The sequence below is a fragment of the Lathamus discolor genome, chromosome 1 (genome assembly GCF_037157495.1).
Source record: "Lathamus discolor isolate bLatDis1 chromosome 1, bLatDis1.hap1, whole genome shotgun sequence".
Taxonomy (NCBI): domain Eukaryota; kingdom Metazoa; phylum Chordata; class Aves; order Psittaciformes; family Psittacidae; genus Lathamus; species Lathamus discolor.
In genome coordinates this window covers 121,434,921-121,507,009 of record NC_088884.1, presented here as the reverse complement: position 1 = coordinate 121,507,009, position 72,089 = coordinate 121,434,921, and the positions used below count along the sequence as shown (strand labels likewise).

Genomic DNA, 72,089 nt, shown 5'->3' with positions numbered 1-72,089 from the left:
TCCAAGATAATTCACTGTAAAATTAAGTTACACATGGAATAAAATAAAACTGTTTCTTTCCTCATGATAACAGAATACCTTTTAAAAATGACTAAACTGTTACTATGCAGGAGTTCCCAGTAAAAAAGAATACCTGTGTGCAGTTTATCAATTGTTTGGGGATATTAAACTGTTACCTTTTGAATACATTATTTCTCAACGCATATCAAGTCAACCATTTGTTGTCACATCTCTTTCAGACCCGGGAAAGAGAAAGGTCACCAAGGCTCTGGCATTTGTCAGAAGGATATATGCGAACAACAGAATGACTGGGATTAGGAAAACCAGTCCAGTCTACTCTGACTTCTGAACACAATGGTGTATCCTTGGAAACAGGACAAATAGGACGCCTGTTAATTCAGGATTTCAACTCCTACTATTTCAAGGATCTCAAGTTTTTAAATACTTGGAAAGATGTTAGTTTCAAATGCTTAGGGAGGGAATGAAAGAGCAAAGCATAATTTTCTCAACAGACAGCTGTAAAACCAGACAAGAGTCTGCAGCTGCAGAAAGATAAGGGAGTCTGTCAGCTCACAGACGGGAGAGGGAACTTCTGATGACTGAACTGTCTCAAATGATCAGAACTGATAAGGGAAATGATGTGGGGAACACATATAGATATTTTGTATGTCCTCATAACTTTTTCCTTGTGAGTAAGGAATGATTAATATTTGAATCCCTCAAAATGTAATCATATAACTTTCATAAATAAATAAAATTCTTAAATTATCCTCAAAGCCTATCAATGAATCATTTATTCGCTTCAATCTTGACGTGTCCCTGTATAATTGATTTACAAATCCTGAGTGCCAATAAGGTGGTAACAGTGGGAAATGCTGTAGTCATGATTCTGTCAGCAGTGATCCTTAAGATGTACTGCAGCAGAGTTACAAAGCCATAGTTTTGTGAAAGGGTAATGTTCAGGAACAGAAAGAAATCTATATCCAGGATACATGTCTAAATAAAGAAGAATTCCTGATGAGAGAGCTCAGCTTAGAATTTATTGCCAAGTTATTACTTTTTAAATCTCTTTTTTTAAATGACCACCACCTTGGTGCAATGGTAGTTGTAAAAGAAAATCAGGGAATTATAATTTTGGGGTAGAAACCTGGGTTGTTTTTTTTCTTTCTCAGCAGTTTTTAATAATTTACTAGGGTTCTCCTACACTCATTTTGCCTTATAATTTTTTGTGAGATACAGAATCACAGAATATCTCAATTTGGAAGGGAGCTATATGGGTCACAGTGTCCAACACCTTGCTCATCACAGGACTACCTAAAGCTAAATTATCCAGCTAAGAGCATCTTCCAAATACTCCTTGGACTCTGGCAGGGTTGATGTTGTGACCACTTCCCTGGGGAACCTGTTCCAGTGACCAAACACCTTCTTAAGCGAAGAACTTTTTCCCAATATCCAATCTGAACTTTCCCTGATTTAGTTTCAGATCATTTCCTTGTGTCCTGTTGCTGGTCACCAGAGACAGGAGATGAGCACCTCCCCCTACATCATCCCTGTTGAGGAAACATCGCAGACTGAACACTAGTTCAGTTTTACAGCTTAATACCTTTTGTTTCTTCCACTACTCAGAGTCCAAGTATTCAGAAATCACACATTAAAATAAAAAGTAACAAATGGATTTTAAAATGCAGCCTCTGTTTCGGTTCCTGTTTCTCACATCCATTGTGATGTACATATGAAAGAAAAATGGACTTCAGTCCCAAAGAAAATAAAAATGAAGCAGGATGATGGCTTTATTCCCCTTATGCCAACACACAGAGCAAACCAACTGCACCCAGAGAAACAGGTTGGCCTCTTCTAAAAAGGGCAGGAGAGCAACATGTGGAACCTCATAAGCACAAGGAACACACCTTTTTTTGTTCTCTGCATAAATGGCTTCAGAAATCTTCAATGTGGAAACAATGGGGTAACATTAAATAAATAAATAAATCCAACACAACTGTATTCAGATTTGTGAGCTTCAAATTAAACTGAGATCTATGTAAAAAATTCTTGACAACCTTTAGTGTATGACAAAAGCAAATAGATACTGATGTGTGTAGCTGGCATTTCCAGTCAGTTGGCACTGTGCCTGGTGAGCAGGATGGCTTCACTGATTTGGAGGAGCTGACCCTCCACGTTGCCGGAGAAATTGCCCAGTCACTTTTAACAATGACATATGCTTCCCTGACTGATTTTGTAACATACCTGTTGTTACAGTCTCTAGCTGTTTGCTATTTTTATTAGTTTTACTGTACAGAACACTGCTCTCCTGTACAGCTAAGGATCAAACTGTCTTCTTGAGCCATACCATTTGTTGAGCAAATGCTCCAGAAGATTTTAATCTTCATACAAAGTACTGATTTGGTTGTTTACCCAATGGCATGTCAAAACATTCTGGGGAGAGTGTGATTTGCTGTGAATAGCAAATCCTTTTGGAAACGCTGTTTTCAGAGAACTCTTTCAGATCCTTGCATAATTGCTGAAATAAACCAAAATAGCATTGTATTTCCTCTATTTCAAGAATGTGAGGGAGCTACTATGCAAATCAAATTATGCAGCATGTTGCTTTTGGAGAAACTATGCTAAACCCTCTAATAACAACACTGTATTATTCAACAATGCACAATATTCAGTAGCAGCTCTGTTGCCACCAATTAATCACAATAAAAGAACTACTTATTTTCCAGTGGAAGGAGATTCTGCTTTATTTCATGACACAGGATAGGCAATGGATACAAGAGCTACATTTTCAGTCTTAAGCAAATGAACTATGTAATATGTAGACATGCAGCAAAATTCTGAACATAATTCACATAAGCAGGACACTAATGCCATATATACATATATGCCATATTATATATAGCCCTTCTCTCTGGGGGAAGAAATGGGTAGCTATGGGGCAAGAAGATCAAGTCTCCTTCAAAGGTTATAGACAAGTCACGATTAACCATAATGCAGCTCAAACTAGACCTTAACATTCACAGGGTAAAGCAGGCTAAAATTGCATATTCAGTTTTCCAAGAAACTGTCTTCTGTCCTAAAACCCCATAAAATGGTTTTGAAAGAAAGCAGATGACGGCGTTTTCATGGTTTAAGATTCTTGAAAATGAAGTGGTGTTGCTCTGAAAAGTTTGACAAAGTGCAAGAAAACATGCTGCCCTCTAAATCTATTAAAGAATGGAAAGTTTTTTAGCTGAGACATCAAATGCAAGAACTCTCATGTAATTATTTTAGCTATTAAATTGCCAACCACACAAAAATGATAAAAGTAACATTAAATTACCTGGACTTTCTTGTTATCAGGTTCAGCATATTGAGTGTGAAACTTAGAATTAAGCAGCTAGAGAAAAAAAATCACTGCTTGATGACTGATGATTAGCAAACAAGATGAAATGCTAGCTCTTGCTTGTTAGTTTCACTGAGGGAGGAATAAGATTTCTGTAGAGAGGGAGATCTCATTCAATTTCAGTTAAAGCAGAAATGGCAGGGAAGTTTAAGGTATTTGAGCTTCTCTTTTCCTTTTACAAAAATGGGATTAGGTAAAAGAATAGTTATGTTTTTATTTGAAGGATTTTGAACAGTTGAGAATGGATATTTTGGATTAATTAAATAACTCTCATTTTCTAATTCAATGAAATTAATCTTGTTCCTCTTTGGTCAAATGTAAGTCTGAACTTTTTGATTTCAGTCACAATCATTCTAGAAAGACAGAATACATAAACTCACATTTTTTTCCTTCAGCTATGATCTCAAAAAGTACAGCTAATTTGGTACAAATTCTGATAGATAAATAACGATTTCACTTACATGGACTTAGAGATGGTCACTCTAACCCCATTCACTGCTGCAGTGAATATTGTTTATGTTGACTGCTGAGGAACCAGAACAAACCAGCCTTCAACACACAGCTGATGGACTCCAACATAAAATCAGTAAGGTCTCATAGTTTACTCATATCCTGAAGGCAGTAGGAATTTGTTCAGATGAGGGCCTCATTAAAACACTGTAGAACTTTTTTTTGTATCTCTAACAAGAAAATAAGTGAGCTGTCCAAAAGAAATTCCTGGAAATGTAGAAATCATTTCTACATAGGGAGCAAGAAAGCATTGCTTGGTGCAACCTCTCCGTTTCAAGCATGTGCGTATGTGTTACCATTATTCACAAAATTATTGGCAAATCTCGCAGAAAATGGGAGATATTAAATATTGAACTTCAAGTTTGCATAAAATATAAATTATCCACAGTAATCTGATTTTCTTCCATTTATTCTTAATAACTTTAATTATCGCATATCCTAACTCTTACAGAAACAAAATCACCAAACCAGAAATGCACAATAAAAAAACAGCTTCTAAGACAAAGCTTAAATTAAGCTTCTCCCCCCTCCCTGTTCACTGTTACCAGAATTTGTATCTATTTCTGTATTATGTCATTATTATGACTCATGACACATTATTATGTCTTAATGAAGTTTCATACATCTTTCTTCCTGCCACGGAAAGGGGCAAGTGTAGCTATAGCCTGTTTGTGGCAAGACTTTATAAGAATGTCATGAAGAATTGTGTAAGCAAGTGGAAAGATTTGGACAACATTATTATACACACCTCATCCTAAAGGAATGCAAACATGATTTGCCCTTAGATGTCCCATGGGAGGAAGAGTTTGTATGTTTACCATTATTTAGTACTTTGAATAACTAAAGAGGTGCACATTTAGAGAGAAAACAGGTAATGGTTTTTTAATAGCTTTAAAGAGCATGACCAACAGGGTACTGATATCTCAGACAGATAGTCCAGAAATGGTCTCTATTGGAAGGCCACAGAGACAAAAAGCTACACTTCGGAAGGAGGCAGAAGCACAGATGAAGCAGGGGGAGATAATTTACTAGGAGCCGTAGGGCAGAAAATAATTTTGGTGTTATAGTGAACCAAACAATTCAAAGCAGGTAAGTTGTCACAAAAAAGGCATGTCTCAACATGACACTCCAGGGTATATTAATAAGCGTATAAGAAAAGGGTTATTAGTTTACTCTAGCTGATACTGGTGGGATCTTGCCTGGCTAAGGCAACATCCAGTTTGAAGTGTATTCTTAGAGAAAAGGACAAATATAGAGTTCAGAAGAGCACCAGTCAGAATTATGAGCAGTTTATAAAGTAAGAAGACAGTTTATTTTCTTTGGAAAAAAAGAAGACAGATTCTTGGAAAAGAAGTATTTAGATGAGAGAAGAAGTATTTGTTACTAGCTCTTCAGAAATGAAAAGCAGAAAAGGTCAAATGTGTGAAGGCTGTTAGTGTTCTCAGATCGCAAACAGCAGTGTGGGTGGAGAAGAATCCCCAGACAATGTCACCCTAAAAGGTAAGCTTCAGAAAATACACCTGGTGCATACCCCGCAGAGACACGCAACATGAACTCTACAGCAACTGGGGCTGTGAGAAACAGGTACAGGGATTTGAAACACCTCCCACGTGTTCTGCATCCACTGCTAACAGAGGGAAAGAGCTGACATCACACAGATGCATGCATGGCTTATGGGCAGGTTCAACAGCTGCCAGAAGTCAGGCAACACTTCTGAGCTTTGCATTCAGTCTGTTTCTTTTCTAGCGTGCTTACTAATTTCATACCATATCTAGAATGCATTTGCAGAAGACCAAGATGCACCTTCAGTTGCAGTGCCAGGAAAAAGACTGGGCCTGAAGAGCTGGGCAGTGGCTGGAGGGGAGAAAGAGGCAGAGGATTAGCTAAATTTCTTGCTATTTGCCCCAATTTATATCCATTTATTATCTCTTGTGAAGGCTAAGAATTTGCGTCCATGAATTCCTGATAGCTTGCAGTTCTTTTTTTCTCCACAGAGCAAAACTCCCACAGGGCGATTTAGAAGAGCTAAGTCAAGATGGAGGCCCAGTACAATTTTTTAAGTGGAGAGTTGTTAATTATGAATTTAGGTCAGCATAACCAGCCGCTTCACACCCAGCTTTTGTTACTTAGATGCTGGTATTCATTTCCAGAGTTACATGAATGCTGTCTCCTATGAAGTCTACCCTGACGAAAAATACGAATACACAGAACTGTGGTCTGTGTTTGTTGGAACTCTAGATCTTACTTGAAGCCATCAAAGCACTCTCTTTACAAGCAGCAGCTCTCATAATTAAGAGAAGTAGGCACCTATATGTAAATGGTGTTATATTTCTGTAATAGGAATATAAATCAAAACAGATGACAGAAACACAAACAGCCTAAGTCTAGAACATGATCACATTTATCACATACTGGTAATTAAACAGTGGATTTATCCATGGTCTAAACATAAATAATCCTTAAGGAAGCTTTTTACCCTGAGGACAAGAAAACACCATATAACATTTTACATAATGCTTGTACTTCCAAAGGTCTCTTCCCCCATCTCAAAGCAACATGGACTAATTGCATCAGCCATTCCTCAGCAGTGTGCCTTTGGCACATCATATGGCAGAGTTCAAGAGGGCCCACAAGATCTTAAAGACAAATTGGGAAGTTTGTTTCTTCTAGTGCAGGTTACAGGGAAATGCCGATGTTAATAGCCTGAGTTAGAATTTGGCTGTGACACTACAGACTAAGACTAGACTCAATCAAACACGTTTTGATTCTTTTTAGAGTTATTCCTAAGAAAAAATGCAGCACATTTTGACTACTTAAAAATCAAGACCAAATAACTCTTAATGCTCAGTTTCAGTTCTCCTCCCCACCAGGAACCTCTAAGATGTATTGTTTTGAGTGTACTTCAATTTTTGAAAGTATACTAGACATTAAAAAGCTATTTTGCATAGCCATGGTGTCCCATCACATTACTCTCCCATTCCACTTTTATAGAGCCACTCCATTTCACACACTGTAAGAGGTTCGTATTTCCTGGGGTCATAGCTCAGCTCTGGAAAAAACCCCACCCAGGAAGTAACCTTGGTTCAATTTTCTGGCTTTGCTTTGGATCACTTGGATACCTTCTCTCTGACTCACACACACACACGCATGCACAAACCCACCCACCTCCCAGGACAGCTTCTTTCCAGCATCACAGTTTAGCAGCACCTCTACTGAAGTAGTTACCTGCTTTGCCCTCACTCAGCTTCTAGAGAGCTGCTCTGTCAGCTTCCCTCAGATCTGACCCCTCGTTCAGATTAGTGAGTCCAGTTTAGGACTGGTAATCCTTTGTTGCCCACTTCTCAGTTCACACACCCCACAAAAAGCTCACTTATGTTGAAAACACAAAATTAAAAATAATAACCTGAAATAGCTTGGCTTTCTGGGCAATAATGTTTAAAGCAATAACAGTGCAAGGCTAGGGCAGTGCAACAGCTATTAGGAGAGATGGAAATGATACACAGTCTATTCATATAATAGGACAGAAAAGAAGCTGGGATAATTTAGTATTGAAAAAATTAAGGCCAAAGGGAATAAACTTAATGCCTCTAGATATATCTGCTGGATTAAACACCAAAGAAGAGAGAGAGTACTGCCTAGAGTACTGCCTTAAGTACTGTTTTAAGAATAAATGAGCTTATGGTGGTCATATGCATGTTTGGGACAAATATAAGGAGAAAGTTTCTAACCATGATGGAAAGAAGGTTGTGGAGCCCTCTATCTGTTGGAAATGGCAGAGATGAGAAAACTGATCGTAGTCAAGATGTACTTGTTATATGTCTGGAAGAGACAACACAACATTGTTTCATGTAACGAGGGCAGTGGAAAATGCCAGTCTAAACCTACAAAGCTGCTGTATTACTAACAATGCTTTAAGGAGAAATGAAGTCTAGTGTGAAATCTATCCCATCTGAAAACTATTTGGTGCTCTAAAAAACCCCATTATAAGTATTAGTTTTCCGTAATTGCAAAAGAGACAATGAACTAGCACGTAGCTAGTTTTGGCTTAGAAAAATACGATCTCTAACCATAAGACCAGTGTATTTTGTTCGCTTAAACATGCAGCTTGCTCTTTGGCAACCTAAATCCAATTTCTTTCACCAGCCATAAACCTCTGCAGCACATTTGAGGTCTTTCACCAAAAATATTGTGTCCTTTGGTCTGAAGAAACAATGAATTTCTTTGTATTTGTATGTGGAGATTTGCAACATCATCCTCACAAGAACTATAAAACCTAGAAATGTTATGCCTATCTCCAAAGCAAGAAGTTGCATTTGTTGGTTTTAAAATGAAGACTATTTAGATGTTCTTCATAAGATGGTCTTAAAATTCAGAAAAATGTTTTTTTCTATGAAGTCTCAACTTTTATCTTATCATTGAAATAATTCTACAGACTCTATTCAAACTGCTTCCAAAAATATCTTGGTGCTCAATGTAGAACCCTTGCCTCACAAAACATTGTATTTCTTTACCAGGAACTACTTTGAAATCAGTTCCTTAGAATCCTCTCCGTTGTGCTTGCCCACAGAAGAATGAAAGGAATCATCCCCTGTGATTAGGTTCCTGCCTGTACAAAACTTATTTGTCTGATAAACTTTCACAGCAAGAATAGATACAAAGATATTCATAGCAATATGTCATTAAACTGATGCTAAGAGAAGACACCAGCCAAGGAGGAAGTTCTTTCTTGTTAGGGTGGTGAGACACTGGAATCGGTTGCCCAGGGAAGTTGTGAGTGCTCCATCCCTGGCAGTGTTCAAGGCCAGGTTGGATGAAGCCTTGGTTGGGATGGTTTAGTGAGAGGTGTCCCTGCCCATAGTGGGGGTGTTGGAAGTAGATGATCTTGAGGTCCTTTCCAACCCTAACTATTCTATGATTCCAGATAAGGACAGTGTAAGAAGGACTTACGTATATATATGCAAGAATATAAAGAACAGACCACCACAGGTACTAGCAAAAACTAAGAGTAGTTTTTGTCTTTTCTGTCCTGTGGATAAAGTGGATAGCAGACTATCATCTCCAGGTCTGTCATTTTGATGCATTCTAAATACACTTAAACAGGAATAAAGTACTATGTAGCGTCACTATCTCCTCTGAAGGAATATATTCTGTAGGAGGATGAATAACATCTGATGAAAACATCAGCCAAAAAGCTGCAGAACATCAAAGCTTAAAGTGGTTTTAATAAGTTTAATATAAGAAACAGTTACACAGTGTAGAGGGAAAACAACTTTTAGCCAGTGTAGATAATTTCCTTGGGAGCCAGGACTGGCCTAAGTTCTGTTGTTACATTATACAGAATGTATGCTTTTTAATAAAATGTTGCTCTGAAACCTCTGAAATGTAGGACAGATCATTTACCAAATCAGGAGGACACACTGTCCTAGGATGTACAGTCCTTGACAAAATTAACCAAATTGGGCCCAATTGTGAAAAGGGTCAGGTCATTTAAGCAACAATTCTGGTTTCCATCACAAAGTGCACTGTGTGAAAAAGCATCTTTCTGTTCAAATGGCTTCATTGTCAGCCATGTAGCGGCCTGCAGCCAAACCTCCATTCTCTTTCTGCGTGTCTTGGAATCAGCTTGGATTGCAGGAACACTAACTGGTTTGTGGGAATACTAAGTGGTTTGTAAGAATCAAGTGAATGAAAACAGACTACAATGTGTAGCAGGAACAAGTCTTATAAAGCAGATTTGAGTATATAGTCAGAACATGATTTAGAACAACTTTCATTAAATTTGTATTTACAACTAGGAAGCCTTTTCCAATCATTTAGCTGTAGATTAGGAAGGGAAAGAATTAGCAGGAGAACACAGAGGTCAAATCTGCACTCCTGCAAACACACTTCTCCAAATTTTTATGTGTTTTGGCCATGGGAGTCATGGAGACTGAGAGCCGCACAAAAAAATAGCACAAAGAAAGTAGTTAAAAAGCAACCTTTTTTTTTTTGGTTTTTGTTTTTAAATAAAACCCCTCCAATCTCCAGACTCTTCAATACCAACAGCAAGTGCATATCGCAAATCACAAGGCTCTAATACTAGGCTTATTTTTTGCTAGAGAAACTTGAACATCAGCTTCCTGAAATGAAAATACTGTTTCATTCTTGGGCCCCATAACCAAAATGTGTGAAATACATACTGATTTTCAGCATCCAGCACTAGCAGAAGCTTAGGCAACTACAGTAATCTACTCGAGAGACATTTGAGACTACGTAACAGGAATTTTATTATATACCTTGAAAAAGTCTTCATTTGCCCCTTGCCCTTAAGTTATAGATGAAATACTACACGTCAAATGTCTCTAGCTGATACTTTGCAATGTTCGCATGCAAATCTACCCTGGGGATTTCTGAGCAAGTTTCAAAACCCATTCCTTTTAAAGTTTCAGGAAAGACCGAGACAAGGCTGCCATGGAGAGAAAAGGTATTTTTTGAAACAGATTTCTATGTGTAATGATCCAATTACTTTTCCTACCCCAGTGAGATGGTTAGGAATGGCATTGTATAATAACCTTTGAATACACTCTACCATTAACCTCCCGAGTGTCCTCTCATGCAGGCCTCTCACAGTTTGGCAATTCTAGGAAGAGTTTAACTGGTGCTGCCTGTTGCTGAGCACTCATGGGAGAGTGCCTTCCAACAGCAGGGAATTATAGTGGCTCACTAAAAAGCTGAATATTGGTCGCAGTTTTTCACAATGCCTGAATTGATTTTCTTCCTTTTCATCCAGTGACAATTCCCGTTACGCAAAAGGTAATGTATTATTTAAACTAATACACTTGTCTTCACAAAGACACACTACCCATCAATTTGAAAAACACAGAAGTAGTTGCTTTATCTTCTTTCTCCCCAGGCATTTAACATTTTTAGCTCCATTTTTTTAGCTATTCTTCACATCTTCATTTTTTTTCCGAGTGACTAACCTTTCAGTGCTCTAGAGAATAAATTATTTGCTTCTGCTTAGAGGGAGGGAATAAAATAACCTAAAGAAAAAGATTTGGTTTATTCCTTTTTTATCCATATTTCTCAAGGGAGGAATATTTGCAATATTCTCAAAACTTCAGGTTATTTTTTTCAAACTGTTCTGCCATAGCCGTTCAGAATAGTGCATCTGTTCGTGTATCCGCAGCCCAAGTCATGTGTGAACAACAGCTTTGTGCTGCAGATTTCCACTTCCACACATCCCAAAACCTCTCTATGGAAGTGTACAACAGTTTGATTTGTGGAGTACTAACTAGAGAAGGTGTAAATCATTTACAGAAAACTTAAGCCTACCATCAAGCAGTTATGTCTCAGATGCTTTTGAAATGGTCCATGGACTGAAGAGAATTTCATACAATCATAGAAAGGTTTGTGTTGGAAGTGACCTTAAAGATCATCCAGTTCCAACCCACTGCCATGGGCAGGGACACCTTCCACTAGACCTGGTTGTTCAAAGCTCTGCCCAGTCTGGCCTTGAACACTGCCAGGGATAGGGCAGCCAGAGTTTCTCTGGGCAACCTGTGCAGTGCCTCAGCACCCTCACAGTAAAACTCTTCCTGATATCTAGTCTAAATCTGCCCTCTTCCAGTTTAGAGCCATTCCCCCTTGCCCTATCACTACACATCCCTGTAAAAAGTCCCTCTCCAGATTTCTCCACAACATATATTTCAGATCACGAACAATTTTTTTCTAAGATTAATTATCTATGTACTGGCAGGTGGAAAACATAAGATTGTTTATTCTGCTTATTTTTTCCACGGTTTAGAAGACTCCTAAGGAAGCAGGCAGCCACCACAGTCAGTGCTATGCCACGACCTTCCAAATCTGGCTTGCGGAGACCATTTGATATGACCATATCACTGACTTGTACCTGCCCTCAGCTTCAGAATGGGCTTGCTGAAAACAGCCATCAAATGAAGTGAGGTGGGATCTGAGCAGACTTAAGCCAGCCCTCAGAACAAAGAAAGGAAAAAAATCTGTAGTTTCTCTCCTGTGAGAATCTGACGACGGTCAGTTATTTATCTACCAAAAATGAAAATTCTCTTGCAAACAGTAAAATTTTATAGTCCCAGGACAAACAACCAAACAAACAAGCATTAAGCTGTCTTCTAGGTATTGCAAGGCCCCCCTCAGAAGATTTACATTTTACTGTTGTGTTTGCAAAAATTAATTTAGCCTGTGCAGCCAAACCCTTAAGACCAACAAAGCTGCATATTTATACGCTGACATTCATATAATTTAGGAATCAATTCTAGGACATTATGATTTACATTTCTCATCAGAATAACAGTACCAAAGCCTTTCAGAATACAGGTTTGCTTATAATTTGGATGCCTCCCTCTCACTCCCTTTAGTTATTCAGGCATAATACCTCCTAGAAATCTCAGTCTAAGAGAATATTGTGTTTTCCTTTCATTAAAGGGTATATATCAACACCGGTGTAAAGCAGTGTTACTCTCTTCTCACATTAGAAAATATATTCTGAAAACGCTGAACCAACAGGGGCCAAAGCGTACTCTCAACAAATATTTTAGAGCTCATATTATGAGGGGAGCTGGGCTGATCCAGCATTGTTGCAAATAATGAAGTTATGCTGACTTATACTAGGAATCTGGGTGACTATACTTTTTCCAGCACACTTAGCGCATTTTATAACATGTGCTTGAGTTTCCTTATATTTTACATTCATGGTTAAAATTGTATACCTCTAGTTACTGCTGATTCATTTAGGGTTGTGATTGTAAGTACAGATTTTGCTGTTTAAATGTAAATAGTAAGGAAACCAACCATGTTTCTCCGTTGTCAAGAGTGGGAGAAAAGACATTGGCAATTAACTTTATAGAACGGAAAAAGCAACCCTGAATTATCCAAGAGAAATGCACAAACCCCTCAAAACCTATCAACCAAAGGAAAGAGATTTGCAAAGCAACATCAGTGCTGCTTTATTTAAAAGAGGGGGATATTTAATGCTGAATTATTTTAATTAATTTAAATATTTATACTTGAAAGTTTGTTAGATTATATATTTTGAAACTAAACTCAGCTTCATTTATGTAAACACTCAGATTTCTACCTCGGCAGTGCCAGAGGAAGTTTACATACATACACAGAGAAAGATGGCAGGTAAAAAACAAACATTCCTGAAAAAATACATTCTAGAGGCTTCCATAAAATTAAGGAAATAAAACCTTCATGCAAAGCACCAGAGAATTCATAATGGTGGTAGAATGAGAGATCCAATTTCAGGAGTTCTGAAGAAGGAAGTATCCCCTCTGTGAAAGAAAGATGTATCAAACCATTCCCAATTTCTGTTACAATGGAAGGCTTATTTCTTTGATCTGCTTCTCTATTAGAATGCTTCTCTATTAACACACTATATTAGAGCACGTCTAATTGGAAAGGAGGAGGCTAACAGTATTTCAGCTATTCTATTTTCTCTCCTTTCTATACCCCTGCCATTTAAGCACTAGATTACTCTTGACTTCTATGCTGCAAAGCCACTCACAAGAAGGAAAGATGTGTTTGCCCAACAGATGCATGACTAAACGAAGATGTCGAAACAAAAGATAACAGAAAGATGACAAAGCTGGTAAAGGAAATCATCTTCCCCCCCAAAAGAAAACCAAATCAACAACAAACACTACCAAACCAACTGCCTGAAAACAGAACTCCTAAGCACAAACCACTAAACTAAAACACACTGTTCCTTCCTCAGAAGAGATGTTTAAATAGTCACATGATGGACTCTACGGACATTCTTAAATGCACTGCAGGGAAACACCGAAATGCAAAAATGACCCACTCAGCAGAGAACCTGTGCAGATTGGAATACACCCCAAGACATACACGAACTTAGGTTTTGTTTTCACCCTTATCCTCCAATACACTGGAGCCAGTGTTCTCTCCTCTGTGATATCAAACAGTGGCATCCATGTTTTGAAGCAGAAGGGGCTAACTTAGATATATCAGAAGAAAGATTTAAAGTAATGCATTTGTTAGTTAATCAACCATCAATATACTTGGTAGGTAACACTGTTTTTTTGTTTCTTTTGTTTTTATTTTTTACTTTCATGTTTTTGCATCTTTACTGTTTTCTCAGACTATTCCTAAAAAGATCCTTCTCTAGTCCTGAAAACAGGAAAGAAATCAATATTCTGACTCTGCACCAAAAGTAAGACTTGCATTAAAGGCTCATCTCCTAAACCAGATGTCTTTGTTAGTATCATACATACAGAATGAAGAGAAGGCTAAAGCATTTAATACTCTACTAGAGTCTAACACATTTTAATCCTACTTTGTCGATGTTTTTTGGCAACAAGGAATATATCTTTTCTGTAGAAACGATCTTGTAGAATGCTTATACCCTCATGGAATAACTGGTAAATCAAAAGTTGTGCAAATAGCACTGGATCAGTTCCAGCATTAGATAAGACACAAGAATCCAGCAGCTTAGCTCAGATGTGGAGCTGCTTAGCTTACCTGTCTGGCAAGTTCAGCTATGTTCCTTGAAAGCAAGAAAATATTCTGTTTTACATGAATGGTTAGATATCAGTTAAAGACTGTGCTCTTTAATAATGCGCTTTAATAATTTAGCATATATTGATAAAATGTGAAACTATGCTTTGGCTGAGCACCTGCATGTCCTGAATGAGCCTTATTTGGATCATCAGCCCAGTAAACATTTCTCTGATGTACTAAACTGCTGATTAAGAATTTGTTTTCTCATTAGATATGCTATTTTAAAATTTGCATCTTTCTTATTCCCTTTATGGAAGGCCAGAATTTGCATACCAACAAAACCTTCCAAGCAACATATCTGAAGGATGTGTAATTGATCTACAAAGTGCTTTTCAGAGGTGCTCCATAATGTAGTGAAAAGCTTATAGGTAAAGGTAAGCAAAAACAGATGTGAAAAAGAACTGACAAAATTTACTCCATTATCTGTTGCAGTATTCATACTGTATGGATCATAAAGCAAATCAGTAGAAATTTAACTGGAGTTCCAGTCTTCTATTTTAATGCATGGCCTTCTGGATTTTTCCCATTCTTTTCAATAATAATTAAGGATCTGGAAACCTGAAAAAAGCCTTAAGAAGCCTGAAAGAAATGTGTATTAATTTCACCCGAGAGAGGTGAAGAATAACTTCACATAGCTCAAAGATTTACACAATTCCTGAACTAGAATGAATTGGATTAGAATTATGATCATGGTCAGGGTCAACACAGTTTTTTCACATTATATCAGTTAGCCATGCATCTTTATTGGCCACTATGTTGAAATATATTGAGTTAAAGATGTATTTTGACTAAGTCAAAATCTGTCAAAATGACCCAAATTTTCCAATACTGAAGGTATAGGATTTTCACTACTGGCTACAGCAAAATACAGGCTCTATCTACATCACTGACGTCCCAGCAGACCTCCAAGTTTCTAAAAGTACTTTAGAATACCCTCTGGTCACTGGGAACGGAACATTTCTGATTTATTTCTATGCCAAAGCAGAGCAAAAAGTTCTGGGTGAGGAAAAGATCTCAGTGAGTCTTGCCTTTTTGTTTTTCTTTGCAGGGAGACCATTTTACTAACTGCACTACAAGGAGAGCACACTGTTGGTTGATGTTAAGGTGACACCCTTCAGCTAGAGATGACCTAGAACACAGGAAGAGCATGCTCCAAGTAACACTTTGTTAGTAACTGAATATTTATTACACTTACATAGAGCCAGGTGGCCTTGTGAGAAGCACTTGTATAGAGCCTATGGTCTGGAGTATATCCTTGAAAATTTGAAGTGCTCTCTCCTGTGTATACTTCCAGTAGGAGTAATATGAATCACTTGAGACTGATTAAAAGGCTGAGATCAGTGGTTAAAAAAAGTTCCCACACTTAAAATGCCCTGAGCAACACGGAATTCTTAAATAATGGCACCTTTATGTACAGCTTTTAGGCAGACATTAATAAAATTATCTACTTTTCCTACTTTATCTACAGAGAATCATAGAGCAAGTAAGTGTGCATTGTTTGTGTTGCCTATGGAACTAAACTCTTATGTCAGGATCTGGTGGGCAGTGGATGAGGCTGCACACTTTGTATTTGCTAATCTTAAGAAAAGTCTGTATTAAAACATTTGCCATCAAAAAGAGAAGGTATATAGATAGCTGTGCAAGATAGCAAGATGTTATCAGATTACTTTTGTCCAAGAACTCTTAGATTCATATTAAGGTGTGCTGTGATTTGGAAATGCGAAAAGCATAAAATATAGAAGAAAAGTTTGGAGTTTGGTGTTTTTCTTTGCATAGTACTACTATAGTCTTCTATCTGTAGTGTTATCAAGAGTTTAGAAGGGATAAAAAGAACTTGATGTTGGCTCTTACATACATGTATAAACACACAGGTAAAAATATTGCCTTAGATGTATGGATACCAGAATTTGTATCTGACATTAACCTACAATTTCCTTATGGCATAGCAACAGCTTAGTCCAGGCCAATATTCCAGCCAGTACACAGGACGGAAGCAGGAGTGTTTTATCCTCTTATTCATTCAAAGTATGGTCTTAGAGTAATAGCCATTGGCTGGAATGATAACTTGACTTTCAAGTACTACAGAGGGCAGAGATCTAATCAGTGCTTGAGGATCGGTTCTCATATTCCTGGGCTCACGTCCAAAAAAGGGATGCTTGAAGGATTCTTCCGTACCTTATTTCTTGGTAACCAGCAGAACAGAATGCACCTTCATTCTCTACAAACAAGATAAACTTGTTTACTCATTTGGTAACAGGAGCAGGGACAGAATGAAAATGCTTTTGCAAAGGAAATATTTGACTGATTGTCCGGCAGAGCAACACTGATGCTGTTGAAAAATAGGCCTGTATGCTAGAACTAAACAACAGAAGAGGAAGCCTGTGGTTACCCTCCCAGGCAATGTTTACATATTGGCTGTGTTGGTACCAGTATCTCCATTGTAACTTTAAAAACCTTGAGTGATGTTACACTCCAGCTGCTGAGACTTGATTTTTTCTATGTAGTTTAATAGGCAGAAATCCCATACACGGGTGAGAATAAGTAGTTTTATAACTATGCAAATATAACTTTCAATTTTTCGTATTTGTTCAAAATTTTCTTTATTCACTGTTAATTTTATGCACAACTTCTGTTTTCCTTGTCACTTTTCATTTTGGCAGGACTGTAAAGCTGAAACTAAGTGGTCTCTCAGACTAAGCACACCGATTAGCTGTTCTTTAACTTATCTCATATGGTACTACAGCAACTAAAGATACCCATAAAAACTGACTAAACACTGTGCAGTGTTGATGCCTTTCTAATTCTTTCTGAGCCTTTTATCCTGAATCAAATAGTAATAACTAGTTATTCCATTCAGTTGAGCCTAACTTCAGTACTATCAATCAGGCAATTTCTGAACACAGCCACATAGTGCCAGAAGAGCTTCCAGCTGTGGACTGTGGGATGCTGCTGTGAGGTTAATAAACACACTATTAAAATGCATGAGAAAAATCTAACAACCAACTCCTAGGAAAAAAAATTCTTATGTGACTCCCATTAGTTGCCAAAGTGGATCACATTGGGTTTTGAAGTCCTACTTACTTCCTCTAGATGCTACCAGCTTTTGATTTGTAAACAAAAATACTCCTTTACCTTGTAAAAATAAAAATAGATCATAAGCATAAGGTCTAATTCTGCCAGATGTTGAACACCTCTGTGCTTAGCAAATTCCACTTACAGAGGATTTTATTGCTGCAGTAAAAATTCTTATGCAACTTTAGAGGTTACCTTCTTAGAGTCAACTTTAAACTACTCTTTCCCTCTTGATCCTAGGGATTTGTTTCTTGTGCCACAAGAAGATTCACACACAAAAAATTCAATTTCACCTGGTGGATAGTGTTCCGATAGGAGCGAAGGAAGATTTGGATGCTTTGTGACTCATCCCCAATTAAACTTTGGAAAGCTGAATGTTTTCACAGAATAGATTTTCAAGCAATGACAGAGAACAGAATTTATCGAGCAGGTTAAATTGCTTCCAAGAAGGAATGCTGCCAAGGGACCATAAGATACGATCATCCAAATCAATACCTAATTAAATTATTCCACAATCTTATCAAATTCACACTTGCCCATCTGAGAACAGCACCAGGTATTTTAGAACAAGGGGCAACAAATCTTTCCATAACATGTAAATAAACTTTTCCAAAAGAGTTTGCAAGTAATGCCCAAGATTTATTTATACAATCTTGCGCATCTGCCCAAATTACTTGATATGTTGATCTCAGTAGCTACAAAAGCTGTCAGCTTTTAAAATCCAGATTTTCTGGTACTTACACTTGAAATTACATGGTTAGACAGAAAACAAGGAAACAAAATGAAGGCTCTATATTAAGAAGTGTTGTGACAACCAGTGCATTGGTTGTGCCTAGTAACTGTCCCTGCTTCTTTAAAACTGTGAAGGAGCATTCTACAAAGAAAATCATGTTGCGTGACAAATATGTCTCCCCTTAAATAAGCATCACGGACTGAAACCAAAAACATTTTATGTAACTTCTGTTTAATTCATCCTTCTCAAAGGCAGTCCTCTTTGTGTCAAGCTTTTCTTCCATTATATCTTTCTAGGGATTGTCCTTGTAAATTCAGCAGACTCACAAGCTTCATGGTTTGGAGTGGCTTTATAATTCATAATTAATAACCTAATTCTCTTCTAGTAAAAGATAAGGGGTTTTCTTACTTTCATCTTTCTCTTTATTTTTTTTAAAATATCATAAATATGTAACAACGACTCCTTTTCCCACTTAAGAAGCTTTAATAACTAAAAGCATTCTCAGGCTGTACCCTGAAAGATCTGATTTCTTCTTGAAGCAATGGTAAGAAGTCAGTAAGGGAATTCATTGATTTGTTTATTGTAGGTATACAGACAGCTTTCAGCTTCTTCACAATACGTATATAAGACACAGAAGGTTCTTAGCAATATTTTAGACATGGTATCACAACTAAAACACCTCAGTCTTCCAACTAAAGGAGAGGACTGGCGCAATATAACCCAAATCATTACTATTATCTTCTAAATAATACTTACCAATCATCAGATAGCTTTGTGAAATCTCCAAGAACCGAACCTAAAGAACCTGTTTTAACGGGTGTTTGTGAATAACATTCTTCCTAAACACAGCACTACACCGTAAATAAAATCTTGAGAAGAAAGAAACCCTGTGTTTGTCAGGTGCCTTATTTATAACCAATAGCTTAATTGGCTCTACAGGTGGCTGCTAACCTAACTAAATCTTTTCCAGCTGGCAATGGAGAGAGCTCATTTCTCTCGTATGGTAAAGAATAGCTGTGTTAAGAAATGGTGAATTTAAATATTTTTCTGGTTCTCAGGACAAGCACATCCTCCACCAACGTCATACATTTGTAGTACAATGCTTATTAAAGGAAAACTTTCATATACAAACATTTTGAAATATACTATATTTGTACAAAAAAACCACAACACGTGCTTAGTTACTGCTTTGCTTGTGAGACATTTTTTATTCATAGTTTCTTACAGTAATCATAATCCGAAAGGAATTACATCATAGCATGTTGCTGTGAAAAATGTTAGGAGTTATTTCACTAAAATAAGGAGTAGTTGAAAGCAGACCTCTTATAAAGGAGGTCATCAAGCTGAAAAGCAAAACCTCCTGTTATTAGTTAAAGTGGCAGAGAAAATTGCTACACTTTAAAAACGATGGTAAAGAGAAAGAAAGTACTTTGTAACTTACTTTTAAAACCAGACATAGGCTTTTTAACAGCTGCTCTAGCCAAAACCAGGGTTTAAAAATTGGTTCTTTAAAAAAAAACCTACTGATATTATCTCTTTAAAACAGCAGAAAGATGATAAGATGCAACAAAAGGACAAGCATTAGTAGAAATGTCGCTGTTTAAAGCAAAGGGATTAAATAAATGGATATATTGGTAATGGACATCAAATACAATGTACTTTGCTAAAGTGAACTGAGTAGAGATAGAGTGGAACGGATTAGGTTAGGGTTGGAAGGCACCTTAAAGCTCATGTAGTTCCATCTCCTCTGCCACAGGCAGGGACACCTGCCACTAGACCAGATTGCTCAAAGTCCCATCCAGCCTGGCCTTGAACACTTGTAGGGATGTGACAGCCACAGCTTCTCTGGGCAACCTGTGCCAGCGCCTCACCACCCACACAGTAAAGAACTTCTTCCTAATGTCTGATCTAAATCTACCCTCTTTCTGCTGAGGAGTTTTCAAAGTTCCCTGAAAAAAATCAGTGTGGATTTTCAACAAAAAAATGTAAAAATATTCTGAGTTAGTGGCTCTGAAAGAGAAAATGCATCACAGGGAAAGAGAGCACGCACTGTCCTGCCCACTTGTCTTGCCTCTCTGCCTTTAGTTTGATCTTCGTCCTGTGGACTGAATCGCCACAGTAAATTTCAGATCTGCGGCAGTCGGTGGTAATTACTAGGTAGAGCCTTGTCAGCTTGACATGAGCTGCGACCAGTAACTCATTCATGTCAGATACAGAGCAGCTGTCAAGTAATAACATTCAGCAATGCTGTAATGAAGCCACTCATCTGGAGGTTCAGCCTTGCAGATCCCAAATGATATATTTTTAATGTACTTTTGATTAAAATTTATATTTCTCAAATCTTATATGTTGTTCATTTCACCTTTTACTGAAAAGTAATGACTAATGTACTTAATGCTTGAGCTGTGCTGCAATGCATAGGATGTGAGATTAAATATGCATTTGAAGATTAATTAACCTGCTTTGAGCAATCAGATTGTGATTTAACAGTCTGCAACATTATCTTAAGTAGGGTGGTAAGACTTTTTCAAAGCTGACTTTGTCTCAAAGCATGAAGAAAAAGCAGCTAGTCCTTCTGTTGATAAAATCTCTTTGACAGAAATCTCCTCTAGAGAAACAAACTTGCCTTCAAAATACAGCTATGAATATAAATAACAACAGCAATAACAACAATAATGTCAGTAGGGAACTACCACAAATAAAAATTCTGTGAGTCAAAATGAGGACCACAAATAGAAAAAAGAGCTGGGGAAACACGACTCTTAAGTCGCTCACGATGGAGTGTATTGTTTTTTCCTCATAGGGCTTTTTAGAATTGAGAAAGAGTATACATTTGTGTTCTCAAATGTATTCAATTTTAGTAGTGCTTTACCACACAGCATAGTTGGGTACTGTAGTAGCAAAACACTCTTGGTATACATGAAGGTGTATTAAGGATGTTACACTGTACCGATGCGGTAAATAGGTTACATAAGCTCTGCTGAGAAAAACACAGTTTTGCTGTTCTAGCTTTTCAATTTTAAGGACTTCTGCTGGCATAATTCAATCAGAGAAGGACCACAATGTTTTGCACCCCACAGCAGTATAAGGCTGTTCTATTAACCTGTCAATAAAGGAGAAGTGTTAAACTGAAGTAGGTTGCAGTGATTGGGAAAAATGCCTGTGCCAACATTTGCTGGCACTGTAAAAAAGCAAGGAGAGGAAAGAAGGAAAAAAGACATAAAATGATCCCAAAGTCTCAGCATGCTATGTAAACCACTAGTTTCTGAGATTTTTGCTAAAATAATATGAAGATTTTATTCAGAAATCTTTTCATTCTCACTGCTTTTCATAGCAGAAATTATTTAACCCTTGTATAGTAGGCAATACTAAGTGCAAAAAGTGAGATGGGATAAGGCTCAAAGATATGACCATTTTTTTTCTGATGATTGCAATTTAAAATCAGATTGGTTTGTTGGTTCGATATCTGTATCTGTATAGTGCCACATGTAGATCAGTAGATGAGATTTGACATACGGTTCATTTGAGCTCCTCTTGCTTGAGTGGACAACCAGCATGCTGTTGGCACACTGACTTGACCTTCCAGGTAAGAAAGAGTAGAGATATCTAGAGGTTTATGACAGCTCTTAACTTCGGAGGCCAATAATTAAAACCAATACCCTAGAAAGCAAAGGCCTGGAGAAATTATTAAAAAAAGAGAGGAGGGAAATACACAGTGGTAGAATAGAAAAGAAGTTCATCTTCAGGATATATTACCAACATAAAAAGGACAAGCCTCTACTTTGCATAATGAGGATCTGAAAATAACTGTTGCAAATAACCTACAATAATTATGAGGTGGGAATTTCCTTCATATTCTTGAAGAGTAATCCAAAGACGATGTCCGAGATGCATTCTTGCTTACTGTATTCCTCTGCGCAATTAAATGAAAGCGTGTATTAGAAGTTTATTTCTTCAGTTTAATTTAAAAAACATTCAAATAATCAAAAGAAAGAGGATGTTAACACATAAAAGAATAAAAGTTGAATAACTGGGATTTACTGAGAGCACGTCACCTGTTTCCCTAGTGAACCACAACAAAACAATTATGTTGTTGTGGTAACCACAGAGAAACACGGAAACCGACCACCAGGAGACACAGGGCCCACTGAGGCTTGACCTTTTCTGAATGGATGCTCTGAGAAGTGTTCATAGCTGCCCATTCCCAGGCCAGCGTCTCTTTCCGTCCCCATCCACAGAAGCACTGTTGCTCTAATTAAATGGTAGAATCACAGAATGGTTTGGGTTGGAAAGAACCTTAAGATCACCTAGCTCCAACCCCCCTGCCATGGACACAATTAAGAATATTTTCCTTAATAATGTAAAGCAGCTCTGCTACTGGGAGAGAGTTTTTATCTTTTCCTGACCAAACCACAGTTATTATTTAAAATTACTGAGCTCTTGCTTGTCAGTCAAGTTGCTTTGAACACATCCTTTCTTAGAAGATAATTTTTCCTTCTCCTACAGTCCAGTTCACCCTGCAGGAACAGGTCAGGTATATACATTTTGTCCATCTGACTCTCTGCCCTGTCAAGACTGGCACATCTTAGTCTGCCTTATTAAAATCTCTGTGGACAGACTGCCAAAAGGCTGCAATTTCATCCACTGGTGTGCCTGTCACACAGCTTATTCAGATCAGGGCTCCTCTTATGAGGCTTCTCCAGCTGAAGGATATGCTTTTAAATCTTATTTTAAAGTGGAAGACAAAATTCTGGAAAAAAAGCTAATCCCTTCCTACTGGCATCAGTGTGGTGCACAGGCACGTACCTGCTGTTTCCAGGAACTGACTACGGGCCTGGACTTAAATATTTAAAAATCTGAGAATGGCTTCAGCAGGTACAGAAGTACAGAATTTATACAGTAGCAGAGCCTGAGTTAAAAGATAAGGTAAGTTGGCAAACAGGCCAGTTCTTTAACTTTGCTCGTGCACGGCTTTCTCTACCTTTATAAAAGGAGCAGTTGAGATCACAGCACCAGCAACAGAAGTATTTTCTCCCCCATAACTACTTTTTCTTTTTTTCTGATAATGTTAGGAGAGCTGCATGCGATACTGCCTTAGCAATAATTGATGGTATATGGATCAGTTCAGTACTATTTGTTAAGAACTGTACCAGGGAAAGAATCTTCAAATTACTATTTTCTGTTGCATACAAGAACATGTTTTCCAAACCAATTAATTTTGCTCCTAATAGTCATTCACGTAGCCGCAAGAGGACTAAACCACTATTTTTCTTTTCTGCTGTGCCCTTTCTCTAACAGGGTCAAACATCATTAGCCAGCCTTAGTGCCCACAGATTTCTAAATGAAGATTCTAAGGCACAATGGAAATTTGTGCCGAGTCCATTTTTGGTTTTGTTTTTTTTTTTTTTTCCCCAGAATAGGCACAAGGATAAATAATGGAATTATTACTTTAGTAACTAGGAAAATATGCTGGTGACACATCACGATGTCTGAAAGCATTTTCAGACAGCAGAAATGCACAAAGGTTCTTCTCTTTTCAGCATCCTGTACTTCACCGTGTAAGACTAGAAGAGGCAGATTCAGAGTTGCTATCTGAGCCCAGTCATGCTAAAATGACACAAGTCCTAAATCAGAAGCCTAATCAATTCAACGTGTCAGGCTCAAGCTGATATGCTGAACGTCCCTTCACCTTGGGTAATCAGAAACTGTTATTGTAACTTTGTTGCTTTTTAATTTTGTTACTACAAGGGTACTGAAAAGATTAACATTTTCCTCTTGGTCTGATCTGCCATCCATACTTCTTGAATTACTTGCCTGTCTCCCATGTATAATTAAAAGCTCATTGTCCTTCCACTTGAAGTCCTACATGAACGCTCTGCTTATATTTCTCATCACATTTCTACTAGCTTGTTCCTTCTGCTTAATAATTTCTCTTTAGTATTTTCTGTTTTATTGCTTTCTGGAGTTTTTGCCTTTTGACTTACACTCTTCCTCATGCTTACCATCACAATTAACACAAACCATTGTAACAAATCCTGACAGAGGTTGCAGAAAAAATACTATTACCCCTAATCAAAAGTGTTCCTCACTTGTGCCACGAGATCACATGTGGATTCCACGGAGGAAATTCTTACTGCACAGCAAAGAAGCAGGACAGAAGCCACGTCAGATGCAACGTCATCAAACAGTGTAACATTTATTAGGCACGGTACAGTCTGAGTTACACGCATCTGTTAGAATCGGTCTCTGGTTGTGTGAGGTTTTGTGTCAGAATGGATATTTCAAGAGTTTTTAGTAAAAATACTACTTTAAATTTAATGTTCTTGGTCAAAGAAAACAGATTTTAAATTATAAAGATAAGTATTTATAAGTAAGTATAGTATAAAGATATCTTTATACTAAAGATATGACCGTCTTAATGAAATCAGTATCAAGTGTTCTGTATATATAGTAGAGTAGCTGCAGTCTGAAAATGTTAGTCTTTGAGTGATTATGACTGGGCCTAAAAAGTTTCTATTAGGGTGGATTTAAGGCTTGAGCCAGAGGTCCACTCTGATAAGCTGTAGTCACAGATTTATTTATAATACTAATGTATACTACATCCTCAGAGAATAAGTTTCAAAATGCAGATGATGTTTTCTTTGGAAAAGTAATTTTCCTTAGTATTTCAAACCTCATCTAATAACTTTCCAGTGTGTTCAATTGTTCTTACATCATAACCTATAGTGACTAATCATTCCTTAGTTATGTATTTCATATTATTAACGTATTGGCATTTAGTTTCACATTTTTGTTCTATAATTCAGGCTGAGGAGTCCTGTTCTATTTAAAAAAGGAATTATTGTGTACAAGGGAAGACTATGTTGTATGACTTTTAAAAATCTATTATACATGAATTTTGGAGATCAGTGAGCTGAAGCTGTACTCTGGCATAGAGACATTTCTCCATTTACTGTTTAGTAACTTTGAACACTCTAACATTTTTTCAACTGCTGCTAATGACCATGTTGACGTTTTCAGACAGCTTCTTGCAACAATTCCCAATCTTTCTTAATCATGAGCATCTAATTTAGAGTGTATCATCTCTGTATGTCTATACACAGACATTGATACTAACACCTTTATATACACACAACTCAGTCACTTGGATCTGTGATATTCTTTGCAATGCTTTGACGGCAGCCCTAAAGTTTGATACTCTCAATCATTTTCCATCAGCGTCATTAATACAAAAGTTAATGCTTTTAGCAACACATACAAAGACAAAACAAGTTAATGTAAGACAGAGGGGATAGTTTTGCTGAAGTATTTTCTTAGTTTTAAATTTTCAGAAGCCATTTCATGGTTTAGCAGCCCTTTATGCATTCTAGCTGGACAGAGATACATTTGCTGGACTCCAACCATGCTGCTTTGGTTCTCCCTCATGAAAGAAATGTCAAGAGGTCTCCAAATCTTGGTCAGGGCATATTTCATGGAGGCTCAGTGAAGAGATATTTTTTTGCATTTTCAGCTCTAGTTATCACACTGCTGGAAAGAGACCACCAGACCTTACACATCACATCCTTAAGCAGCCCTAAGCAGCAGTATGCCATTGCATATTAAATACTGTCTAAGGCATAGCCAATAAAGAAAAAAAGTCATATGCAAAACTGTGTTTACAGCAACCAAGATTTTGAATTTCTAATAAATTCAAAATACTATCTGTAAAGGCAAGGAAATTATGCTAAACAGGACAAGCAGCAAGTGCATTTGCAAGCCAAGCAGGGCATAGGAAATTTACAGATGTTTGCAAAGTGTTTATCTTCAGGTAAAAAGTAAACCTAAATCTTCTCACCAAAGGAAAACAAAAAGAGAAAAATGTTTTAGGGAACAGCAGTTCTGTCACAACAATCAGATAAGAACTAGCAAAGACATACTCTTCTTAATGTGCTATACTAAGGTGCTATTCACAGCTCCCAGAATTGTGTTAGGTGACCTTTTCACAGCAACTTAATCTACCTGATTTTTTGCCCATAAGTACACAAAACCCCCTTATAATCTTATCTACCAGTTTTGCTGTGAGGTGTCTATTAGTAGCAAACAGTTGGGCAGTGGCAGCATCTTAAATTAATGTGACACACTTTATGAGAAACACAAGTGAAATCCTGATTCAGTGGCAGAAGTCTGTTACTGAATCAGCCCATCTTGATGGTACGTACCACCATTTCCCTTAAACAAAGGAGATGCAGGGGATGCAGCAAGACTGGCAACTGCTGAATAAAAGTAATTTAAAATAAAAGGTATGATCTGCTAAAAAATAGCATGGCTTGATATCACCAAAGACATAAGATCGTACATGTATAAATACTTGTACCTAGTTCAGCTTATCCTCCTTTTTGTGAAATTCACTATTGCTTCATTGAATGGATTGCTGCTCACTAAGTTAAGAATATATCAGGCACTAAACTACAGTAAGTGTAATCAGTGAAAAATTAAAAAAGGCAAGCATTTTACTTCAATATTTGCAAAGTTAGAAGAGTGCAAGAAGAAAGGTTTGTGGTGACTAGCCTCTTGAAAGCCAAGAAAATACAATGCGCATTGCTAGAGTCACAAGTTTTAAAAAATATCTTGTTTCTCCTATTATAAACATTGCATAATATGAAATGCTGCCAACCTCTAAAAATATTTAAATAAGAATATTTTTTAACCACATACAGCTTTAGTTAGCTAGAAATAGTAGCTTTTGTATGGATTTGTAGCATCTTGTATGAACTAAATTTCAACTACTTCACTTAAAAATGCTAGACACAAACATCTGAAGCAGAAGTTGAAGATGAGGTTATGCATGCTCTCTGCAAGTACATATGGAGCACTCACAACAAGCCAAGAGTCTAAACTATTTCCTTTGAACTTGATGAGCACAGTATGCTTCAAGGAACACAAACCATGATATGGTTTTATATAACAAGCTCCAAGCTTTCAGTTGTACACAAAATCAATTGGAAAATGAACTGCAGAGTCAAGGCATTGCTTCATGTGAAATATTACTATCCAGTTAAGTACTGGATGAGCTCTTCTGCTACGCTGGATCTGTGAAGAGCCTGTAACCTTTGCATTCCTGGGGCTCTTCCTCAGCTAGGATCAAAGTTCAGATGTGTAAATACAGGTGGGGAGCATCTATCATTCTGCAGCTTCTGAACAATGGTCCTCTCCCCAGTCTCCATCTGCAAATGAGGAAAGCAAAAATGGCTCATCAAGTTAGAGGTTATATTTTTTTCTCTGGTCTGTGAATGGTAACAATAAATGTCCTTTGAGGCTTGCCTACGGCCTCACAGCAGTTTGGAGTAGTGGGACACGGTTATTTCCCTCACTGCAGCAGACCACATAGTACAGGAGCATTACTGCTACCAGTTCTCCCATTTCATTAACTAGTGAGGTGAAGACCCTCTCTGTCCCCACCCCTTCCCTGCTTTGGCCCTGGGGACTGTGTGGTTTGTCTCCTAGTTCTACAGGAAATGTTTTTACAAGATCCACTGTATGAAAATACTAGAATATGGGAAACAACTAATGTATGTCCATGTGTAATTTAGCTCACTAATGTATTGGTTCCTGTAGAAATACCAAAACCTAAGATCATTAGGAGTTACTTACACAATCTGAAAATGAGCAGTGGTGTCCAACTGCCTCAGTCACTGACACTAGCAAGACAAATGCACTTCCTGTTTCCTTTGAGTCTTATTCCCTCTCTCAGGTTAGACTCTCAAGCAGGTCCTTTGGTACAGTAACAGGCACAAGAACTGTTTGGTGTTTACATTAAGAGAAAACATATCTTAGACTTTAAAAAAATATTTTGTGATAACCATGAAAAACGTAAGAACCATCACCTGAAGTATATCAGCTAAAATACATAGTCACTATCTATCAGCACTGTATATAGCTAAAGGAGAATTGAATACATTAGGCATTCGGTAATTATGGAATACATATTAAAATTTGGTCTTCTATTTGAAAGTAAGGTAAGTATAAAAATAAATAAATGACAAAAAAAGACAGTAATTGCTATCATGCATCATCTTGGCTGTCATTTTATTTTCATGCCAGTTGCAAGAAAGCTCATGGATCAGGTCAGACTGGTGAACAAGTATTTAATCAACGTTGAGCATCAGTTGAGGAAGAACATTATATTATAGGTAAAATATAAAACTTTCTATAGGGATTAAAAGAAGCCAGCTTTCACTGCTTACATTTGAAGATACATGAACGAATGCATTTCAGTTATTTTTCCAGATAAAAATATTTTTTACTAAGAACATGAAGCAAGAAAAATATGGGAGAAGGGCACTGAGTGAACCACAGAAAATGAATTGATAAAGGTGACACTCAGTTCCCTAGTTCCCAACACTGCACAAAAATCTTACTTGGAGATTCCCAGGCTACCTCTATTTTAAAGGTAGTTTGCCTCTAAGTATTGCCAGAAAAAAAAAAATCTTAAGCAAGCTCAAATATGTTCTTAGAGGCTGTTAAACAAGCACAATAAAATATCTGAAAGTATAATTTTCTCCAAGAAATGTGATTCTTTCACCTTTGTCCTACATTTGTTTTTTCCTTCAATTGTAGATACAAAAAGAATTAACCCCCTTTCCTGCACCTTCTCCCCCGAGAAAAAAAGAATTATTCTGGTCAGTTCTTACACTGATGCAAAACCACACTGATATAAACAGTCATGATAATTTATTAGCTGTAGATTTTTCTCTAACTAAACTCAGTGGCTTCCAGACTGTTTTGTATAAACAGCTCTATAAACAGATATCTCTTAATCCAGCATTTTAACATGAAAGAAGTACCAGTGTTACTTCCAACTCAAAACTTCAAGAATAAGAAAATCTCAGAAAATAAGTGGAATAGTTATCCAACATATGCCAAATAAACATAATGAGAAAATATTTTGGAATAAATACATATTAAACACAAAACACATATAAACCATATATCCTGATGAATTACCACAATGTTTTTATTTTTACAGAAAAGAGCTGCAAGAGGTGGGTTTGGGTTTTTTTTGGGTTTTTTTGCTGTTCTCAAGACAAATCAAGATTTGTCTTGAGATTTTTCCTAGCAGCTATCTCAGAAAGCATTTAATACAAGTCACACTTGAGCCTTCACAAACAAGAATTTTAATTAGCATTCAGCAATTGAGTTTGCACATCTGATGTCTTTACAACATAGACTGGAGAACTGCATCAAAGTATATTTATGTGGTAATTGCTATGGTCAGGAGTTCAGTGTTTCGGTTTATTTCAGAAAGCTAATGACCTTGTAAAGAAACCAGGAAAGGTAAACATGCTCCCACCCTGGAAGATTCAACTGTTCCCTGTAATCATGTTGGGGCCATAACAGCCACTCATTTAGGAGCACCCCTCAAGACAGATAGTAGAAGCTCAAGATAATATTAGAAAAGACTCTTCAGGTAAAGCAAACTGAAGCATATGAAACAGTTTAAGCCAGAAACATAGATGTATCTCTACTGCCAACACAGAGATCAACTTCATTTTTTTGCACATGACAGCAGGTGACAGAGTCACTCCTTTAACAGGGAATGGGTGTAGCCGATTCAGTTTCATTGTCCATTTTCAGATTTATCTCAAACCACAACAAATGCAGTGAGTAAGACAGAATTTGAACTGAAGGAAGTAAAACCAGGTACTGCCAGGACAAATTTTTCTACTTGCTAACCGGTCATAACATTTTCACTATAGCACAAGTAGCCTGCTTGTCCTATCACTATAAGCTGTGCACTAAAATTCTGAAAAACCTAAGAAGCATTCACTTGGGATACTAACAGCCCCAAAAAAACCCAGCGTTTCAAGGTACTACAGTAGTAGACGAGGCCTATCCCACTTCCCTGTAGCACAGGTTGGGAAGCAGCTGACCAAGGTCAGGGGTAAACTAGGTCCCACAGTATTTAGGCTTCAGTGATCCTACTTTATTTCTCACACAGCTGAAGATGCAGATTACCATCAAAGCTGTTGCAGAGCAATCAGCAATTGCATGACAGCCCCTCTGCACTGATTCTTCAGTGAGTACTGTGGCTTGCCCAGCTGTGGAAGGCAACTAAAAGATACCATATATATTTCTGCTGTGATACACCCAACTTCATAACATCTTCACTTGTCTCTGTCTGGTCCCTTGCTCCAATTTCCTCTCAGGGCTTTGCTCTACTAGACAAGTCGTCTTTGTTTTTCTGATGCTTTAGCTCAGTTATTACTCATGCCATGCATTCTTGTATCTTTTTATTCTCTGACCTTTTGTTTCTGCTTATTCCTGTTCTCCCTTGAAGGTGCTCTGAAGGTCTCTGTGGCCTGAGAGACCTGTGGTGCTCCTTAAAAGTTAGCTTTCTACCCTGGTAGTGTGAACAGGCTAGTTCACTGTCCAAGCCCATGCGGACACGGTGCTCCTCCCTGAGAGTTCTAGCTCAACATCTTCCAACATGAAGGTATTAGTAATTTGCTTACCATAAACTAGTGAGAGAATACCTCATTGAATAGTGTGGACTGTACTTGCAGACTTTAACCAAATGTGGAAGGTGACCTGCATACAGTAGTAAACTAAACAGATGATCCTTGCTGAGCAATTGACTGGTGTATCAAAGTGGACTGGCGCTGTAATCACACTATCCTTATAAATACTGCATTGCACTGTAATTATTTTAGGAAACCAGTGAGTTACAGTTCCTTCAGTCTTACACAGATTACAGTCAGTGTTAACAAACTGCAATCAGTGAAACAGGAATATGAACTGACATATTAAAGCCTACCTGTAAAGTAGAGGAGCCTGAGAACACTGTATTTTGGTTCTGTCAATTCTTTGCTCATCAGCAATTTTCTGGCATGGAGTATATTGCAGGAATATAGAAGTTCTTGTGATCTTTAAGAAGGGAAACAGATCCGGGGGAAGTATAAATATCCAATTTAACTCAAGTTATTTCACAAACATGGGAACAAATTACTCATATTTTGAGTCAACAGAATAAGGGCTAAGCAAGTAACAGGCAAGGAACTGTCAGGAAGAACTTGTGTCTGACCTGGATATTGGAAAGAAAAATAATTAGTTTTCTTTCCAATATCAGGGATTAAGGTAGTACATGTCATGTATCTTGACTTGAACAACTGTTCAATAAAAGCTGGGAGAATGCAGTGTAAATAAAACCACTGCAAGACAGGAAAATTGTTCTCAAAGGAGTAATTGTTCCCTGACAGAGTGAAAAGAAGTATTACATTAGGTATCAAAAAGTAAGAGAAGGACAGTATCACGCAGCATTCTCATAAATTATTTACAGTAATTAGGGAGTATGTTTACTAAATTTTTAGATGACATCTGGCTAGAAAATGCTGCCAACTTGTTGGAGGACAGGGTTAACATACAGAGCAAAACTAGAGAAATGCCTTAAAGGCCAAAAACCCCTTTCAGACACCAAACTCTGACATGTAGGTAGGAATAACTATAGAGCAGAAAAAATCAGGCTAATTAACAGTTCTAAGAGCAAATCTGATAAATAGTAGACAAGGAAGAGTGTAAGAAATTATGATTGCAAACTGAACATGTTAACAATACCAAGCTGTGATGGCAAGTGTCATACTATTATGTGTAACCATGAACAGAGCTTGCAAATTGGATGAAAACAAAAAAATCTTGCTGCTGCTGCTCATTTTATTTCTAAGACTGTAGTCTGACTGCCATGTCTAAGATTTCTAGACAGATACTTGGTGAGAGTTCAGGAAAGAGCAAGAAAAATGATGAGCACATTACAAACAAGGGAAGACTGCAGGAGCTGGGGTTGTTTAATATACTGAAGGAAAGACTGTGGGAAGGTTCAGACAACACGCTTTGCATATATGATCTTAGCTGCCACAGGTAAGAAATTAAACAGTAGTTGTCATGGAACAGTGTATGCAACATTCCTCATAGGGAATTTCCTTTATGGGGCAGATTGGCTAGTTTTAGCCTGATGCTTTGATGCAATAAATATTGCCATACGTAATTTTTAAGATTTCAATATGCTGCATAGGAAAGTAAGTATTCACAAAATGCCCAAAGCTACTTGGATTACATAATTAATATTTCAACACAGAAATGTAATGTCTAGTTGCAACCAAAATAAACCCAAACTTTGTACACTGGCGCTGACTGCTACATAATTTCTTGCAGCAAAACAGTTTAGCAGCAAACACAAGTGATTTATTTTACAGCACCTTTTTTTTTCTCCTATATTTCCTTCAAAATTCTGAAGTGATTGGAAGTAACATCTTTATGTAAATTGATGACTTTAAAGAATAATGCTTCTAAATTAAAAAAATGCTTCATATCTTCATGTGTATCAGTTCCATAAAGAATATTTCAAGCTATATTTTATATTCAAGTCAGTAAGACAGACATTATAATAAAACAAATCAGCTTGCAAATACATAATTACAGACTAAGAATTAAAATCCATTTATCCACCATAACAACGGTGAACTGCAACTTATGATGACATGGTAGCTGAACCGGAACAAAAAGTTAATAATTATAAAATCATTTAGCTTTATTTATTAAAATCCTTTGATATTGCTACTGGTCCAAGTAATGCAGAAGCAAACATCTCCAGATATTCACGCCAAATGGGAGCAAAGGTTTTCTTTTTCACTTGCCTGAAGTAAGTTAATGTTGGACATTCATTTTGAAAATCATTATGTATTGCTATATACTGTCTTTCTATGTATATTAAACAGCAGCACCATCTACTGGTCCAGAAGATCCTTTCAAATTTTAGAAAAAGCTGTGGAGAATGATCCAGCCATAATAATGCAAAATGCTACTAAGAGTAAAACGTAGTTTTTCAGTCCCTGGGTAGGCAAAGGGAGAGAAAAAGAAAAATATCAGGCTGTTATAACAGATACAACTTCACAAAAAAACAAGCAAAATAAATAACCAGGGTTTCATTTTATGACAAAATTCGTAAATTTATTACACGAAATGGTAAACTTATTACTCGTTCATGTTTGTAACATACGTGCTGTTCAAAACAGTTTAATACAAGTAACATATAATGCCATACACTAAAGTAAAATATAAAACTAATTCAGCAATTTTAAAAAGTATTTTTAAATGGCTTTGTCTACTTTCAGATTATTTTTAAGTAGTAAGCAGTTATGAAGACACTATTCTAAGAATGCATGGAAAGAATGAAAGATTCAGTGCATCACAGGCATTTAGATAATGAACATGATGGTCTTTTATTGTGGTGCAACATTAATCTGCAGTGCGGGAGTAAAAGAGACTTTCTAGTTCTGATGAAGGGATGCCCAACATATTTCACAGTGTCTCCAAAAATACTGGGAAAGATGATCTCTAATGGCAAATTAGGTACCTGTGGATCCTGGACAGATTAGCTAAGGGAACCTGAGAATTACACTGCTAGCATTCAATGCTTCATATTTCACTAGAAAAGTAATATCTGCCATGTATGTTAACAGCCAGTAAATTAGCTTCTTCTAGGCAGTCACTGCTGTATTGGTTTAGGGTGTCTGCATTATACTGTAATTAGCAATGCCAGCTAACCTCTGCCTCATTTTTCAGTTCTTTGATGAACTTGACCTGAAAAGTCTAATCTACTTGTCTATGTGATTACTAGGACAACTGCTCATTCTCCTGCCCCACTGAAAGAACTGGCTCATATAAATACTGTTTTCAGGCTGTGCTTGGCATCCTGCCTCCTGGCCCTGATACAGTCTTCATTTACTCTCAATACAGCTCATATAATTATAGAATTTAAATTTTCATTCCTGTAAAGATTTGTCAGTTTTTCAGCTTTCTTGGAAACCTTAATATTGCATGATATGACTTTCAGCTTCATACTGAAATACTTGTAAGGAGAAGAAATCTAAGAGATACAGGTGTATACCAATTCATACTGTTCCTAGAAATAAAGACAAGCAAGAAAGACTAGGTAAGAGACATAGTAAGATTACCTTGATTTCTTTAAATACAAGGACTCCCCACATTGAAGCAACAAGACCAGGACCCTAAAGAATAAGATTCATTTGTACATTAAATCATCATGAAATGCACCATCTTCTCATGATTGTTCCCAGGGTGGTTGAAATGTATCTGGATAACAAATTCAGGCCTTTACATTCCATATAATTATGGCACTCATGGCAAAAGCATAACTATCACTGCAATCTTTATGAAGTAAGACACAGTAAAATCTGCAAGAAGGGCTAAAGAGACAACAGACTTTATTTATTTTATTTCCCCCTCTCCCTAACCCCAAGAAGGCACAATTTCTTTCTAAATTATGCTGTTGAGTCTGCACTGGCTGTTACACTTTTTTAGTAGGCTCCAAATATGACACACTTAAGTCCAAACTAGAGTTGACAATGTTACCACATTTCAGAGGACCATCCAGGTTTACTGGCAGGTACCATGGATATTCCTAACATTTCCTTTATTAGCATGAGTAACTAGCTGAACAAAGTTTGATTTTATCACACAGTATGGTATCAAGAGACTGAAACATAAAATGTGTTTCCTGTATAGCAGGCATCTGGACAAAGCACAAAGCCAGCCAGATAGATGGGTCAGGAAAACTACTGGTTAGCTATGATACTGTTGTACAGATTTCCCAGCCAACAGCGAACAGTGATACACAACGATAATTTCCAAGCACTCCTGGTAATACACTTTTCCCCCTGTGGGAGTAATGACTGGAATTTTCATGACTGATGAGAAAATGTTATCTGAATATGAAGGAAAAACTGGCTCTATTAATGCTCCCCATTAGAGCTGTTTTAAGAACCACTTGACAGATGTTTGGATAGTGATCTTCTCTCCGTCTTCAGTACAGCTGATAGAACACAGATTTAGGCCAGCAGGAAACAGTGTCTCATGCTGAATGTATTTGTGGGTGCTGTTTCCTAGTGAAATTGCCAACTATTACTTGAATAATAGCTAAGGTGTTATTTCATTTTCTAAATAATGTACGCTGCGAGAGGAATGTATTTTTAAAATTAAACAGACTGTCAAAGGCATGTGATGAATAACTGTCTGAAATTTTCTCTAGGGTGAAGAAAAAAAGCAGTTCTGAACCTGTGGTCCAGATAGGCGGTTTCTCATCAGTGTTGTCCTTAAATTTTCATTTCGTGATTTTACATCCTTGCCCTTTAGGCATGCTGATAACTAAGTTACTTAAGCTGCTTTCCATAAATCCTTCAATTTCTAATTAGAATGATCCCAAGTCTTTTTTTATATTGCATACTGCAGAGTTTATTCTGATTTACTGCATCTTGAGGCAAAGCTTAATCCCCATTAATGTTTCATTAGTTTGCTTCCAAAATAACTGCTGTTCAGTAAACTTTGTTTTCGATATTTATGAACTCTCATTTGCCAGAAGTTACCCACCTTTGCACCACCATCTAGTAGACTGGCAAGAAACTAAACACAGAGTTTATTTTTACCTAGTGATGAAATTTATGCAACTTCTGGATATTAACAGTGTTTTAAATGTAGAGTATCATACACAGGATTAAAACAGACAAAATGGGCCAACCTATTTTTCCCTCATTTGCATAAGAACATTATTTTCAGCAATATATGATCTGTTCTGTTTGCTCAAGAGCTGCAAAAAGAAAAAATAGCCGATTTAATTAAGGAAAATGATTGCTAGAGGATAAAAATCACAAATGAAAACATCCAGAACAAAATTTACTTCTTGGGATGAAAGCATAAAATATTTTTTTTTTAATCACTTCAGTTTACTATTTAGAATTGATATAGTTCTGGTTTCACAGCCTTGACTTTTATATAACCTGAAGACTCACACTTTCTATTCTTCTGGGCTTTTTTTATGCTTGGCACTGACCAAGATGGTGCTTGGCACAGTCATGTATGTTCCTAAAAACCCAAAGGCTGTCACAGACAAGCAGAACATGCAATGTATACTCTTGATTAAAATGGTCTAGACGTCATAATTTCAACTTAATTCCACAAATGTGATGGAAAAAAACCCTTTCACTGTTAATTCTAGTCACAGATTTTATTTTTTATATACTTACTGCAGTAATTATTGGAAAGCTGACCACAGCACTGAGATAGTGATTGGCTACGAACCAGCAGCAATTGGCTACTGCCCAAAGCACACCAGAAACAAACCCTAGAAAAATAAATCCCAATCAAAAACATGCACAGCAAGGTATAGACAGCAATTTGTGGAACATTTGTATTTATAGCATAGTACAGAAACCGCATGTATGTATTTTTTTAACTACTTTAACAAGCTGGCTCTGATAATATAAACCAAAGCTCAAGGGACAAAATCAGCTACATCAACTGAAGTAGCAAATTAATTAAAGTTCATATTTTTCTAGGCAATGTGCTCTCCACTCTAGCAGTCAGCTTTTGAAAATCTGCAATGTCATTTGCTCCAGTTTCAGATTAGAACAAAATTTATCATTGCTTCCTAACTTTAATGAATTAACCAAATAGGAGTGATCTTTCAAAAGAGACAAAGGTCAATTGAAGAGACTTGAAAGGCAAACTACAATTCCAACACATAGCTTAAACTGATTACTTAAAACAGTCACAAGTAGCTGAACTTAATTTATAACTTGAAAACTAGTCATACCTGGCAAAATAGCTTGGGGATAAACATTAGGTTTATTTTTCCTGACTGCACAGTAGATCAAAAAGTAGACAGTACTTGTAAGAAATATTCCACTGAAGTGTGCAAAAACATAATCCAAATCTAAAAGAGAAATCATGAAATTACATTAGTCTGAAACATCAGTTATTAATTTTAACTAATTTCACTGACAGCATGCACATAGATAAAAACCCCATATAGTGCTACTTCTAACAACCCAAATTCAATTGTGATTGTGACCAACATAGCTGTGAGTCTGACTGGATGGATGTGGTCAATTACATATATATTAAATGTGAATTAACTGTTGTGTTAACCTTAGCATTTATTACAGGCTTTTATATATTTCTGTGAGTTGTTATTTTTGGAACTCTGTTAGTCAAAGTACTGAATAATTTATTAAAACCTCAAGAAAATCCTCAGGTGAGGCTAGAAAACTGGGGGGAGGGATTTTACATAACTGCATCCTCTCCTGACAATCTACATTTGTACTCCTGTATATAGGCTTATTTCTTTTCTGTATATTTAAGGGCAAGACAACTGCACATACTGTAGAAGCTAAACACGGCAGAGTTTTGTCCTTTTCTTATCTTGAAGAATGTATCACAATTCTGATCACCATAATCAATAACAATAATCCTTTATGGACTTTGTATGCGTTAAAGAGATCGCTTCTGAACAACCTGGTCTAGTGGAAGGTGTTCCTGCCCATGGCAGGCGGGTTGGAACTAGATGACCTTTAAGGTCCCTTCCAACCCAAACCATTCTATACGTAGCAAGGTGATTGCTGTCTCCTTGGAGTTGTAAATTCTCAACAGGACAGGCAGCTATAGTAATGTTAACATCTGTTATGTCTAGCTGGGGAATATATAGGCTGTAGTATTCAAGAGAAATTGTATGCAACATAACAATTTCTTAATGGCAGTATTATGACTTCTCAGCAATATGTTGCTCTTAAACTGCAGCTAGTATTACCTGATAAGACTATACACTAAATCTTAAGAAAAAAATTTCTGTGGAAATGTTTGAAATCGGCAATTAAGCTTATGTAAAAAGGATTCTGTTTCAAAACCTACAAGGTTTTAATTACTTATATTGTTATACATCTCTTCTCCACATGAGTTATGATCAACCCTCTTCCTTTACTGATGTACTAATTTGGTAACTGGAAAGCTTGTGCCCTTGTTTACCTCTTGTTCCAGACATACAAACTTTGCATTTTGAGATTGCTGGTATTTAATACCTTCTGGAACATAGCTATGAGTGAAGCATGGTATCCTCTGGGCTGTTTCTCACTGTTCTTTTAACAGTGCAATGCATCTCTGAGAAAAAAGAGAGTGCTAGTACTATGATTATGACAACATATAACGGTGCAAAACTGGTATGCTGTACAACCTATTTTCAAGCTTATCAAGAATTTCACTTTATGCCTTTGAAAAAGCAGGAGAACACAAAAGACTGACAAAAAAAAGTAGAAGTGATCTATTAGCCTTTACCAAACTGACTTGCTCCTGTGTAGACAGTTTCATTTCTTCTTCCATGATCCTTGATGTAAAGTACTGGTACAAAACTGGAACCGTAGAGTATTCCAGCTACTACAGCTAGGCTACATCCTCTTTAAAAAGAGCAAAATTTGGAAAAAATAGCCAAGTGTTACATAAAAAAGTCAATAACACATTTAAGACAAATCCAGTATTGCAGTTAAAGACTGTGTAGGATATGAAAATTGCGAGCAACACCATAAAAATAATACATTTTAGCATATTTTTATTTTCTAGTGTGGAAATGGTTCAAAACAGTAACTTAGTTTTCCAACGCTTTGTGGCCAAGTAATACAAGCAACTGCCCCAAAAATCTACAGTATAGATTAATGACAAGAAAATCCAACTAACTAGGATTTCCTGAAAGCAAACCTAGGAGAAAACAAACAAACAAACAAACAAATTAAAATGCTCCTACCCCCAGCTGCACTGTTGAAGTCTATATATTCTTCATAACTCTCCTGAGGTTCACTCCCTCTTTAACCCCCAGATTCTTGACTGTTTCAGTTTCCCACACTGGCCTCTTGCTAGCTGCTGCTTCTACCTTGAAACACTTCTATCCCCCTACCACATCACCATGCCTTCTCCAGATGTATTCACTTGGAAACCACACCCAGAATCATGCTATTTGCATAGGCTCCTTCTGTGCTGGAGTGCTAATCAACCATGTGATAAAAAGCAGTTCTATGACTACATAGTTGCTATTGATATTTACTTTGCCAAATGATTGTTCTGTTACAGTAGTAACTAATACTTAATTAGTAAGGTAAAGCACACTCAACAGTACAAAGGAAACAACCTAATCAGTTGTGCAGCTTCATATATAGGTATGCATACTATAGTACCTTAAAACCTGTAATTTATTAGTGCATGACTGCACTAGAAAAACCACAAGATGAAAATTCTGCTCTTAACGCTGTGTTCAGTTACTTTCTCTGGCTACTTGGCCTGTATCAGTAAGAGAACTGTTAATAACTTACATGAGTCTCTTTTTTGCCGGAGAGAGTCTGTTCACCCATGAATCATCAGAGGTACCTTCAGAAACATTAATGGACTGCAAAAACCCAAGAGTTTTCATACAAGTTTAGTTTAAAACAAATAAACATTGTATTAAGCAGAACAGTTTTTCTCTAATAAAAACAGAAACAAAAGGAATTTACAGAAGTACTCTCAAGAAAGTAGAATAATTTTCTTTTAATAAAACAACTAATAATTAGATCTACCTACGCTGAAGTCTGCAAATTTGGATATGCACTTTGGGTTTACTACATAATAGAGCACTCACTAGCATTTTGTTTTAATCTGTATGCGGGTAGATCTGACCTTCAGAACTTGTGCTTGCTGAAATTTGATAATCTATAGATTTTATTTATAATGTGGGTTTGCCTTTTGTTGATAGCTCTGGTGTTACTATCAGAATATTGGGCCTATTTGCAAACAGGGAAATTAAGGCCTGTCTGCAGCATAAAGTAATTGCAACATTGCTTTATTCTAATCCTTTAATTGGCTTGTCTTCTATGATTTGTCTGGTAGACTTGAACCTCTAGTGAGCATCGATCACAGCTAGAAAACTTTGAGGGACTCTGTTCATGTAGCAACCGAGTACTGACCTACAAGAGTAAGGGACAATGGTAGTAAGAACCTATTGTTCTCTATCTTCTGTTGCCAATGTGGCACCCCTCGCTGACCTCCAATCTGTGCCACAGCTGATGCTAAGAATTCTCTTAGACATTTTCCTGGCTCAGTAACATGACAAAGATTTGGTGGATAAGAGTTATACATTGTTGCCTTTCATCTAAGTACCCTCCCAGTTGTATAGTTAAGTTTTAATTAAACTTGCTTCTTCTTCTCAGATAGGAATGTAACACACTCTGTCTTTTATATGCTGTCTGTCATAATGAAAAGGAACTTCTATGTCATTTACACCTCACAATAGAGAAAAAACACTTGGAAAAACCTTTTCTGTTGATCACATTTTGTTTTATATACAAGATTTTCAAATTAATCATAGAATAGTTAGGGCTGGAATCAACACATAATTATGTAGTTTTATGTAGCCTACCATAACTGCTAGCAAATCTGGTTAATATTAAGCATTTTTTTGTTTTGTTTTTAAATGGATATATACTTTCACTGCTGTAAAATAACAACTGTACTTACACTTTCTCTCAGTAAAGGCGTGCTTTCTAATGAAGTCGAAGAACTCTGGACTTCAGTTTTTATAAAAAGAAATATGACAGCACTTAGAAGAGAAAAATAGACCAATAAATACCAGGTCAGCTCCTAAGGACATAACAAGCAGCGTCCAGAGACAAAAGCTGTTATTCGGAGGCATACTACTTTATTTTCATTATTGCCTTAGAGTCACTTCAATATATTTAAAAAATGCAACTGCTTTTAATAGTCGTAACAAGTGAAAGCAAATAAATAGATTAGTCTTTGTATCACTTCACAGATCTCTCTTCTATATAACAGGATTGAAATGTCTCCTTTCTACAGTGTGTAGTTACAACCACGTGTTAACAATGTTGCTTTAGTTAACACTGTCTTTTTGTACTAAACCACACATACAATGGAACAGCTGCCTGAAAATTCTGTATGGAACAGCTTAAACCTGCACAGCACTGGCATTGTTCTCAAGGAAAAAAGTTAGTTTTCAGTTGTCTGTCCTACGTGAGTGAGGAAATAGTGCTCCTACAGGGCCTCATGCGTATGTGGAAGGAGAAGAGGGATTGCTCAGTTGCGCTCCAGTGCACTAAGTAAGTAAAACAAAGAAGAAAGGGTAACTTTACTGCTTGCAGGTAAATATGTGTAATCAGAACACACAGGATCTGTTTTTTATTTTTACAAAAGATATTTTAATGATATAGGAATTCCTTCTCATAACTGTTAACAGAATGTCTCCATTTGAAGAATGATTCATCTCCTACTAAAGGAATAAGGGTAGGTATAAAAAGATGTCAGCTTCCTCCAGAGGGACTAGAAAACTATATACAGGTTCCACACAGGAGGCTAAAATGAAATATATGCTTTTGAACTCTGCAGAGCAACAGACACAGGCGTTGTGCAGCTTGCCAGGAAAACGTGTTTGGTCACAATCTTTTTCCCTGTTGATCACTTCTCCATGATATCTCAGAAACAGGCAGGAAGCAGGTGGTGAGCTGAATGAACTCATCAGGCAGGAATAACAGTACTGCTACTATTTTCTAAGTATCTCATAAAATCACATGCTACATGTAACAGTAATGGGTAAATAGCTGCAGGCTCTTCAAAAAGAGGAAGAGCAGAAGCAAAATTCATTAATCTAAGGCACTGGCTCTCCCCTAGCAATCAAGAATGGCTCCATCATCTCCATGTTCTTAACACACTTCTTTTCCTAAAGGCATTACATTCAGCTACTGCTTAGCATGCTTATGGCAAGGCTATTGCCCCTTGGATTTAGGGCCACCATTATGTTCCTGGAAAGGCCTTCCTGGCCACCCAGTCAGAAAGCAAGAACACTGCTACATATCAAAGACCATCTTTCCTATGTGTTTGGATCAATATGAGCACTCATACAAATAATATAAACAGAAAGCATTTCAGAAGATCCTAAAAGAAGACATCGTTTGGGAGTTGCTCTAAGTGTGGTTTAACAGTTACAAGACAAGGAGCTATTAAGGACAAGAAATAATACAAAGCCTCTGGCTTTTCATGGACCTTAAAGGAACTGGGAAGGGGTCCTGGCGCATATTCTACAGTTCAGAGGGAAGGATTTATACCCCTGAGTGAAGTCAGATCAGAAATCTTCCTCACCAAGATTCTTCTAGTCAGTGTTTCCTCTTGCAAAATTTGGGGAAAATGAACTATTTGAACCACTTTGCTAGGGAGATAATCAGCATATCACTGCTTTGCCTTGAACATGCCTACCAGCATAAAAATATATTTCTGTGTTCGTGAACTACCATTTCACCACTGTAGTGGGTATTGTACGTTTCTATTCTGACCAGCTAGGTATGGATAGCTCATAAATTGAGCAGTAAATCAGTTTCCAAGAAATACTTCAAAACATGTATCCTCTAGTTAAATTGTCCCCATGGTTATTAAATATGTATTTTACATTACAGGTATTTATTATAAGAATAGGTTTTTACCTTAATAGTGAAAGCCCAGCTCCAATATAATTTAAGATTGGTCTTGATACTTCTTCTGGGTCAATTCCAAACCAACCAAACCTGAAACAATCAGTTTCACTTAGTTGCCTTGACTGCATACAAATACTTCTATTATAACCCAGTCTTGGAAATCTTTACTCATATAAATAATTCTGCTTGAGTTTATATTTTCAATAACAGATCAGTGCTTCGGCTGGCTTGTTGGCTACATCGACTTTACAAAAAAAATCTTTAATTCACATTGATTTTTAAAAATCTATTTAAAAATTGAAGTTGATTTAAATTATCAGTCCATGCTGTAGAACAAAAAATACTAGCAGAGTACCAGTTTTACATTTAACAAATACATTATTTATTCCCTCAATTATGTTAGTGAGGGAACTCACTAACTCACTGGGCATTCATCCTCCTAACGAGACAGAGGAAACACAAAAAGATAATTAATTTGCGTACTTTCCATTGAGATGAAAAAAGATATTGTATGTATGATAAATCCTCTTTATTGGTGATAGTGTTTTCACTGCAGTCATTAATGATGAACTGGCAACATTAATTACATATGACTTGAGATTTAAACTAACTTACCTTGAACTTGCCCAACCTGTCAGCAAATTAAAAGAAGCCCATATCAAAAGACCAAGAGCTAAGCCAATAGTTTTAACAATAGGGACAACTGTAACATTGCCTGAAATAGAAAAAGCAAAATTCAAATCGGTGAAAAACTAGACTGTAATCTTGTATATTTTTGCTTTAGATTCTGTGACTATTCAGAAGGCAAAGAAATTTAGGCAACCAAAGGTGGTAGGAAACAGTGTTTTATAAAAATAAATTTATTAAACTTGCTTCTTTCCTCAATACCATTTTAAAAGTTATTTTTGTGTGAATTTGCTGTATAAAATAAGCATAATAAAATAATGTTTTCTATAAGGATATAGATCCAGTAGTAGAAAAACTTTAAAAAGCCAAACAGCTACCAAGTAACTATTACCTTATATACTGACAAATTTTTATCACTGTTTTTTTATTAAGAGTTAGGATTACTTTGGGTTTCAAGAAAAAGAATTTCTTTATCCTTACCTGTAGCCCACACAAAACCCCCAACCATAGCCAGAGGCCAAAACCGCGGGCAATTCTGGATTAAATTGACTACCAAAGAAACTATCCATATAGAGGCACAGAGAATCCACTGGAAGAACATGCCTATGGAAAAAATCAAATGCACACAAAAGAGAACTTGTAGAATATTACATGTGTGAATATCTTAATATACAAATAAATATATTTTATGATAAATTAAATAAATAATAAATAAATAAATGAATAAATATATAAAAATCTTATAGCATTTTATCTATGCTTTAGATAAAATAGTACAGAAAAATATGAAAGGTGCCCACCTCCTTTGTGCATTTCAGGGAACCATGTTACAATATATTCAAAAGATACATTTTAGGATGGGATGTTATAATTCTGTCAATCTTTTCCTTACCATGCATTCTTCGTATGCAGCTGCAGAAGATATTTTGCTGGATAAAGTTTAAACAAACCCTGATTCTCAAACACATGAAACTTTTGACAGGTTTCTGACAAAGAGGATGTTCAGTTCTGCAACTGCAAACTTCTCCCACCACCCTAGTAGCAAGTAACACAGATGACTGCACATGACAAAACTCCTTCAAAGCTCAGGGCTCAGGCTCTTCCACTAATCCAGGACACTGAGGATGACAAAACCTCTGGACCAATCTCTTCTACCTTTGCAGATTCTCTAAGGGTCAGCAAGGCAGACCTGCTGACTTTATGCCAGCTGAGCAAAGACTTTTGCTTTGAAGTATAGCCTTGCCTTGTTAGGACTATATTGGCACAAAGAAGAGAGAGCGGTTATATCCAGCCTGTAATGCAGATACTATTATTGCAGTAACACAGTGGCAGATTTATTGACCTAGGGATCTGTTAATTGACTATGCACCACATAAAGGTGTAAAAGTAAAGTGTTAAAATTCCAATTAGGAAATAGAAGTGATTGTTTCCTCTCACTGACTCACCAGATCAAATTGAAATTTTCAATTTTTGATGGATTTTATGTTAGGTCCCCAATGGAAAGGCAATACTCTGAAGTTCAACAACTTTTACAATATAAATAACATATTTATTTGAGAACCCCCACAAGGGTAGAAAAAATGAAATTTAAATTTTCATTGTGAAATGGTCATGAAATACACATCATCACTCTTGAAGTGCATACCAACACATAAAAAGGCTCTCCTAAATACACTAGGATTGCCACATCCTAAACCAATACACTACTGCTTTCTACCACAATAATAGCAAAGAAAATTAAAACATTAAGGTTGTTTATAAATCTAACTATAGAAACTCTCGTATTTGCTGGCAAAATATTATTCTTATTAGCAAAAATTACCAAAACAAATAAAAGAATATAAGTAAGCTTACCATCACCAGTATCAAATTTCTTAACAGGCACAAAGTTTGTCCCAAATAGAAGGACAGCTACTGTGGACGAGGTAAAGCCAATAGCTAGATCTGTTCCATTGCTGATGTTAAAGGTACTGTAAGTTTTCCCAATGTTCATCTTTGTTCTGAAGGTGCCTCTTTTTGTGAAGTTGTCTTGCTGAGGGACCTGGTGGATTCTGAAATCAGAGAGTGGAATTAGACATGGGGAGTATTAAGCAACCTGGTCTAGTAGAAGATGTCCTTGCCCATGGTAGGGAGGGCTGAACTAGTTGATCTTTAAGTTCCCTTCCAACCCAAACCATTCTATTACTCTATAATACCAACCTAGTTCAGAAATCTGAAACTTAAACAACCCTACTTATCAATCTCTCAGAAGCTGGGCAGAACAGGGAAGTATACTGTAGAACCCCACAGAAAGCTGCCATACACCATGAATGAAGTAATGTAAGAATAGATGCACACACACATATATCACTATCGTGTGTTTCATGATCAGCTTCACAGAAAAGCATGTCTAAAACCACACAATACCAACGTACAGATGCACTCAAAGGTTATGAGGACTTGAATTTGAGAGACCTGACACTTTAGTGAGATGCGGTACCAGAATATTCCTTACTCCTGTAGCCAAAGTGGGCGGTCACACTGGGATGAGTGAAAAAGCAGGGGTTAGACAAAATCTTAATTGGCAGAAGAAGCTATAGCAACATGCAGCCCTGCTTCCTGGGTGTCAGGAACTGGCACAGAGATTCTACAGATGCCACAGTGGGATTAATATAGGATCATAAGATAAGCACAGGGATTGCTCTAGCTGATACAAAATGTGAATAAAGGTTCATTTTTTTCTGTGGGTAACAAAGAAGCTGCCTCTAAAGTTTATTAGTTCATTCCACATCACTGTAATAAGAAAGGCAAAGCCTTTTTTTAATCCCATAATATCTTTTTCTTTGAATGGGAGATTCATCTTGAGGTTACACTCAACAGAAGTACTACATACATACTTTAGATACAGATTCTGACTTTCACAGAAAAAGTGGCTCTAAGGACAACTATAACAATACGATCTTTGCATACACAACCTTAAGACACATGTAAAAGACTAAATATAAGAAAAGCGTTTGGAAATTTACCTTCAAATGGCAGCAGCATACCTAATATGCTGTGAGTATAAAGGGGCATATTTATAGAGATACACATGCAATCCTGTTGTTGAAGCAATGCTATTTATACTGACTCGAATGGCATCTTAATGTAGTCTGACATTCCCCAGAGTAGGTGGACTAGCTACTGTCTGGAGGAAAAAAACTGAAATAGGATGGCAGAAATTTTGCTAAGTCTTGTAAAGGATGCTGTGACTACACTCTCTGCACAAAAGGAAGAGTCGAGCTGCTGCACACCCTTTCATCTTGCTTTACCCTCCAGCGTTACCTTCTCTGGAGTCTTTAGGACACTGAGAAGTGCATCTGCTGACATTGTGCTTTTACCTACAGCTTACACAGGGCCATCGGTGTCAGCTGAAATTATTTATTTGCAGTAGCAGGTGAAAAGTTCAATCCAGTAACTAATATAACCACTTAGTTTCTATAATTTTTTCCTCTTAAAGGGTGTCAGTGTATTTTTGAGTACTTAAAAACACAGATGACATTCAGAAGACACATCTGGAAAGTACAACAGCACAGGTATTTTCATTTATCTTATCATTTTTTCCTTCTCTCTTCATCTTTCCTGCTTACTTAGAGGATAAGATTTCTCCAGGAAGTTTTCACTGTGTTTAAGACTCCTCCATAAAGCATGACTTATCTAGGACCTGTAGACACTAAGCAGTGCAAATAATAATGCTGGGATTTCTTCAAAGACTGACTTCACAGGCTAAGAAACACTGTGATACTACATGAATGGATTAAGAAAGATAATGGTTTACATCAGCTATCTTCATTCCATCAGCCATGCTTCACTGAGTGAATACATTCAATTCATTTAGAGGACAAGTAAGGCACAAAAGGTGGGCTTTGTATGGGAAGAACTTCATGATGTTAAGAACATAGAAATAAATCTGATTACCCTGCATCTCTATGAACACTGGAGTCAGTACTTTAGCCTTTAAATAAATAAGTCACTATTCAGGCAAGATACTAAGAACCTTTCAAATTTAAAGGTGTTTATCAGCCTTTTTGATTTTTGTTTATGACAAAGAAATGTTACTTTTAAAATATTTCAGTTCTGTATCTACTAAGAAAAAATCTGGATGTTGAGGGGCAACGTATTTTTCTGCTTGCCCTTTATCTTCCAAAAATCGCTATATTGTGCACACTGAAGACTGTTGCACAACTGGAGACCCAACATCATGACACCAAAAATGGAAAGGAAACACAACTTCTAACTAACTATGGAAGAGCATGCTTCATTCAGACTGTTTAAAACTGTAACCTTCCAAATTTTGGGGCACTGAGCTCCTAATTTGTCTAAATTTCAGGCACGGCTTTCAACTCCATTTTAAAGCCTTCAAGAGACAGCTCAACCAGACAAGGCCTGAAGCAACCTGCTCTAACTTTGTTGATAGCACTGCTCTGAGCATGCAGTTGAAGCAGATGAACTCCAGAGGTCCCATTCAGGCTGAGTTACTCTACAACCGTATGTTCCTCTGTCAAGAGCAAACAATGAACAGACATACAGCTGCCTTTTTTGCTCATCTTTGCACATACTTTGCACATCACAGAGCTTCAAAGATCACTAAAAGCCTCTTCTCTACAATCCCATGTTACTGCCAGGTGGACTTGCAGCATATATGCCTCCAAAGAGTACAGGCTACCAAATGCTAAACCAGCAGCACTTTCAGAAGCTGCGAAGATACTACAACATAGTGGTTGTATCTGCAAGTCAAGCAGAGACAACTGGAATTGTTGCTGTTATTGAAGGGTTCTTTTTGCTAGGTAGCTCTTACTGAAGGGCAACTCAAGCTGCAGAGGAAATACAATCTGATTTGGTTGGCACATGTTGCCCATATGCTACTAACTTCACTGGTTTATCTTACTGGAAGGTTGTGATCTGTATTTCCCCTGTTTCCTCAGAAATATGACACCATTTTCTCCCTTTGCACAGAGACACAGCAAATTACAACACTCACAGCAACACACTGCTGCCATCTCCACAGATGAGCATGAAATCAAGAAGCCTGCCCTTGAGAACTGTCACCTCAAGATAGATTCAAGCGGTTGTCAAGATACTAAAGAAACTGTTTACACAAATTGAAAGGTATTTTTAAAGGCTGCTTGTCACACTATTTATTTGTTTCTCCTATCATCTATTTGCCACCATGGGTGGATACTTTCATCCTTATTTTGGCAGACTTCCATCAGTCCCAGATGGCTCAAAGCGCCATCCTCAAGTGACACCACAACTCCTTGCTAGCTGCTCAAGAAACGTTTCTTCGCTTCCCTAAGATGAATGCATTTGAAGGCCCTTCTTTGGGCAGTACTTTCAGTAAAGGAAACATGGAAAAACACGCAGCCGAGCGGATGTTGCTCCTACTGACGCTAACACGCCCGGGGTTGGCTCCGCTGGGCAGGCCCAGTCTGCAAGCGGGACAGGCCGAGGCCGCCGCTAAAGGCAGCGCCAGGTCCTGGCAAGGACAACTGGTCGGCAGCGCGCCCCGGCAGGGAGCTCGAGAGCCCCCACCCAACGCGGCCACCTTTCCCGGCCGCCGCGGCCTGTCTCATAGCGCTCCGCTCCCGCCGCCAGCGGGGAGGCGGCCACCAGTGGGCCCACACCGCCTGTTCCCTCGCCTGAGCCTGCCGCTAATCCCCGGCCCCCGCTGCTGCCCGCCCAGCTCCCTGCCAGCTACCGCCACGGTCGCTCACAGGCCTGCCCCGCCGCTCCGGCCTCCCGTCCGGGCCTCACCACCCGCTGCACCGCCCCTCGCCTCGGCCCGCCTCTTCGCCACCGCTCCCGGGGCCGGGAGAGGGTGGAAGCAAGCGCAGAGGGCGAGGCGGCGTGCCGCGCCCCCCTTGTCCGCTGATGCCCTGAGGCCGGCAGCCGCTGCGGCGGCGGTGCCGGGCTGCGGCAGCCCAGCGGGTGGCAGGGGCTCTCCCGGGGCACCGGCTGCCCGTCTGGCGGAGGGTGAAACACTAAGAGAAATGTTAAATTTGGGCAAATAGGGCGTGCTAAGAGCTTCTTCACGCCTCCCCACCCTGAAACGCGGCCGATGAGACCGCTACTTATGCTCAGTGGAAGTGCACCTGTGTACTTCGCAGGCCGCCGCTGGTACCGTGCTGCGCGCCCTGCTTTGGCCGCAGAGCACGGACACGGTTTGAAGGCAGGACGGCTGCCCGAGGGGGACGGGTGTCCGCAGTGCGGCTCCTCCCTCGGCCCGGAGGCCTCCCCGCCCGCTGGGAGCTGCCGTCATGGTTTGCATGATGTCAAGAAGGGATTTTTGCAGATTTCCCTGTAAGGATTTGGCCCAGACCGGTTAAAGCGCAGACTATTAGTCAGCATGTTTAGTCAGGAAGCAAACATTTCTCTCTGTCTTCTTGGTGTACAGTTTCCAGATGGCAGCCCAAATTCATCTCCTTACGAACACAGCACAAGCCTTCTAAAGTAATGCTTCATCTTTTGCAAATCAAATCTGCATTATCCATAATAAGGACATATGGTTTTTTTTTCTCCAGTGTAAGTTCTCAGTCCAATGGGTTCAGTAAAGCTAGGAGTGCACCGTTTATCAGTCATTTTAATGTAAATGTCTGCCCGTGTGACATTTAGAGAGATGAACTGCAGAACATCTCTATGGAAACAATTCAGCTGTAGTGCATCCAAGAGGAACAACATTCCATATGATAATCACAAATGTAGCCTGGGAAGAAAGAAATACTTTGTATTTTAAAGGCAATGTGTGTCTTTGTGTTACATTATTTTATTCAGAATAAAAGAAAATGTTAGGAAAAACATTAATCTGTTACATTGAACTGCCCGCACATAGAAACCGAGAGTATGCATAATAAGGACCTTAACCTGAAACTACATCCTTCCAGGTGTCCAGGGACAAAGAGGGGCGATGAGCTTTGGCTTCTGAAGCATCCTGATATTGAATAAAACGTTTTCAAAAATCCTGCCTGTGGTATCATTGGAAGAATGAATCTCAGAGGAGTCACTGGCAATGACTTCTAGTTACTGTCTCTGCTCCATTTGAACTAACACTCACACATTCCTCGCTGTTCATCTATACCTTGCAATTTCTTCAAATCATGCTGGGTTTGGAGCATTATTTTTGTCATTAACGCAACAGTTGACATGACACTGATGGTTTGAATGAAGCACCTCAAATATGGACACATTCTGACTCATTCGTGCTGTTTGGTTTTATTGAAATCATAGGTTACTGGAGTTGAAAAGTATGTGGGAAAGGAGGACCATGAATGCACAGTATTTACTAAAATGGAAAATGGTCACATTCATATTTCAGAGCCTTCTATGAATATCACAAGTGTCCACTGAAAGAGGGTCTTTTGTTGCAAAATGCTCTACAAACCAGTACAAACAATATTTTGTTCTTTGCTGAATTCCAGCAACTTCTGCAGATATTACTGCAGTGGGAATAACCAAACAGAGACATCTTGGAAAACTAAAAGGAAATAAGCATCTTTAAATCCTGTATTGTTTAAAACTGAAATGACTGAGTGGAGCAAGAAGGAAGGGTTAGATGAAGAAATAGGAGATGTATTTAAAATACAAACCTGATACTTGTAAAAACTGACACCATTCTGGCATTTTGGAGAACAACATACTACTATGTAGCTTTTTGTATTAATAATGCATCACTGTGTTGTTATAAATTGTTTTCTCTGTGTTTTTCTTCAGTTCTCCAGGTGTAGTATTCACTGTCCCTAAAGGTTGTACTTAGTCTGGATTAAAGGAAGGTCACTAATGAAAAAAGTTGTAGAAAAGGAGTATGAATAATAATTCAGAAAAGTAAAAAGCTGTACTTGGTAGGATTAAGAAGGATAGAGGTGAAAAGCTATAGGAGATTGCACAGGGGAGGATGTTTTATGTTTAGGAACACAGGACTTGATATTCCCGTGTTCCTAACCTAAGGAAAGTATAACACTGGGCGCAGAATATGTGTATAGAAAGAAATAACATGAGTTGTGTTTAATGTATGCAGATGGCAATAACACAGATAGAGTTTAGAGCAAGGAATAAATACAGAATCTGACTGACATTAAAGGCTTAAATATAGATAGGCAAAATGCAGTAACCCAGGCCAGAATTTGGTCAGAAAACTAGTGTTCTTCAGTCTGTTCTTTAAAAGAAGGGTCCTAAATATTTCTGACCACAGAGAAAAAACCCTTTCAGGTCAGTAATGCCTGTTAGTGCCCTGCTGCAGCATTGGGTTAGTAACTGTTCCAGAAAAAAGAATACTACCTACCTGAACAACAAACATTTTCTTTGTCTTTCCTGAAAAACAAAGAAATGTTGGGTTTCCAAACAAGTCCATAACCATTCCAGCATTAATTATTTTGTGAAAACTAGTAGGACACTGGAGCTGTACACCACAAGAGCCGAAATAAGGAACGTCTCTTGATATGTTATCTTTTAAAGAACCCAAATTAGAGGCAAATATCTGCTACATTAGAAGATAATCCTATTTTCTTGAATTCCTACCACCATCCATTCTAGACAATGTAGTGGTGCAGCATGTAAGGAATGAGTTCTCCCTTCTGAACATGAAAAAATAAAGGAAATGTCATTCCATTTTCACACTTAGAAAGCCTCAAAACCTCCTGCTCAATCAACACTGTACATCAGTGGGTACATCACATTTTGATTTCAAGGCTACGAATCAAATGAGGAGTGAATAAGATCTCTCCTTATCCTTTTGTAATTTCCTCTAATTTAAAGGTAATCCTTAAAAGAGTTGCAGTAGAAAGATTATGTAGGTTCCAAAATTGACGAAAAATGTCATAGCAAAGGAAAGCAGTTAGTGACAGGAATGGACTCTGTTTTGGCACTGCTTGGTTTTAATGTACAGATCGTGATGCAGTCTACATGCAAGGACTGGATGTTTGACAACAGCTATTGCAGTGTGATACATTTCCAACTCGAGCAACTCTGTGCCATTAGCAATACAAAGTAAAATAAAAAAATAAACCAATTCAAAGACACTTAGAAGAAATATAGTGGAGTAAAAACTCCATGCTGAATTATTTGCTGTCAAAATCATTATTGATCCTTAAAGGAGGGGAGCCTATCTTGGACATTTAAAAACAATTTCTTCATGAGTGTGTGTAAACATGTGAAATGAACGAAATTCTGCTCTCGGGCTGCAATACCCAGTTACCTGTATTTACCTTGGGTTTAGCCATATGATTTTGCTGGTATTTTGCACTCACTTTGCACTGATATTAAAAAAGGTGCAGAAGGCTGTTCTCTCTGAGAGCCATGTACAGTGTCTGTTTGGGCTGCAAACTTGGTACCTCTCAATATGACCCTTCATCTTTCAAAAGGACCCTCAAGCATCTAAGGCTGATCTAATAATGTCCATCTTTGGCAAGTTCTTTAAAGTATAAAAGATGTTAAGCAGCAATAGCCACATCTTTCTTTACTGACTTTAGATAGCTCTTACTTGGAGCATTCTCAGTTAATCTTTGTTTGGGATATGCCCATTCAAATTTCAACTAAGAAAAAAAACCAAACCAACAAATCACTTAAGTGGCCAGAGGAATTTCTTACAATCTCTTTTCCGCAGATTTGAAAAAAACATAAAGATATGAAGGCTCTTTTCCTGGTAACAGGCACAGTTGCTGGAGTCTGAACTCAGTAGTACATGTTTAAACTAAAAGTAAAGTGACATCCAGTGAAAAAATCCAATCACAAAGTTTTATAAATTCAGATTGGACCCATCTAAAACATAAACCAACTCTTTAACTGTCTATTCCCTTTAGTATTAATTGAGAAGAGAATATTTTCTTTCAGCTTGAATTTCAGAGAACATATACATTATATTATTTTGCACTAAGACTAGGCAAGGAGGCAGAAGTCTGAGCTTTGCCAGTGTCTCGCTGCTTAACTCTGCACAAGCTCTTAACTTCTCTCTGCCTCAACTTTTCCAGCTGTGTAGTAACTATGCTATGCCTCATTTTGGAAAGCACAAATAGGAAACACTCCTGAGCCACTTAATAGCATGCTTAATAGCATTTTAAAAGCCATTATCGATTTTTCATTTCTCATCACAAGAAGATACGATTACCAACAGTTCTAAAATTCAGGGGGCAGGGGATTTATTTTAAATGAAAAAAAAAAAACCCAAACCCAAAACAACCAAGCATGGAAAGTGCGAATTTCTGCAGTACATTTGCGTGTAGTGCACTAGAGGGCCCTCAGGAGTTAGAAATGGATGGAATGCACTTCTGGAAGGCACATACTTCACAGGACTTTTCATTACAGAATTGAAAATAGAAGTTGCTGGGGTTTGGTTTTGTTTGTTGCTTTTTTTTTTTTTTTTATTAACACGGGGTTCATGTAAGTTTATAGCAGTTCATATGCAAACCACCTCTCAGTACAGTTAGCTTCCAAAAGGTATGTAGCTTGCAGCAATGAAAGACCTAGATGAGAGCTATACTTAAAACTGAAATATGTGCTAGAATACTTAGAGAACGCCAGCTTTTACTAAGTTACTTTTATTAACTTAAGGAGTTTTCCAGAACAAAGGATGTATCAAGCTGAATAGGTAAGAGATTTTATATTTCTATAGCTATATATGCAACATGCAGTTATTCTACCTTCATTTCTTTGAAAGGATATCTGTTCCTGGCATTTGATTTGAAAAAACTATAGCTAGATCCTGTTTATGCTTCACAAGAGTGAAGAGAATTAACCATCTTCATCCTTAATGAATTTTGAATTGTTTATGAATTATGTGAACTATACTCATATTCAACTAGGGAAATTTGGCACTACTAATGTGTTTTTAAATTACTATGTACATATTTAACTACTACAGTTACTGGTGGTTAATATTGTATAATTTACAGCATTTCCATAACATGAGGTTTAGCGAAGGCTTTGTCTTATGAGAAAAAGATGATAATCTGGGTTTGACAAGCTTTTCTTCTAATGCTTGAAAACAGCTAGCTGAGACTACAAATTGAGCCTCTATTTAATGATTTTGGTGTTTAATTATACTGTAATGAGAAAGTGAAAGATGTATCCTGACATATTTCTAGATGCATGCTGTCTCATTTAAAACTTCTGTCTCTTAAAAATACAGAACTGCAGATGCCCTGTGTGGGTAATGAAATATTGCTGTTGTCTTTTTGCAGTTTGCAAAGGAGATAGTTCAGATCTTTTATGCTACAAGTCAGTAAACTTTGCTTACGCAGCCAGCTCCATTCATTCTCTGAAGCCAGTCACTTCCCCTGTGGTGGCTGATAAGAATTCAGCGGCTTGAGAAGGTGGAGTGTCAGCATCCTTAGTGCTAAACACTTTCCCAGGCATATCAGTAACCTCTGTCTATCACCCATGCTGGAAGCTATTTGGAAAAGGAGAAATAGAAATTGGGGAAGGGAAATCATGCATCATCATTCTGGCTGGAATGTATGGAAGACTTTATGCTGTTTTCACCATGTGGATTCACTAGAGAAATGACCACCTTTGATCAGCCAAGTAAAATCAAAAACTTGTTTATTTACTGCCCGTGCCCTGCACGGTTGCTGAGGCTCTGGACTTGCAGGCGCCCAAGGACAAGGAGGAACCTCCTAGTGGGCACCGCGTGTGTGATCTACTTGGGATTCCTCGTCAGTCAAGTGGGTCACATTTTACCCCAGCACAGAGGAAGACACCAGAAGATCAGTTCCAGGAGTCTCCAAGATGCAGCCCAAACTCCTTTTCTGGGTATCCCACTGGATGGCACCCTGTCACCGCCCAATTTCCAGGAGCCCCAGCTTGGTGGCAATGGGACCTTGCTGCCACCCAATGTAGTTTATATCACCTTGCGGTCCAAGCGCAGCAAGCCTGCCAACATCAGAGGCACAGTGAAGCCAAAGCGCAGGAAGAAACATGCAACTCCTTTGTCCTACGGGCAGCACTTTCCAAAAGCCACTTTTACTGGCTGGGAAGAGGCCTTTGCCCAACAGGCAGGGAAGGCCACACATGCTGCTGGCACAATGGGAGCACCAATAGCCCTGGAGGCAAGAAAGCACAAGGATGAACACAGGCATAAAGGAATGGCAATCAGGGAGAGGGGTCACCGGAGACCTGGAGGGAATTCTGAAGCTATAAAGGCACAACCCCAGCCTGAGGAAAGCAATATCAGGATTTACAGCGAGAGCTCTCCCCCTTGGCTGAGCAAAGATGACATCCTAAACATGCGCATGCTAGCAGATTCTCGGATAGGAAGCATTCAAGAAGTATCTTCTCACAAAGCAGTCCTGGTAGTATTTGCAGGAGGTACCAGCACCACAGGAACTGCTTGTAATCAGGGACACTGTGGCATCGTCAAAAGACCCCTCGACATGAGCGAGGTGTTTGCCTTTCATTTGGATAGGATCTTGGGGCTAAACAGGAGCTTACCTTCTGTAAGCAGGAGATCAGAGTTCTTCCAAGGTAACACATTCCTGTGGTTTTCAGCTTGCAGGTGGGGTGCTGAGGTTTCCTTCCTCCTCTTGCATTAACCATGGGGCCACAGCTGTGACCTTTCACTCCTGCGAGCCTGAGAACTAACCCCATCATTACAGGGAAATAAAGCTGATGTCTGTGTGCAATTTCTGCAGTGCAATTATTCTGTCAAAAGGATGCAGAACCTCAGTGTTTAGATCAAATACCATTAGCTGCTGAGAACAGTAGTGGTTTCCCTTCCATGAGAGTCTGGAATGAGAGAAAAAAGAGAGGGAGTCATCTGCAGATTGCATGATGTTGTACAGGCTGCCTGGAGAGAAACTGGTGAAAAAAAATCCAGAAAAACCTGTGATTCAGTGGGTATTTCTGGTTTTAGGTTTTTTCATTGTTTAGAATTGGCTTTAATGAAATATTGTTGAAGGTGAGCACAAGAATGCATTTCAAACAGGTGGTAGGAAAGGGGGTTTGTATTTAGTCAGATAAACTACTCAGAGATGTAGGGGACCTTCCTGCAGAAACTTGATACTAATGCTTCTGGGAGCTTAAAAAGTTCTTCCCTCTCCCTAAACCAAACTTACATTTCAGTGAATTCTGCTGTTACATTTTGAGATTCACTACACACATCTATACGTTAGGCAAAGAAATATACACAGTAAATACTCTCAATATGCCTGTTACATGATTGACATAAAGTTTTCAATTGGAAATTTGATTTTTAACCTTTAGTGAAACTAAAGGCAGATTTCAGACATGTAATGTAACTTCTAAAATTATTGTCTTGTTAAACATGTCTTCAGCCTAACTGCTATTTTTGTACAGTCACAGATCCCAATCCAAAAGGAGTACGTTGCATTTTAGTGAATCATTGCTAAAGTGGCTGGTCATGTTTTTGCTGTTCATTTCTTACTGCTGAATCTAGCTTATACCAAATACTTTTGTATCAGTCTGCTTAAAAAAAAAAATAAAGTAAGAATGCCTTTCTGAAGTCTGACAGCAGGAAGATGACCCAGTGATCTCCAGTTTCTTCCTGCTTTGTGGATCTTCCCTTTGGCAGCCTGTACAATAATGTGAATGAATGTCTAGGAAAACAGTTTGGAGGCTTCTGAATATTATTCATACTTCCAGAGAATGGAAGATACATTATGCATAGTTTATTTTTAGGAACAAGTTTTATTGCTACAGGGCTGTCATAAGGCATTAAGATAGTTCGGTTGGAGGAGCTCTGCAGAGTGTGGCTGCAGAGATGACAGACTGCAAGCCTCTGAAAACTGCTATTAGGCTAATTGTGCATTGTGTTGCTCAGTGTCTGCCACCTTACAGTATGCTTTGGACTGTCTGGGACAGTGTTATTCTGCCCTCTTTAATTTGCTTTTTTTCATAACTGGCTATGTTCCTCTAGCAAGAAGAGTGTTGCTAGGTGATGAGAAGTAACATTATTTTGGTCCAACTTCATTTTTTCCAGCTAAAGGGTGAGCAGAGCATTGAGAACAGTTACTGTACCTTGTCTCTCACCATTCCTTTGGCCTGGAAATATGCTGGAGCTCAGATGCCTAATGTCTACTTGCACTCATTTCTATTTACATGCTTATGTTTGGCATAATCTGGAAAACATCTGTGTTGAGCAAATGAGCAAAAATATATTCTTTAAAATAGTATGAACAATTAGTGAGCTCATTTTTATAACCCACAGGCATTTAAGTTAAGATTAGGTGGGCACTGTAAAGTTTTTTACATGGCAGCTTTTGTGCATCGCGGTTATTCACATGGAATTGAAAGCAGTGCAGGATTAAGAGACTGTGCATGTGTGTATGAATGTACACAGTTTCTGGGCTGACATCTCTCTTCACTACACATCCCTTTAGCTTGCCGCAGTTGTGATGTGATCTAACAGGACATGTTTGATGTAGCATTAAAATCTTAAAAAAATGGGCTTTTCAAAACTGTCATTCATTTTGTCAAAAGCAGTTTCAAAGAACTGCTTAGCAAATCCCTGTGCAGGTCCTGTTTCCCCTATTCTCACAAATCCCCCACTGATTTTTTCTTTTTTTGAAGTCTAGCGAAATACTGTGTGCAAGTCCTCTGTCTGCTGCCCTTCCATTCCCTGGCTGTAAACCCTCTTAAGTGCTAACCAAATGTTTGTATATCTTTTTTTCCATCAGGTATAATTCTCTCATATTTTTGCAATCATAGAATAGTTTGGGTTGGAAGGGACCTTCAAAGGCCATCTAGCCCAGCCCCCCTGCAATGAACATGGACATCTTCATCTAGATCAGGTTGCCCAGAACTACATCCAGCCTGGCCTTGAATATCTCCAGGTGTGGCGCATCCACCACCTCTCTGGGTAACCTGTGCCAGTGTTTTGCCGCCATCATTGTAAAGAATTTTTCCCTCACATAAATGAATTGGCCAAACATAGAACCTCTGGGAAGTATTACAGTCTAGGAGAGCATGATTCTGGGCATACCCAAGTAGTCATTACTCTAGTTGCTACCTACAAGGTGTGAAAAATGTCAAGAGCTCCAAAACACATACAAACAAAGATAAACCTGTAAACCAACAAGAAATAATCATATAGAATGAGGGGTAACGGGTTAAAACTTAAACAGGGGAAGTTCAGGTTAGATATACGGAAGAAGTTCTTTACTGTGAGGGTGGCGAGGCACTGGAACAGGTTGTCCAAAGAAATGGTGAATACTCCATCCCTGGTGGTGTTCAAGGCCAGGCTGGACAGGGCCTTGGACAACATGGTCTGGGGTGAGGCTTCCCTGTCCATTGCAGAGGGGTTGGAACTGGATGAGCTTAAGGTCCTTTCCAACCCTAACCATTCTACGATTCTATAAAACTGTGTCTAATGTGGAGAAAACGGAGGCTGAGCCTTGCGTGTTTCAGTTTTAGGATGGTCATGTTAATACCGCAGGACCTAGAATCTTCATTATTTTATCACCCTGACCTGAGGAACAAAAGAGACATATGTGACCTTGCTTGATGCCACAGCCTCACCAGAATTAGTTTGCATGTCTTGCCTCTAGCTCAGCAACAGCATTTGCAGGGTAGGATGATGCCAGTGTAAGGGCTTGAGCTACAACTGCAGTAACACAGGCTGGAGCTGGTTTGTGTCTGTTTTGCACCAGGCATCTAGGGGTAGGACTCTGGCTCCTTGTATGATAGCAACAAGGCTGAGCTTTTTATTCAGCTTTTGGTACAAATTACACAGCTATTGGTGTGCAGTTTTGTTGCGCCACTTACTGAGGGCCTTAACTACTGCATGCTGACAACCACTCTCCTTCCACCTCTGTATGTCAGTCCCTCTTATCTTTCCACACTGTTTTCCTCTCACGCTGTTACATGGGCAACTGAACTGCTACTTTCAAATGCGGCAGTGGTAAGCTGTACTGCTTTACTGTAAACAATGAGGACTTTGAGAAAGGGCTTAAAGTACCTCATGAAAGATTTGCTCTTTTTAGTGATGTTCTCATGGGCACGTCTGAAATTTTTTTGACTATTTTGAAACTGATTTGGGGTGTGGATATCTACCGTGATGCTTATGGTGAAGCCGCCATGCAGTGATACATTACTTAACTGCACATGAAGCACTTTGAGTAATTTGAGACAGTCTAGTCTCAGCAGTCTGAGGCTTCATCTGTGTTACCTTATTCAACTATCCTGAGCAAGTAGCTCCTAAGGGCCTAAGATGTTTTTAGAAATATTTTGATGTTTAAAAATGTATATGAATTACTGGGAGGCTGGTTCCAACACAAGTTTTAAAAAATCTTTCCCATACAATTTTGCAGATCATCTTTAGATAATGAGGTAGATGTACAGATATAAAATGGCAGATGAAAATAAAATGAAGTAAGTCATCTTAGGGCAAGATTCAGTGAAATGCAGCTGCAGCAACAGAAAGGCAGTAGCCCCTTGAGTTTTTATATAAAGCTGATTAGGAAAGAAGCACATGCAGAACACATTTATTATGAACTTAATCTGAAGTGTACTCAGCCTCCTCAGTTTTGGCTGTATCAGTCTGGAAGCTCTAATTCTTAGCCAGCCTTTACTTTTCACCATTCCATTGACTTCATGAGGTTTGAATAAGAAAAACTCCACTGATTTCAGCAGTGTCGTGCCAATTCATGCAGCTACGAAACAGACCTCTTATCTGCTTTAGTTCAGCACCTTTATGTCTTTCCTGCATGTGTCAAAAATTTGAGTCACTGCTCTTTACTGAAGCTGCTGTTTCACATTCCTGTAATTCAGCTTATGTTACAGAGTTGAAAGATTTTATTTTGGCTCATCTTTTCTGCTCCCATTTCCTCTGAAATGCAAACATTTCCTGTATTTAACCTCAGTCTTTTAAAAGTGTTTTTGTATCTTAATGGAAACTGGCAAGATATTATTCATATTTTTCAAGTATTTATATTACTATTGTTTATCATGTCCCTTTTGCGTAGACAGGAGATGTTTATTTTGTTAGGAGACCATTTATGTCTTTGGTTTGTGGAAGAATTCATGAATAGCTACATAAGCTGTTATTTGAGATATAATAGATCAGACTTGATCCTGTAGAAAGCTGTCCCTTTTTTTGTGACAATTCCAGTGTTCATGTAGACTTTTCTCCAACTGGCTTGGAAAAGTAGCTTAGCTGATAGTTTGCCTGACTTGGCTAAAGTAATCTTCATTGTAAGTGATGGAGCCAGAGTCAGGAAATAGGTAAGATTTCACAAATTAATTTCCTAAATAATTATTAAGGCACCTCAGTGGAAGAAGTCTGGTTTTCAGGAGTGCTCAGTGCTTCTTTTTAATATTGCATGAAATATATTTATCAATGCTTACACTGGGAAAGCTCAATTTTAAATTCTTTGCCGAGGTTTGTTCTTGTAGTGTTTCTGTGTGCATTGTGCATTAGAAATACTTTGACATTTGTTTGCAGCTCTTAAAAATCATCACCAGTTCACTGGAAACAGAGAGAAATTACATTATTATCTCACAGTGGGCTCTTTATCTATAAGCTTTTTAACAGTCTGGTTTAATATATGACTTTGTACATTCATCTCTTGCTTCAAACAGAAAAAGCCTCCTGTATGAATGCTGAAAGTGTTCATAATGTCTATGGTTCTTCCATTCATGTGGTATCTGCTTTTAGATGTAGAATAAAGACCACATTAACCAAAGGATGTCAAGTTATTAGTCCATGGCCATTTTTCCTGACACATCTATAATATAGTATAATTGCTGATCTTGAGCAACGTCTAAAGAATGATCGAGTAAGACCGACAGTATTGCACTATACTGATGGTCTGTTTTTCTGTTTTCAGATGGTCAAGCCTGTCCTGTTATTCTCTGGGATTCCTCACTGAGTCCAACAGATAACAGTACCCATTCTTCAGTGAGATTAAGCTGGGGGCAATATCAGCAGCTATTAAAGCAGAAATGCTGGCAGAATGGTAAAGTTCCAAAAACTGAGTGGGGCTGTACTGAAATCCATCATCATGAATGGTCCAAGATGGCACTCTTTGATTTTCTTCTGCAGGTAAAACATTTACTGAATTCAACTATCTGCCTCAAAAGTCATATTAGCACACATAGGAGACTATTTCTTTTTTATTTTTCCCAATGAGGAAGAGTGGTATTTGTACAGTTTGAACTTTTTTTTTTTCCATTTGTTTCTTATGATTAAAATATCCAAAATTAGATTTATAATCAGGGAATGAGATCAGGAGCTTGACTGACTCACTTTCTTAAAAAAAGGAAGCAAAGGCTTTTGTCTTTGCTTTACTTTGCTTTGGTTTACTTCACCTTGAGGCAGGCATACTGTTTCTTGACTCCTTAGTCTCTCCAAATATAGTTTGTGACTATGTTCACCACTGTAAGCCTGTTTCAACCAAGTGGTGCTTCCTGCCCCTCCCCAGTCCCCTGAGGTCATTTAAATGGTTTTGGTCAGCTGAAATCTGGATCAAGATAACCGCTATAGTGGCTATTTTTCCTTCCTTTTAAAAATATAGCCAATGACTTAGGAAAGAGTAGAGCAGCAACTGATGAATGATATGGCTGCTGTTCTTTACTTAGGTACTGCACATAATCATTAGCTCTCCAAATAACACCTGACTAGGGCTCTGTTCTGTAGGATCATGTGTGGCTACAGTTACAGTTAATTAGCAGAGTATTAATACACTCCCTGTAATAAGGATTGAACTGAACACCTGGTTGGAAGCTAATTTTATGGCTTCCTGAGATATGGCACTACTTCAAATTGTCCTTACCTGCTAAGACAGGTCCAGGTCACTGAGCCTCCTGCAGCACTTGCTAGTATATTTAAAACTTCAGCTAGCACTAGTTAAATTTCTGCAGACTCATTAGGTTAAACAGAACATTTGGGTCTTCTCTAAAAATAGATTATCACTTATCTAATCACTCCATCTTTAGTCCTGCTATGAGCAAATAATTCTTAGAAACAGGTATAAAGTCATAGGTGGATTACTCTCATACTAAACGTAGTAATGCCCCTATAGGAATACACAGATTGTGTCCATGTTTTCACGCCACTGTCTTCTTGTTGAAGAGTTTAAAGATTCTCTCGAGTTCTGTGTTGATTTTAATTTTAGGGTCTTCTAAGACAAGTTTTTACTATTCATAATAAAACTCCTATTATCCAGAAGGAACATTCAGTTAATATACAACAGGATTGAGCTTTACCTGACAAAAAAAATTACACTTGTAATAGTAGCTGGTATCAGAGTAATGCATACCTCCAGCTGCATACCAGACAAGAACATGCATACCAGAAAGTGAGTGAAAGTGGATTTTATGGTTCTTAAAGATTAAAATTTTATCTGGGTTCTTTCAGATTTAACTTTAAAGTTTATCAGCAATAGAACATGGAAGACTCTAAACCAAAAAATGCCAAGAAGGGGTTCTAAGCTCGAGGAAAAAAATAAATTTGTGCTTCATGAGCCATTCAGAAATAATGAAGAATGATGGAAAGTGTTCTCTGTTAAATCTACTTCCCTCAGAAGAACAAGTTTGGTACCTGTGATAGGTGTTCCTAATCTCTGGTTTCAAACACTATAAAACATGGGAGCAGGCTAAAAAATGCTTATAGCTACTTTTATTTACCTTCGGCAATAACTCAAATAAAATTAGGTCATTAAAAGTAAAATGGCTCCTTTAATTTTGGGGGTTTGAGACTCTCATGTACATAAGTATATGACAAAAAACAGTGAGAAAATATTAAGGTTGCAGCATCAATTCCAGAGTTCCCATCATTCTGTCTTAACACAGGAATGATGCAAGATACTGTAAAGTGGCTGTCTGTAATAATATGGTTTCCTGATCTATTTAATGCATGTAAAGTGTGGTGCAACTGGATTAGGGCTATACATCAAAAGAGCATCTAGGGGGACTCTGCTTCACTTTTGGCAAAGCCTTTAGATGAGTTGAATGAGATCACATGAGCTAGAACACTGCAAGCAAGCAGGGCTCTGGTACCTGCAGATGCTGAATACTGCTCATGAAAGGAGAAAGAGGAAGAGAAATTTGCTTCATCAGGATTTTCACTTCTGAAAACCCACATTACTAACAAGGCTAGTGGCACTAACACTACATACTTAAAAAAAAGCATAACAAGTCTCAGACTTTCAATTGATGAGCAAAATTAAGAGGCCTTTTCAACACACAGTATAGTTCTACATCAGCAGAAGAGTCCTAACACTTTGCTGGTCACAAACTTAAAAGTATAATTTCAGAGGTCTTATGTGAACACTAATGCTTTGATGCTTAGAGCAGTTTGAAGAGTTTGCATACAACAAACAAGGACAGAAATAATTATTTACCTTTGCTAAGCTACTCATTAAGGCTTAGATGCACTGGCCAGGTTTCCACTTTGCAAACACCTGTCAGCAGGAGCTGGAGCCTGGAACATCCCCATTGCAGGCAGGACAGGCAGGGTCAGCAGCGGGAGAGGCAACCCAACAGGGAAGAAAGCTGCAGGTCCACTGATAGCCCAGTAAGTGTAAGGCACAGGCAGAGCAGCAAGCCAATTCCAACACAAAGAAACAGGAATACCAAGCAGCAATACAATAGAATCAAGCAACAAGACAAGCAGCAAACACCACCTCTCTCAAGGACTCAGAGACTGTAGTTCCAGGCCTGAGCTTAAATGGGACTCCTGGGCCGATGGACAGAGGGGGTGTGTGTGGAGGTCCCAGGTGAGGCTGCTTAGGGCAATTAAGGCCTATCTGTGTGCTCAGGGCCTGGCAATGTTTTGTATTTACTCTCATGTTGTCAACAAGGGTGGAAGCACTTTCAAGGAGTGATTTATTCTTCCTGTGTTAGATGGTTATCCTAAAATGGCATCCTTTGCTCTGGGGGTGCCTTGCTCTTGTCATTGTTTATGAAAGGGAACATAAACAACTAAGTCAGAAGAGATGCTTAACATTTACACCGCTAAAGTTAGAGCAGATGTATTCCTTCCCATTAAGTGCTGTGCAACGAATAAGCGAGGGTTCATATAGGAATAGCCTAGATTTTCATGTCATTAAAGTATATACCAAGTGTAACTCAGGGAGTCTGCTCTGTGATCATAAATGGACTCTTCTTGCATTTTGCAGCTTCTGGTGGTTTGCTGTGCCCCTTACTAGTATTTCAATTATTTTGCGTACTATTAGTCTGTTAGGTCTCACAAAATGGAGACCCTCTCTGTGTGTGTCAGGCTGTGCTATTTCTATTGTTCTCCAGCGGAGAAAATGCAAAAAAACTGCAGGCTTCTGAAAAAAAGTGGGATTGTATTCACCATCTTTTTATTCCAGTTATGCAGTGGTATTGTTCCACTATTTCCAAAGAATTTTTACTGACATGGCTATAGCATGGATGAAATATAGTCTGAGAAATTTCTTCTGACAATACATGAAGTACGGGGACCAGGTCTTCATGCCATTTCACTGCTGACTTATATTAATTATATTAATTATACTTATCCTGAGCTTGTTTTCCTGTCAGCTGTGTTAATAAGTAATGTCTCACAGTGACACTTTGCCCCAAATACTTTGATATTGTTTTCACTTGGCACTCTGCTGTACTTTGTTTTAGATCTATAGTCGACTAGACAGAAACTGCTGTGGATTCAAACCTCTCAGGGAGGATTCCTGCATGCAGCAAGGACTGAAGCTGAAATGTAGTGATCAAGATGCTGTTCACCTTACACACATAGTTCAGAGACGCCATGACCAGAGGCACTTGGTCTTTATAGACAATAAGGGTTTCTTTGACAGAAACGAGGACAATCTTGACTTCAAAATACTGCAAGGAATCAATGAGTAAGTTTTATTAATTTTGTAAAACGATTGATATTTTCTTCCCAGTTTGACCTGGAGACATGCTAAGTTACTGAAATAAATATCATTGGCCTGAGACATTTACAGTGTGTGTCTAAAAGTGTATGAGTAATCCCACTGTTGTAAAAGATGCAATTAACATGTGTATCATTAGGCATGCATGGACTTTTTGCTGAGTTGCAGTCTGTACTCGTAGAAATGATTGCTAAACCATAACATAAATATTACAATTCAGAGTGATGGCAAAGCTGATTGATTTCTTTGTGTTTTTCCAGATTCCCTGAATCTGCAGTTTCAGTGCTGAGGAGCCAGCGTTTACGTGAGAAGCTGTTACAGTCTTTGTTCCTTGACAAAGTATACTGGGAGAGCCAAGGAGGCAGAAATGGGATCGAAAAGCTTATTGATGTAATAGAAAGAAGGTCTAAAATTCTTCTTACTTATATAAATGCACATGGAGCCAAAGTATTGCCCATGAATGAATGAAGCAGTCTTGTTTCTGTCTGAGAGTCCTTAAAAAAATTTGTATGAACCAAAACCTGACAGTAAAATTAATTTAATTCATAGGATTACTTAATTTTTCTTCCCCAAAACTCTCAAGTTTATTTTTAAGTAAGAAATCTTACATGGTTTAAAAGCAACATTTAAATGTCAGCTACAGTTTAATTCAGTGCAGTCTCTTCTATGTCACCAGTGAAATGAAACGAAAAATAACTAACTGGTACAATAAATAAGGTAATAATATGTAGGTACCATGAACACTTCTTCTGTTAAACTGAAAATTAGCAAAGGGATTTTAAATACATTAAGCTGAATTACTCTTACCTTCCTCATTCACGTCAGTGAAAGTTTTATTGCAAATTTGAAGATGATTTTGAAGCACCTGATACACTGATGAAAACTGTCGTCTCATCTTGCTGAAACATATCTAGTACAGGAATTTGTTTTGGGTTTTTTTGATTATAAATATTAAAATGCCAACATTTCCAAAGGCTTATTTTGTTTTATTTTATTTTGGTCTTTGAAATCTGAGGACTGAATTTGACTCTTTTAAATGCAGGAGTGTTTACACTGGACATGAGAGAAATTTAAAACAGTGAGAACAACATGGCTTTAACAACAATAATTAATTTGATAAACCTTTTACCTGTCCAGTATGGAGTACAATTTGTCATGAGTCGCTTGTTACAGTGTACTATTTTCAGTACAGGTTGTTTGGATGTACGGGTGGATGTTCTGCCTGTTGATTAGCTGTCTATTGGTTAACTCACAGAATTGTCCTGTGTTACCATTAGTTTTAAAAAAGAAATTAAAAGCTTTAGCCTTGTGTGAATATGGTGCTAAATAAGTGTACATTTTGCAACATTCTTGTGAGTATTTTTTTAGACTATTATGAAAATGCAGACCTACTAAGGACGTGAGTGTTGTTAAACTCAGCACAGAAAACATTTGTGCTGCTTGCTTATCTCTAGCCAGCAGTTCAGGATCTGCTTTTCCATTAAGATTGACCACTGCAGGGGGACCATTCTAGCTGATGATTCACCCCAAGTATTGCTGCAGGTAAACTAGTTAGGGAAGGTTGGATAAGCACTTTGGATTCTTAACCTTCATCTACTCCAGAAATAAAATGCAAACTGATATAGTCTATCATGACATATACCTTTTACCTATCTATTTAGAAATACTCATACTGCCTTTCTAGAGAAATAGCTATTATCTTCTTAACCATAAGATAATGGCAGAAGTTGAATACTTTCATAGCTACTTTTTTCTTTATGTATAGTAAAAAAATATAGGGTGTATAAGATTTTAAAATACTTTTTTAAAAGTGCTTGTGTAATGATATTAATGAGAAACTAAAGTGTTTCATGTCAATGTTAATGTGGATGGGTGAATTTAATGTTTTAAGTAACTACAGTTCCACTGCAGCTGAAATAGATTTTCTTTCTTAGTATCAGAAGTATTAACAACAATTGCATTACTAGAAGAAATAGATCTCAGTATAAGCAGAGTTAAAATATTTAGTAAAATTTTAACAGCATGGCCATCTAAATAATCTTTTAATTTATTCTGTCAGCAAAGACAGATAAATTTGTAAAAAATTCCTAGAACTTAACTATTGCCTTGAGAGGACAGGTTTTAGAGTGCCTTGGACTTCTTAATAGCACCAAAGTAGAATTTTATAGGATTTTCATGTTATCCCTTTCTTAAAATATTGTAATTTATTAGCCAGGCAACTTCTATCAGAGAAACAAAAGTATTACTATAGCTTGCACTGTGAACAGAGCCTAGAGAAAGAAATAATCAGCTGGATCCATTTCACATGGAATTGCTGTTGCAGTAAATTTCACTTTTTGATGATCATTATGATCAATTTATCTCATTCTGTAGCCTATCAGTTTTCTTCCTGCTAGATACCTGTTCAAATGGATTATTATACGCTGCTGGGAGTAAAAGAAAACCACGACTGTCAGCTACTTTGAACTTTGATGAGGGCTAAGTGAGGATACAAGAATGCACCTGATCATGAAAAAAGTGCCACGAGAGCTTTGCCTTCTAGACTCTATCTTTAGACTGCACATCTTGATGTCAGGTCATTGCCTCACTCTGCCCAGTTGTATTTTTTTCCAGAATTGACTCATTGCCCAAGAAAAGAAAGAAATCAGGACTTTTTTATCTTTTCGGGTCAGGTAATAACTTGATGCATTTTTCTCCATTTTTTCTGGACATGGACTTTTGTTTCCTTGAGCATGATACATCCTTTTTTATTTGCCTGGCAGTTCAGTGCCAGCTCTTACGGCAGCAATGTAATTGCCAGCTAGTAAGTAATTGCCCTGAAGCTGACCTGGAGCAATGGCTCCCGGTAGTCCTGAGTTTAAGAGGTTCAAATAGCCATGATGCTATGCAGTACTTGAAAATTTGACCAAGCATGAAAAGCATAACTGTAAACAGAAGATATGCTGGAGACAAATCCTGCAAATGAATGTCCTTAGGGAATTAATGGTAATTTTTACTAGACATTTTTGGTGGCAGAGGCATACAGATCAAGTTCTTGTTAAAGCTAATTTACAGGGCAAAACAATATCTAGACTTACATAAAAAGTACAAGGAGAAGGATAGGTGCATTTCCATGTGCTGCCCAATATGGATCAGAAAGGCGCATAAAGGCACCGTCTTCTCAGAGCTGCTGCAGGCACTAGTGAATCCAGAGCGCATGGCCAAGGCAGACTGCGCTGCACACATGACACTTTCCAAGGGTGAAGGAATACTTTCTCTGAGTGTCTGAATTTGGGTCTAGGGCAAAGAGTTCTGTATCCTTCTTTCACCTTACAATGGCATCTTAGTGTTGCCCTGTGTGCAGCTGGAGGCTCTGCTTTCTATGCTGTGTTGATGTGCTGTATTTCTTATGCATACAAACACTCTTTTAGTCTTCAGGAAAGTCAAGAGAGGCTTTGTGAGATTGGGCAGTGGAACTGGACTGTAAATTGCTTCTAATTCTCTAGCATTGATAACGAACTCCAGAAGGTGCCTTTTCTCCATAGTGTTTATCCTGTTGTCGTGGAGCTTGGTACTTGAATCCAGTATTGTTAATAACACAAAGTGTGATTGCGATAGTGGTTATGAGTTCATACTAGCTAAGTTCTGTGTTTTTTTTACAAAAATTAAGAATTTTGTAAATTTTGAGAGCATTTGTATAAATGCTACAGTGTGAAAAAAATACAAAAGAAACACTTTGCAGGGCTTGTCTATTTGCTGCTACTACATTAAAGATATCTGCTCTCCCTTCAGTAACAGGAGTAAAGTTCATTGGGAAATCAGTCCACTTCCTTTTAAAACAGTGTGACGTTGGACTGACGTTCCTGCACTGTAGCCTAAGTAATATTAACTGACAGGAAAAAAACCAAAGAAGCCTTACTCTACCTGTAGTGGTGACTGACAGAAAGCCAAGAAACTGTGTTTTAGCCATCTTTGCTGGGCTGTCTTCCATTTATGGGCATAAGGGATCAGACAAAGAATCATGTTGCACATTACTCAGAAGGGTGTAACCAACGGCAACAGTCCAAAACCTGTGGGCAGGAAAAGACAGTTATGTCATTCTTGAGTCTGCCTGAAAGCCAGAACCACATGAAATGGAATTACTAAGAAAGTCAAGAGAGTTTGCTGATTTCATAACAGTGGAAGACAGAGCTTAAAATAAGTAGCACAGGCACAGATGCTTTAAAGTTTCTCAGGAGCCTGCCAGCAACTTAATAATCTTAAATGTTTTAGAAGCTGAGGACATGAAAACTTTTGTGGAGCACTGTGAGAGCAGTTTCCTTCTTTTTTGGTGTGTATTCTATAATGCAGTATGTTAGAAAAGATAAATTCCATGGATTCAAATGAGCAAATACAGATTTAGGGTACATTAAGGGACAAGATTCCAGTAGCAATTCTGGGAACACTTTAATGCAAGTGCATGTATCTGAACACAGACATACATGTGTATGTACATATACCTTGGCATGTTTCTATAAAATGCTCAGTTTGGCTAATAAAAAGTTGTTCATACAATTTGCTGTTTACTTGTAGAATTGTATTTGTAAGTCCAATTTTGGGTGTACACAAGTTGAAGGTTAAACACAACATTATTATGAATGAAGCTTTTGTTCTGAAAGAATTAACTCTTCCCTTGCTAAGATATTTATATAATCTTGAAAGTTTTCTACTTAACTATTGTAGAGAAAAACAGCAATATGCTTTTATCTGAGTTAAACTGCCAGACTGTTATCAACTCAGATATTTTTATTGATTTTTATATTAGATACAGGATTTCCACTTTCTTTTGGAATTTTGAAGTCAATTTATTTGTCTTTTAATGAGTAACAGTAAAAGCATTATCACAAGTGATTAGTTGTTCGAACCTCTGCTGCTATCGCCATATAATGTCCAGGAATATACAAAATAAAATAGTTATCTTCACCAGATTGTCAGTTCAGATCTGTAAGTTGCTTTAATAACACTGTAATACATACTAATGTAATATGTGGGGCATTAGATACTGTTTAGAAAGAGCTATGGCCTAGAAACTGCTTCCTCAGAGACACAGTCCAAACCCGATTATGAAGCTCTTCCTGTGGAAATATTTTCTAGCTGTTTACTCACAAGACTTGTAACTCTTTCTTACTAAACTGATTCACTGTAGCCGTGGAGCTTCTGATTATGGCAGCACTAGCATTTACTGCCTTCTTTAGCCATTCTGACAATGTCTGCTTACACAAACATTGAGCAGAAAAGGCCATGCCCATTTACGATGCCAGAACAGAAGTATTGGTCAATGACTGGTAAATGTTATAACAGACCATGAGCAAGTACAGGAATAGGAGAAAGACACTGAACTCCACGTCAGATAGAAACTCACACAGAGTTAAAGTAGCCCAAGAGCTTTTGGTCTCTGAAGTTTACATTTTTTCCATGATCCAAGAGAGACTAATGGGAAACACAGAAATGTTGAAACATTTTTAAACATTCTCTTTCCCACACAAAGTAATTTGGTTTGTTTTATTAAAAACACTATTTATTTTTGCACATTACTGAATACTTCAGGCTAAATTCTATCAGATATATTTGTGTAAATTCATTATAATTCCACTGAATTATCCCCTTTCTAGATAATACAGTTTAAGTCAGTTAGGTCAATCCATATTCTCAGAGATCAGAGAACTGAACCCTAAGACCAAAAGGTGATCTTAGGAGAGGGACAAATAAGGAGAGTTGCCTGAGATATAGCACGGGAATAGAACTTGGCATGCAAGAACCTCATGAAACTGGGTAGGTCCCACCCAGCAGATGAGCTTCAGTATGGATTAATATAAAGGCTTTACTTTGTCGCTGTTTAAAACCTTGGAGAGGTTTTAAATCTTGGATTGTGTGTGCAGCCTGGTCTCTACATCTCAAGACATATGAACTGAAGTTAGAGTCAGTAGAGAGAAGAGCAACTGAAGTGTTCTGAAACAGCTGTCTTTTGAGAAGAGATTTTTTCAGTCTGAAGATGAGAAAGCTGGAGGGGCCTATAGTTTAGGTTTGCAAGATCATGAAGACGATGGATGAGGTAAATACAAATAGTGTTATTCAGCAAATCTTGCAATACCAGAGGTGTGGAGCACCCAGTGAAACTAGTATCACTTTTAAGCAGATAAAAGAAAGTTCTTCACATAGCAGGTATTGAGCTTCTGGAAGTTGCTGCTATAAGGAACTGTGGAAACTGATAGTACCAGGAGGTTCAAAGGGAATTAGACAGATTGAAGGACAGAAAGTTTACATATGGATTTTGGAAGAATTAGGTAAACTTTCATCCTCTAAAATTCTTAATACAACAATTCTAGATGATGGAGAATATAAGGGGAAGGGGCCACCTGTGTTGCCCCAAGCTCATGTGCTCACCTCAAGTTGCCACAGTACTAGTGGGCTAAGTAGGCCATTGGTGGGACCCAGAGGGGAATTCAATGTATTCTTGTATCTGAAGGCTATTCAACCAGGTACAATGTTGTAAGCTGTTTAGACCTTTTCCCTAGTTATGAGAAGATGTATAATTACTTGTTAGAACAGAGATGCTTGGTATGGTGAATCTGCTTTGTCATCAATGAAAGAAAAGAAAGAAATCAGATTGCAACAATCTAATGCCTAAGAACAGTTTTCCAAAAGCAGTTAATTGGATTTTGTAGTTTTGGAAAAGACAAAAAGCAGACAAAATGCATAAACATTTGTCCTCCAATACGATGCATTGTTCTATCTGTATTTAGCACTGGGTTTACCAGTGCCATTATTTAACTGAATTGGATCTTGAAATAAGTGGCTTTCTCTAAAAATTAGTTCAGTTCCAGTAGCTATTTCCTGTGTGATTTTCCTTTTAGCCTTCTGCAGTACGTTTACTTCTTATTTAATCATTTGGTTTCAGCATTCACTGTTCAGGAACATTATCTGTATTTCCTTCCATGGAAAGCTGGCATGGCATTCCATGGAGGTCTGTTAAGCTGTACAAGCACGGCTTATCAGAGGTATTCTTCAGCTGGCTATGTGAAACACTTTGAGACTTGGATGGAATTTATTAACTGCTAAGGAAA

General features: G+C 37.9%; 2 protein-coding genes and 1 long non-coding RNA gene across 7 annotated transcripts; 1 reads left to right on the top strand and 2 right to left on the bottom strand.

The window, feature by feature from the left end:
- Positions 1 to 29,208: 29,208 nt before the first annotated feature.
- Positions 29,209 to 49,382, bottom strand: TMEM144 (transmembrane protein 144). 4 transcript variants are annotated; one of them, XM_065693476.1, is made up of 12 exons: positions 49,300 to 49,382; positions 45,044 to 45,240; positions 43,670 to 43,792; positions 43,178 to 43,277; positions 42,572 to 42,652; positions 40,599 to 40,680; positions 39,419 to 39,492; positions 38,394 to 38,512; positions 36,880 to 36,999; positions 36,311 to 36,408; positions 34,226 to 34,279; positions 29,209 to 33,100 (listed from the first exon to the last, which is right to left on the bottom strand). In XM_065693476.1, exons 2-12 carry the CDS (start codon positions 45,180 to 45,182, stop codon positions 33,017 to 33,019), a joined length of 1,074 nt encoding a protein of 357 aa, XP_065549548.1. In that variant the 5' UTR covers positions 45,183 to 45,240; positions 49,300 to 49,382; the 3' UTR covers positions 29,209 to 33,016. The 4 variants fall into 4 exon arrangements, with proteins under 4 accessions (XP_065549548.1, XP_065549537.1, XP_065549519.1 ...); XM_065693465.1 differs by lacking the exon at positions 49,300 to 49,382 and adding an exon at positions 48,922 to 49,062; XM_065693447.1 differs by lacking the exon at positions 49,300 to 49,382 and adding an exon at positions 48,847 to 48,932.
- Positions 49,383 to 53,571: 4,189 nt separating this feature from the next.
- Positions 53,572 to 65,981, top strand: GASK1B (golgi associated kinase 1B). Of its 2 annotated transcripts, XM_065693426.1 has the most exons (5): positions 53,572 to 53,783; positions 54,376 to 55,657; positions 60,979 to 61,193; positions 64,748 to 64,974; positions 65,268 to 65,981. In XM_065693426.1, the coding sequence occupies exons 2-5, from the start codon at positions 54,652 to 54,654 to the stop codon at positions 65,473 to 65,475; spliced, it is 1,656 nt and encodes a 551-aa protein (XP_065549498.1). In that variant the 5' UTR covers positions 53,572 to 53,783; positions 54,376 to 54,651; the 3' UTR covers positions 65,476 to 65,981. The 2 variants fall into 2 exon arrangements, with proteins under 2 accessions (XP_065549498.1, XP_065549507.1); XM_065693435.1 differs by lacking the exon at positions 53,572 to 53,783 and having other exon boundaries at positions 54,300 to 55,657.
- LOC136021350 (uncharacterized) lies at positions 54,720 to 63,827 on the bottom strand. Its single transcript, XR_010615737.1, has 3 exons — positions 63,493 to 63,827; positions 55,625 to 55,918; positions 54,720 to 55,236 (listed from the first exon to the last, which is right to left on the bottom strand). It is a non-coding gene; the product is annotated as an uncharacterized LOC136021350 (long non-coding RNA).
- Positions 65,982 to 72,089: the final 6,108 nt, after the last annotated feature.

Bases quoted from the DNA above. Each gene is read 5' to 3' on its own strand.
- TMEM144 (XM_065693476.1), bottom strand. From the start codon at position 45,182: ATGAACATTGGGAAAACTTACAGTACCTTTAACATCAGCAATGGAACA. The intron at 39,493-40,598 runs GTAAGTACAGTT...GGGTTTTTGCAG, and splicing joins CGCCTTTACTGAGAGAAAGT to TCCATTAATGTTTCTGAAGG. The intron at 37,000-38,393 runs GTAAAGGCTAAT...TTTCTCTTTTAG, and splicing joins CACAGGAGCAAGTCAGTTTG to ATTTGGATTATGTTTTTGCA.
- GASK1B (XM_065693426.1), top strand. From the start codon at position 54,652: ATGGAAGACTTTATGCTGTTTTCACCATGTGGATTCACTAGAGAAATG. The intron at 61,194-64,747 runs GTAAAACATTTA...ACTTTGTTTTAG, and splicing joins TCTTTGATTTTCTTCTGCAG to ATCTATAGTCGACTAGACAG. The intron at 64,975-65,267 runs GTAAGTTTTATT...GTGTTTTTCCAG, and splicing joins ATACTGCAAGGAATCAATGA to ATTCCCTGAATCTGCAGTTT.